Genomic DNA, 62,306 nt, shown 5'->3' with positions numbered 1-62,306 from the left:
GGGTGTATCGCAGGCAGCGACGGCTAACGAGGCAACCTCTATTATTTTTTTAAAAAAGGGGAAGTCTGAGGAGGTCGCGTCTTCTGGCTCGCTCCAGTGCGAGCGCCCCTTGCAGGAAGGCCCGAAATGCCAATTTGGTGAGATGCGCTTTCAACCCACAGCCCCGAAATTCAAGTTTTCTGGCAGAGACGCCTCCGGAAGGGAAGCCGCCTCGATCGCCGGTTGCAAAAGGCCCAGTTTCTCGGCGCCATAAGCTTGCACTGCTTTCCCAAATTAGCCTGACTGAGCCGTTTAGAGTGAAATCTCCAGGCGCCCGTACAAAGGTGTTGGTTTTTCCGGGTCATATAATATATGCGGGTATATATGCATAATTTTGTATTTATTTTATTTGTTTGTTTACATAAACATGACAAAATAAATAAATGTATATTAAGAGATGGAGAGACCCTTTGAGAGCTGTAGGCAACGAAATTTCATTTTAATGTATGCCGATTAGTGTACGTTCAAAGTGATGATAAAGTTACTCTAAATCTAAGTCTAAGGTAATCCTGGGGAATGGGGGACTTTTGGGGTTGCACGGCAGAGGCGCAACTCTCCAGGAAGCGATTTGAGTCTGGAAGGGGGGGGGGAGAGAGAGAGAGAGACGCGCCTCTTCTGGCCCCCGAGATTTTCCTGCAATGGTGCACGAGGTCAGGTAGTACTTGAAGCACCTGGCTTGTTTGTTTGTTTGTTTGTTTGTTTGTTTTACTTAAACCCAGAATTTATCCAACGTAGAGTGCATTTGCCAGACACACTGAACCACAAAGTAGCTGCCCCATTCCCTTGTGTGGGAATTATAAAATTGGAGATTTATAGTTCAGTGCCATTGATCCCCAGCCCAGATGATAATTCACAACAGAAGAGAATAACAGAGTTGGAAGGGACCGTGGAGTGAAGGTCTTCTAGTTCAACCCCCTGCTGAAGCAGGAAACCCTGTACCATTTCAGACAAGAGGCCGTCCAGTCTCCTCTTCTTTGAGAAAACATTGTTTGCACAGGTTAGCCTGCCAGATCCACAGGTACCACTAAACTGACTTCAACTGAAACAGCTAAGTTAGATTTGTCTGGAATTGATTCTGCCTGCCCAATAGGTTCACTCCAGGTCCCTTCCGTTGCACACTGCCATCTTGTGGGACTAAGAAAGTGCATGTTCTCTGTTGTAGCCCTCAACCTCCAAAACAGGATTCCCCCACCCCACCCCCAGATAAAAATGGAGCCTGCTCTCTTGAGGTTTCGGAAAGCTTTGAAACCCTGGCTTTGATCCCTGGCTTGGAGTTGATATTTGCTATTTATTTAATGGCCTCTGCTTTGTTTTGTGGATTTTATTACCAGCATTGATTTGCCTATTGATTAAATATCTTTAACTGTTTTTAAACTTTTTTTTAGTTTAGTCCGGTAAAGTTAGGCAGCCAATAAATTTAAATCAATGACATAAATTCAAATGGCTCTTATTTAACTTGTTCAGCAAGCATTCAGATTTACAATGGGACTGCAGTGCTGAACAAAAGGTAGTTATGATTTAGCTATCATACTTATGTCCGATACAGCAGCTTCATAGTCACATGATTGCCATTTGCTACCATCTTTGCTGGCTTCCTAGAAGCATCGTCAATGGGGAAACCACAAAAGGTGGCAAATGGCAACTACATGTTGTCTTCACATAACAATCCACAATGATTTGCTTAATGGCAAATGGAAGTAACAGAATTTCTGTTACTAAGGCAGAGCAGTTACATGACATCTAACAACTATGTGACATTTATGAATGCATAATTTAGCAACAGAAATTCCGGTCCCAATTGCTGTCATTAAGCGAGGAGGACTACCTGTAATAAGTTGAGTTAGAGCTGATTACACATGAGATCTAGAAGTTCATGAAGTTGCATGAAATCCCCAAAGACAGATGAAGCAATTCACCTCTATGTTGCTGGAAAAAACAACAACAACATAGATATGGCCATGTAGTCACCAGAATTGAGCTTGACTCAAGAGATAATAAGTTTTAGCCACATATGTACAATGCAACCTGTACGGTTTATAGTCTGATGTTCATGTAGATCCAACCCCTTGGTAAATCTACTGGGTGGACAAAGCCGGTAAGGAAGGGAAAGAAATTAAGCCTTCAGATCTCCCTCTGGCACCACTAGGGCTTTTACTTTTGCCCTGGAACTGGTATAATAATAATAATAATAATAATAATAATAATAATAATAACAACAACAACAACAACAACAACAACAACAACAACAACAACAACAACAACAAACCTTATTTATACAATTACAAATTACAAAAACTGATTTATTTGTGAGCTGTTTTGTAGGATTTGTATCTTGAAAAGTGGGATATAAGTAATCTCTATAGACACGTACCTACGTGTATATTTAGCCATTACTGTATTTCCTTTTAAGTAAGCAACATTACACAAGGGCAAAACAGGAGGCAGATAGATGAAGGCATTGCATAAGAAAAGGAAACAACTACATCTTATTTATAGCAGCAACATTCACTATTATGTCATTCTCTTGTTGATCCAACTTCCAGTGTATGCAACTCTCACTTCCCTAGAATTAAGTGGGCTGAAGTATGCTTTTATGAGTCACTTTTACTTCTCTGGAAAACATTCATTCTTCATATCAAACCATATGCCATAAATTATCTTTCTGCCAGCATTTAAAAATTTCTAGATTCATCGGACCATCTTTGGAAACATTCAAACAAGATACACAAATGTATCTCTTTGCTCTACTTTTTCACTGTTTATGTAAAACTTGTAATTGCCTACTCAATGACCTTGGTCTTTCGTAAACTAATTTTCAATTAGATGTTCTTAATTGCATCCAACTTGGGCAAATCAGTTGGGCTTTCAGCAAAGAGCACTGTGTTATCTGCATACCAAAGTACACCCATATTCACTCCTGCAACCCACACACTTGATATCTACAAGCATTCCTGAATAAATGAAAGAACATCGCACAATGTGCTTTACTTTGTGTTGAGCTATTTGCTAAATGTTCTCATGCATGCTTTATTTTCATGCATACTTTCTTTCATCATATCCCTTTCTTATCACAAAGCATTCCACAATTCAAGCCCATTAATTTTATCATACTCCTTTTTTTTCCTCAATCAGCAATTATACAATTGTTTCATTAATTTTATCATACTCCTTTTTTTCCCTCAATCAAAAATTATACAATTGTTTTCTTTCTCATACACATACGTTCAATTATGTTGAAAAACAGAAATCTGCCTGGCACCTCCCTATATAAAGCTGCTTTGAATTAACTTCTAGTTAAAACTTCTTTAGCTAAGGATCAAAGGAAACCCACTTTGTGCATTACATCTGAGCCAAATGTTCCTAACAACAGAAAAGCAGTTAACAAGTATTTTCTGAAAATGATTAGAAAAGTATGTGAACCCATTAGCCTTTTAAAGGTGTCAGCCATGATTGGAGCAACATGGCTATTTCCTCCTCTCCCAAAGCTCTAAATCCACCAGAGGCCACTGTCTTGGGCATTTGTGAGCAAGTTCAAGTCCTCGTCCTCTCCTTGTCCAAAGAGGAATTATGAAGAGCCAGTCTATTTGCTGGTCCTTCATTCCATCATGGTCTGCTTTTTGTGGAGCGGTCTTGTTTGCCATTTCTTCCCTAAAGTCTTTATTCACTCCGCTAAGGCTCCTTTCCCCTCCATTTCCAAAACAATTTATTTTCATCAATATCATTCTGCATTTCTCTGCCCCTCATAATTTAAATCATTCCTTGCCTTGCAATGGTTCTTTAATTACATTCTTTGTGACTCTCTCTCTCTCTTCTCTACAGATTAACACAGTAGCTGTCTATCATTACTTGTTTTGCACTGAAACAAGTGCAAAGTGGGGGGATACACTAAAGTGTATCCCCCCACCATCTGTCATTCATCAAGCATTTTTTTTTTCATACTTTGCACTGTTTACTCTATGATCTATGGGTGTCAAACTCACAGCGCCACGTTGCTGTCACATGACTTTTTTCCCATTCATGGAACTGGAGTGGGCATGGCCTGCATTGGATATATCCAGCCGACAGGCTGCCAGTTTGATACCCCTATGCACTTCTCTGGCACTCCATAACAATTCTTTTCCTTATGTTCTAAACAACTTCTGCATCAGGAGTGGGTTCCACTTACCTTTACTACCGGTTCACAGCGGGATTGCGTGCATGCTCTTCTGCGCATGCGCAGAAGACCAATGATGACGTGCCGGGTGGGTGGAGCCTCTCACCGGTTTTACTACCGGTTCTATAGAACCGGGCAGAACTGGGAGCAACCCACCACTGTTCTGCATGCTCATTCCTTACGTCAATTCTGCTGGAAGGCTAACAATGCACCTATAAATTAATCTTCATTTCTGATGACTCCATAATGACTTCATTTCCTAGCAACATTAAGGAAATGAGTTGTCATCACCTCCTTTCAGAGCATTTGTTCAACTTCCCAATCTGGTTGACAACTGGAATTGTTTTGACCTCCCACTCAAATATTCTTGGGGTGACCCTTCTTAGGTTTTGTATGTCAGTCAAGGGCAATTAGATGCAACCACTTGCTGTTCAATGAAATAAAAATAGCAGAATTAGAGGTATTGTCATGTCCTCAGTAGATGTGTTTAGTTTTCCTATGTAGAAATCCATTCTTTTTTTCTCTTCATTTCAGGCTATGTCATTGTATGGTTTAGGAGGGAGGGTCAGAAATATATGCCGAAGTTTGGCAAATTTACATTATATCCTGATCTATCACATCATTATGGCTGACCAAAGGATTCAATTATTGCATTTCTTAACTTCGTTTCTTTTGTTGTAGAGAAACTGATATACTAGGTATGTTTGTTAGTAGATAACTCTCCTGAGATGGCTTTCCTCTATACTCCTCTGGGCTGAGATCAAACCAACATATGATATGCACGATCATGACCTTCAGTGTTTGTTCTCTGTCAGCCATCTTGCACATGAAGCAGACTTTCTTCATTCACCTTCACCCCAAATAACAAAGCAACCCCAAATGTACTTCCTATTATACAATACTGGTTTTGTTCAATCCCGAAGCCATGCTTTGGCCAACTTTATTCTATAAAACACCCAATCCTTCTAAAGGCACCCCGCACCCATCACAATATCATGTTGCATAAAGGCCATAGGGCGTTTTCCTCCCTTTGGAGCTAAGGATCTTCAGATGAACTGTCTAACTGTTACCAAGCTTCACCTTGGTAGCCTCGGTACCAAGAAGAAGACCTTAAGTGAAAAGGTAAGAACCATCACATAAGCAAATGGGGACTGAAGCATTCTCAAGTCCTGGGAAGGAGGAAAACATTCAGAAGGCAGGCTCCTCCCTGATTTCCTGGTTATAAGAGGGAGGAGAGGTAAAGCACAATCAGGATTGCATACTTCTTAATGAAGTATGTTGGTTTCTTGATCTAATGTACATCATTATAACTTGCCCCTAGTTTTACCTATCAGCCAGTTGATTTTTTTCATATCTGCTGTTCAAGAGTGATTCTCTAGGAAAATAGCAAGGACTCTGTTTTATCAACAGATATAAGCAGCACAGATTCAGTAGCACACTTCATTATAGCCTCCATCTCAACTATGTTTTGCTGCACAATATGGGCTTATTTTGAGTTGAATAGTTCCATAAAGCCAGGTCCTATTTGTATCCAAGCTCACATGCTCAGGTTTGATCCTGAATTAAATTTACTCAGTGATTTTGTAACTTTTATTTTTTTTTTTTGTAAAAAAAAGACTAAATTAAACATAAAACAGATGACATCTAATCATTTCTAAATTAATATTTTTCTCTGTTAACATCTGCATATTCATAATCCCAAAGTTGAAACCCCCGCAAAAAGGCCAATACCATTCATTCTTTCCACCACTGGTGATAATATGTCAGGCTGTGCTGGAAAATGGCAGCTGATTATTTGCAGAATTATTAGCAGTCCACAAATCATTCATATATTGCTGTTCACTAGTTCACCTAGTCCAGTCATTGTTAGATTGTACGGTTCAATACATAGTCCCAAGGGAAGATCCTTCACAACAAGGATCTTGTTGCAAGAGACTCGACAACTTGAAATATTATGAACTGACCTGCTTCATGTAAAGCATATGTTTTATACTAAGTATTGATTTTTCCCACTTTAAAATGCTACATTTAGAGGACCTTTTATTGAATTAAGCCAATTTATGAAATGTGGAAAATCTTGATGCCGAATTTGTGGGTTTGGTGGGATTGCTAGATCATAATGTGGAAGACCAAATTCAAAATCAATTTAAAAGAAAAACAACTTCATAAATTATTTGGCTGCGCATAATAAACTCCACTGTATTACTCAGTACCCCAAAGAGATGTTCATCTTCAAAATACTTCACAATTTTAAACTAGCCAAGCCATTCTTGTAAGATAAGATGGGTATCCTATCCTACTTGAAAGCAGCTTCTTGAAAATTTCAAGAAAACAAAGATTATATTTAACCATCCATTTTCAGAAAGTAATTTAGGACAGAGAATGTTCTTTTACTGGCCAAAGCACTCAGGGAAATTTCGAGATGCAAAACCAAATCTAAGAAACATTCAAAAAGAAAAGTGTTGAAGCTTGAAGACTTGGCACATGCATTCTTGGGTTACGAATGCCCAAGAACAGTTGAAATTGGGTTCAGAAGGAAGGCAATCTTAGACTTAAGTGGGTAAGTGATGCCTCTTCTCCAAAACATGTACTTGGCTGATTGTAAAAGAACCCCAGGTCTACCATTGTCCACATATTTAAAGGTGAAAAAAAAAAAATTAAAATCTTGTATTGCTTAAGGTGAATGTCTCAAATAACACATGAATTAAAAAATAAATGGAAAAAAAACCCCAGATTGAAATAGGAATGACTCTGGGTTGTAAATAAAGCTCAGATGAAATGTATACCACAGATAATGAAAAAGGGAATAGTGTGATTAATAAGCAAATTAAAAGTAAATCTTGGAGGAAAGCCTTTTTTCAGAGAACAGGATCCAGTTTTAATCAGCCTTGAACAGACCTATTGAAATCAATGGGATTTTACCGACTGACTTTTCAACAGGTCTCTGCATTGTTGGAATGAATCCTACATTCCTTTTAATGCAGGCTTAAAATTAACGATCAGAAAAGAGGGCACCACATTTGTGAAACAACTGAAAAAATATCTTTACATAACAGGAAAAACTAACATTGAATAATAACCGCTTGAAAAGGAAGGCCAAATGATCATGCCAATCCTGAGAGACTAGCAAATCATACCGGTGTGGCTTAATAAATAAAGCAGCAATGATGATGTGGACAAAAGAAATAAGTTCATAGGATCCCAATTGCTAAGATGCAGGTTCATCACATTCTTGAGATTCTACTGCCACCCCTACATGTGCATGTCTGATAGTGCGGCCATGAAGTTTGTAACCATCCACAGTCACTAAAGCCACAGTGCCCGGTTGCATATTTTCTGCTGGCACATGACACACAATTTCATGGTCATAGGGGTCATATCTGCCACCAATGGGGTTCATTTTTTGCAGACCGTGCTTAGTAAAGATGCTTTGTAGTTTAACTTCTATAAGAGTCAGGCCTTCACATATCTTATTCAGGGTCAGAGTTGGGTCATCATCTTCTTCTACAACAATCTCCAATGTGGTGTTCAGGATATCTGCTACTTCTACCAAATCTCTACAGAAACTCTGGATGCCTGCAGACACAAAGATAGGCAAAAAATCAGGATGACAATAGTTCAGGAGGATAAAAACATTTTGGGATCTTGGATTATCTACAATAGAAAGATTTCCTGGGTCTCAGGGAATAAAGTATTTACACTGATTTGATGCTTCCATCGAACTCTGGAATCCAGATATTACATGTGTTTGCATCAGTAGAATATATTTCTTTTAACCTGTAAAAAACTGTTCAGTCATAGCAACTATCTTCTTTTGAGGTTTCACTCTATTGTCATCTTCAGGTCACTAATGAGTTAACCCAATTATTTCATACTCCATTTTATTTAGTAATATGGAGTAATAAAATTGTGTCTCATAGGCTTTTACTGATTTTTGATCCCCCAAATGATCACTTGACACTGTAAATTGTTGTATAATAAATATAATGAATCACCTTAACTTTAAGGATGGATTATCTGAACTAGTGGTATCTTTTTTCAGGCTCATGCAGAACTTAAAACATTGCTGGACTCCTTCAATGAAGAGAAGAGATGCTGGATTCATATGAGGTCCAAAGCATTTCTTAGAAATCATTTTCAATGTGTGTAGTCATAAGAAATATGGAGATATAGAGGTACCACTGCAACAAACTCTGGTACAACATTGGCCTGTTTACTTACCAAAAATCTTAGCATCCTCAACAAATTTTTGTGTTCTACGTCTGACATTTTCAGAATCCATTAGGGCTCTTTGGTATCGTTCCTACATGCAGAGAAGAAGCAGAATCAGATTAAAGAATTCTAATTCAAGTAACAGAGGATTAGAGGATTTCAATATCACTGCATATATTTAATGCAGCTTGGTGAGATAACTTACTCATGGGCAATAGAGTTGTTATTTACTGAAAAGAAATAGACTGATGTAGAAGCCACATTAGTAAATATTATCTTGATATCAATTTCCACTTTTCCAGGTGGGATGCCACCTGGCATTTATAAGACTGATAGCTTAATTCCCAGATAGGGAATTCATGACCCTGAATTAAATAGGATCCTCCTGAGGAGAAATGCTTATTTTAGCATATAACAAAAGAACATATTCTCCACAACCCTTCTTTCTCTAAATTTCCCCTCACAACTGTTCGTTCTCCAGGCTTTAGTTCTTTTTAAAACTGTAGGTAGGAAATAGCTGAGCATCATAACTAAAAATAGAGCAAACATCTTTAAAGAAAGACTACAATCTGCAAGAAGCTGAAATAAATCCAGATAAGCAAGAAGGGAACTTTAGCTTCAAGCATTAGCTTGTCTTAGAAAACAAGCAACAAGCTCAGCTAGAAATTCTGCATAAGATGAATTATTTTGATTGGGTATATTTCTTAATATAATTTATTTTCTCTGGTGTTTTTTTCTTTGCACAAGTTCAGTAATTTTGTGTTGTTTGCAATTTGGACCCTCCTTGTAGCAGTTAGCTCTAAATAGGAGAACACCATTACCTTTGCTATCAAGTTCCTCCTAAGTTGCCATCTGAAATTTGATCTTCCTTCCTTCCTTCCTTCCTTCCTTCCTTCCTTCCTTCCTTCCTTCCTTCCTTCCTTCCTTCCTTCCCTCCCTCCCTCCTTCCGAGAGGGGCTGTGGACAATTTGCCATTGAATGCTTCCTTCTGACTATCTAAGATTTTTTCTTCTCTTTTTTTCTGTTTTTCTTTCATAACAAGGCTTAATTTTTATCACTTAGAACAGGGATGTCAAATTCACGGCCCGCAGGCCAGATGCGTCATGCGCTAGCCACACCTATGCCCAATTTAGTGAAGGGGAAAAGTCACGATACGTCATGTGATGATGCAAGTTTGACACCCCTAACCTAGAAGATCTCCTAAACCTGAAAAATGCTAGCCTTGGGTGAGACGGCCGTGGCAAAGCTGCTCAGAGGTGGCTGACAAAATGGTGCCCGTTTGCAAGCTGATAGATCGGTGCATTCTGAGCTATTGTAAGGCTAGTTTCCTAGCAAGTAGACTAGTGCACTCTGAAAAGAAGCAGTAGACTGGTGTCCTCGAAAACAAGCTTGAAAAAATTGAAGCCGAAAAACTGATTTCCAATGGCATCTGAACAGACATGGGCTCAAATAGCCGAATCTTCCCAGAGATGTTTCTCTCAGGCAGACTGAGTCAAAACTGGGCCTGAGAGGAAGGAGCAAGGGGTGTGGCCAAAAAACTATGACTCAGTCTCTAGGCAGATCCGATTGTAGCAACCCATGTCTGGCCGATATCACAACCACACTGAAGAAGGAAGAGTTCATTTGAGCCCCATATCTCAATACTTTTAGAGGCAGCAAGTGGGGATACAGAAATTATTTCATTTTTTCTCCTTTAAATTTGCCAGAAAATAATACAAGATGTGGGGTCACTATATTTTTTGCAGGTTGTGGATGGAGGTGGAGGTGGCCCTAGATGAAGCACTTCCAGGAAGATAGGAGGTGGCAGCAAGAACCACCAACCACAATACTAAAGTCAAATTGGGCTGCAATGGATAGAAATGAAGGGGGTTTGGAAGAGATGGTTAAAACTTCCTATTTTTTATCTATCCAATGGGCACAGCCCTACCACCATAATCATAAACAAGAAATAGGTAAAAGGACCATTTCAGAGACCCCTTCACTGGCCCTTTTAAGTCAAATAAATTAAATTTCTGAATTTTAATATTTAATACAATAAAAATTAATTAATACAAACTACATAAACCTAGGTTTTTTGAGGTCCTCAATCATTTTTAAGAATGTAAATGTGTCCTGAGAACAAAATGTCTGAGAACCACTAACATAGATCAATATGCAACTGTTATGCAATACAGCAGCAATAACAAAATTGGGAAAATGAGAAAATACATTACACCAATTCTCCGCGAGCTGCACTGGCTCCCTATCAGTCTCTGGGCGCAATTCAAGGTGTTGGTTATTACCTTTAAAGCCCTACATGGACCTCAGGACCAGGCTATCTTCGAGACCGCCTTCTACCACATAGCTCCCAGTGACCGGTAAGATCCCACAGAGTTGGTCTCCTCTGGGTCCCGTCAACTAAACAATGTCGGCTGGCGGGCCCGTGGGGGAGGGCCTTCTCTGTGGCTGCCTTGGCTCTCTGGAACCAATTACCTCCTGAAGTCTGGACCGCCCCCACCCTATTGGCCTTCTGGAAAGCGGTGAAGACTTGGCTCTTCTGGCAGGACTGGGGCCGTTGATCTTGTTATAGTGATCTTGTGAGACCTGGCCACAAATTGGAGTGTACGTGTTTTAACGTTTTAACGTTTTAATGTCTTCTTTTAACTTTTGTATGGGATATTGTTGCATTGTTTTATTCTCTGTTGTAAGCCGCCCAGAGTCCCTTGGGAGTTGGGCAGCATAGAAATGCAACAAAATAAATAAATAAATAAATAAATAAGTAGGGCTCTTACATAAATTGTTTCTTATAACTGATAAAATGTGTGCAAGAAGAAATTATTCTCCAAGGTAATAGACAGCAAAGTTATTTAAAGGCTATTTTAGTAACTTCAGCAAATAGCATGGATGGATGATCTAGAAAGGTAAGCAGAGTTGAGAACTCTACTTGTGACCATGAGCAATGAGCAAGAAAAAGGATGAGGATAGAGAGAGTGCAAAAAATAATTAAAATAAAATAATAATCCTAAAAGGCAGCTATGGGAGACCACTTTTTCATCATGCCAAGAAACTTGCTTGGATGTATCCTGTAAGCATCCAGGAGTCAAGCTAGACTCAAAGGAAACTTTAAACTCTGCAGACTTCTTCCTCACTTACTGCCCAATAACAGTAGTTGGACTTACCATGGAGTAAGTCACTGGAAGATGGCCAAGACAAGAAAAGGTTAACTCTGCCTCTTCTAGCTAGAAGCTGGACTTAAGACTTCTTCTTGTCCCATGAAGGAAATTCCTTCCCTTCAGTCACATGTATTGACTTCCGCTGAGTATCGTTCAATTCTTCCTTTATTGTATATTCCACTATAACAAAATTATTAAGACACATGGAGATGGAAGAATAATATGTAACTGTTAGTGAAAGACTGGTAGCTTCTATCCCAACCCTGCTTGGTTTCCTGATCCTCTTCTATTCCACATAGGGTGGGATTGTCAGTTCCATCTTGCAGTGACCAGAGAGATACATCAGAGAAAACTCAACTACTATTCTTGCTCACTGGGGACACAGTTGACATGAAAAGGACATATTACATCAGTATTCCCAGTAAAAATTGATAGCATCAAATAAGTTGAATTTATTTATTTTATAATGCCTTGGATACCTTCCACTTGGATAGCTGTGTCTCTTACAGAATTACTATGAAGGAAGGAAGGCTATCTCTTGTTGGCTGTATATGCCATAGCAGTGTGTTTTCCAACTTGAATGCCAAATATAGAGTGAGAAATTTTGTAGGAGACAAAAGCGTTAGTATTTTTCTTCTCCAAAGATATATTCTTAAGAGCCCTGAACCTATTTAGTCTGAGCCACCTGTTTGATAGGCTTGGCTGGATTTGGACTGATGTTGAGAAGCACAATCTCTAGTGCATAATGGAATCTGGGAACTGATCTTCAATCTGTAGGAAACTCAATACTTCAAGACATGTTCACATGTCACAAGTTTCTGTTTTTTGTATTACCATTCTTGGACCAGGTTATCTTGTGACCAAGATGGTTTTACCACAAATATGGAAGGTCCATATTCAGCAACTGATCTTATTTAGCTTCCAGGCACAAGGCTGGAGCTACTCTGGACCAGTAGCTTGCTAGAATCAACTGTGCTTTGGGTAACTTCCTTTGCACATCATCTTGTATAGCAAAATGAAAGAAAGCAGGAATACAAAGTGTAGTCCTTTCGGTCATGATGCCATTAGGGTGCGTTAGTACTCTCTGCTGCCTTGTTGGGCTATAGGATCAACCCTTGCCAATACAACGGGTTCTGTTGCCATAAATCTCGCTGCAATTATAGAGAATCTTGAGAGATATCTGTCATCAGGTGGGGAACCACAGAGATTACCTTGAAGAAACTATTCAGAGCCAGAGCGTTTTAGGAAGAGACTCAAACTGACTCCTCCCTAACTCCCTCTGGTATCAGAGGGAAAACCATTCAAACTTGCAAGTTTCTGTTATAATGGCTTATCTCAATAAAGTACAGTTCTAAACATTTGGTGAGTCTGTTTTTTGATCTAGTCAACCTTATCACATCATTAGGTTCTTCTGGTGTATCCAGTATATTAAACTTGCGTATCTATGATAACATCAAATGTTCATATAACTGAAGCTTGGTCAAGGATGTAAGAGATATGCTGCTGCCCATATTCCCAGGCTGCTCCATGGTCATTAGGGCCAATAAAACTCTTTCCTTCTTTTTTCAATATCATTAATTCAGACATTTGAGACTGCTGTCATCTGATCAAGATGATATGCAGAAGATACAAATTGTTAACTACTCTCTCTTCTTGGATCTCTTAGTATCCTTCATCTCTCCCACTGGCATCCTGGTGGAGTAAAACAGATATCAAGTGGATTCATTAACACTGTGGCATGAGAAGCCAGATGTAGCCAAATTGCTCTTTGGCTATTTTATTTGGAACAATGTATTTGTAAATCATCTTCAGTTTCAGTTGCAATTTGATAGATGCAGCACTATTAAGCTTTAGTCAATGACAAATACTCTATATGGTCCCATAGATTTTTTTAAAAATACTTTTAAGTTATAGGGCTGAGTCTTTTAAGAAAATGCACAGAAATTTAGATGTGTGGATCCCTTATTCTGGATGTCAAAACTAAAAAAAGTTACTCACTGTTAAGACACGGAGTTGTTCTTCTAGCTTGATAGTCTTGTGCTCTAAATTTTCTCCCCTCAGGATCTGTCTAGGTTCATTCTGAGGATCTTCTGGGCCACAATCATCCCCTGTGCTCTTTTGTTGTGCAGCAGTACTGAAGGCGAAGAGCAAACCTCTAAAACAACAAAGACCAAAAATGTAGTGAAGTATACATTTTCAAAAAGCCTTTCGATTTCAAATTTATTTTAAAAATAAAGATTCACTTATTAACTAGAAAGCTTTTGGTTTCTATCAAGAAATTTAGCTGTAGCATTGTACTACAAGTTAAGGATAGCAATAGCACTCAGACTTATATACCGCTTCACAGTGCTTTCCAGCCCTCTCTAAGCGGTTTAGAGTCAGCCTATTGCCCCCAACAATTTGGGTCCTCATTTTACCCACCTCGGAAGGACGGAAGGCTGAGTCAACCTTGAGCCTGGTGACATTCGATCTGCCAAACTGTTGGCAGCCGGTGATCAGCAGAAGAAGCCTACAAGTACTGCACTCTAACCACTGGGCCACCGCAGCTCTTATTTTTGTTCACTTTTTTGCAAAATGAAAAAAGGACTTATTCATAGAATTAAGACTGAAAAATGAATAGCTAGGAAGTTTTTACTTAGTTTGGAAACTTGATTCAGATGTTACTGATTTACAGATTGGGTGATTATCATGGGCATAGGACATTACCTACTATGATAGGTTTTTTTCCCCCTGTCTAGCATCTTCAAGACATAGGCACAAAACGTAAGAAAAACTGCCTAACAAGGAAGGAGAGTCCTACACCCTTTGTCATTTATAACACAGGGAAATGTTTAAAATTACACTGTGAGCTAACATTGTGTATATGATCAACAAAATGGAAACATAGAGCAGGTATCTATTTTCTGTGCTTATTAGAATTTTAGAAATATGAATGTCTTGTTCTACAAGGGATTCTATCAACATCCTATGTAATGCAACAGTCAACTGTATGTACTTTATTTAGCAGAGGTGACTTCACTCAGCTGAGAAATGGCTGCAGCAAATGTAGGCGTTCAAATTTTCTGAGAAGATAGAACTCAATATACAAAACCTGAGTGAACAAAATTACTTTGCTTTCAATAAGGAAAACTCAGTTTTGCCGCTGTTTCTTTGTGTAGAAGCACACAATTATGAAAAGGCTCTGAATCCACATTTAATTCTCGGCTGCAGCAACATGGGAATCGGTATGGTAAATAGTCACAAAGGCATTTAATTAAATGTGCTAATGTTATTTGGAATTCTAATTTGTTTCCCAATGATCTTTTAGATGCTTAGATATTGCCTAAACTCACATTTAATTTTAAGCAATTCAGCTAATAATTGAGTGGGGCAACTGATTTTTATTAAAGCCAACTGACAGGCTATGCTAATAATTTGGGCAATAAGGGTGGCAACAAGCAAGTTTATGAATTTATTAATTTACATTAATAAATAAGAATGTAATATAGTTCAGACTTCCAGCCAACAAAATCCTTAGCTTTTAGGATTTTGTTAATGTTATCTCCTCTCTAGCCAGTTTGCAAAGGGAAAAACAACTTCTCAAAAACAAACAAACAAACAAACAAACAAACAAACAAAAAAGCATTAGGTAAAGGTTAGATTCCACAACCCCTTCTCCTCAGTACATATACACATAATTATACTGCCAGCTACTGATAACAATTTACTATTAAATAAATTTTTCCTCAACTTGAGAGGCCTTTCATTTATATCCTGGTCACCTCACAACTGGTTTATTGCAATGCACTCCACATTGGGCTACCCATGAAGACCATCCAGGAGCTACAAGTTCCAAATGCAGCTATGAGCAGCAATGCGTAAAGTTGCATTGGTTGCCAGCTTGCTTCCATGTGCAATTTAAGGTGCTGGCTATTACCTATAACAGGGGTCCCCAACCTTTTGGACCTCAGGGACCACTAAGTTCATAATTTTAAATCCCGCAGACCACTAATACGAATCCAGTGCGCCACTTGCTGAAGCGCCTGGATTCCCAGTGACGGGATGGGGTCACTTCAGGTACTTCCCTCCTCTCTCTCTCTCTCTCTCTCTCTCTCTTTCCCCCCTTCTCTCTTTCTCTCTCCCACTTTTTCTCTCATTCTCTCTCTCTCTCCCTCTTTCTCTCCCACTCACTCTCTCTCATTCTCTCTGATTCCCTCATCTCTCTTTCTTTCATTCTCTTTCTCTCTTTCAGTCTCTGTCTCTCTCATTCTCTCTCTGATTCTCTCTTTCTCTCTTCCATTCTCTTTCATTCTGTCTCTTTTATTCTGTCTCTCTCTCTCATTCTCTCTGTCTCTTTCTCTCTCTCATTCTCTGTCTCTTTCTCATTCTGTCTCTTTCTCTCTTTCATTCTCTGTCTCTGTCTTTCTCTCTGTTTCATTCTGATTCTCTCTCATTCTCTCATTCTGTCTCTTTCTATTTCATTCTGTCTCATTTCTCTCTTTCTCTCACTGTCTCTTTCTCTGTCTGATCTTTCTTCCTCCTTTCTGTCTCATCTCTCTCTCTCTCTCTCTCTCTCTCTCTCTCTCTCTCTCTTTCTCTGTCTCATCTCATGGGCCAGCCAGTGTCTTGGGGCTGAGAGGAAGTCAAGCACCTCTCCGAGAGACCAAGGTGCGAGGAGCACCAACAAGGGTTGGAAGAAACCTGCGAGATCCAGCAAGAGATGAAGTTTTGCTCCGGCTCTGGAATATGGAGTGAATTTCCATCCCTCGCCCTTCCCTTGCCAGGCAAGGAGTGACTGGGAAGGGAGGGCGAGGGGCGGGGACAGCCACTGGTGTGTTCAGCCAACAGGAAGCTACAGCAGGGGGAAGAAACAGCCCGGGGTTCCCGCCACCCATTGCTTTGGCCCGTCTGCACCGCCACCCACCCTTTCACCATTATTTCATTCTGGTCAGCGAGGACTGCACTAGAAAGTTGCAAGTTGCACAAACCTCCCTCTACAGTGGAGATTTACAGCCCCCACCATCAGCTGCCTGGCCAGTCCCATATTCCAGAGCTCTAGTCACAGGACTGGCCATTGCTCATCCTGGAGCAGCACCTCCACCCGGGTGTGCCACGGACCACCAAAATTTTCTCGTGGACCACTGGTTGGTGACCACTAACCTTCAAGAAATAGGGCCTGGTTGACTGAAAGTCTATCTCCAATTATTTGTGCCTGCTGGGGTACATTCTGGTAGAGTGGATGTGCTTCAGGTTTCTTCATTTAAATGTCATTGTGTGGGCACCTTCTCTGTTGCTACCCCTGCCTTCTACATCAGCACTCCATTCAATATGTCTTTACTGTCAAGAGGTCAATTGTATGACACCATGCAATGCATAGTAAAGTTAGTTTTTTTAAAAAAAAACACACCCGCAAGCACTCAAAGGAAATGCCAAAACTTTCTCTAAGAATCACTTACAGACAACCTTTATCAAGTACACAGTTATATACTCATTTAATGGCAAATGGGCTATTGGCAGCCACCACCTCATAGGTAGTTCTTCTTTAATGCCTGCCTCATACAGCCACTATAGTTACAGTGGTGATGACAAATTAACTTTGTGACCAATTCTTGCATTTATGACTTTTGGAAAGGAAAGCTGAAGTAAGATCATAAGCACAGTTGCAATTTCACTTGCTTCGCTTAACAACCAAGTTGCCAATCCCAATTATAATTGCTAAATGAGGACCACTTGTGCATGAAGTACCCATGGACAGAAGAGGAATTTTCTTTTGAGATACAAAAACAAAAGTGATATAAGTTGCTAAAAAAAAAGGTTATAGTTTAGTATAGAGGTGTCCACTCTGCAGCCCATGGGCTGCATGTGGCCCTGGACAGCTAGTAATGCAACCCCACAAGATCATAAACGTTAACATTATATATAGTTATATACATTCCAAGACAATTCCTCTTCACTCAATGAGGCCCGGGCAAGTCAAAAGGTTGGACATGCCTCTGCTTGGTAGAGGGTGGGTCTCGTGCCATATAATAAATTGCAATATTTGAATATCAGAAGGGAACCATCAAGTTGATTATATCTGGACTTGGGAATTTAAGCAGGGTTGAGCTTGGTTAGTACCTAGACCACCAGGGAATATTTTGCCTTTTAATTCTTTTCTGCTTTTTCCAGAAGGTAAATCTTAATCTGCAATTAGAATTTTTGTAAATTGACAGTGATTAAATCAACCATATTTTGAAGTCTTACCTGCCAAATTAATAGCAGGTAACTAGGATGCCCAATCCTTTGAATTATCTCCGTTCTTAGCACAAAGGCCCCCTTCAGCTGTCTCACTTGAAGGCAGAAAGGCTGGAGAAGGACAGGTCATGCGCAGCCACATTTCTTCTCCACAGGTTCAGGCAAACACCTGAATGAGGCTTAGATTAGTGAGGCAGCCACTCAGAGGACACAAGCTTAAAATAAGTTCACAAACATTCAGAACAGCTCATAAATCTCTTCTCTAAAACAAGCTGCCCTTTAAATGCTTACATTTTCTCGCTGGTTGTTTATATCTGAACATAACTGCACATGCTGTTTATTGCGTGACAGTGAGTTTGAATAAGCCTTTGCCAAAAACTTACTTAAAGCAAATCACTGTCTAGACATGCACTCTCTTTTACCAAGCTCAGTAAATTCAGTAGCACAACACATACCCGCTTAATTTATAACACTTCCTGCTATTTCAAGTTATCAACCTTCTTTGGCCTTTAGGGCCAGATCCTAAAAATACTTAATATATAAGAGAGTTGTCCTTTGTCTTTACCTTGTCATATGCTTCAGCACCTAGAAAAACCTGTCTAAATTGTGAAATATTCAAATTGCACTACTTATCTATGGCCTTGGGTGTGAACCATAGTTACAAGAAAAGAAGGAAGAAAAGTAAGGGACTTGCCTCAATGACAACAGCTGGAGTAGGATCCCTTTTTTCAACAGAGTCTGAGGAATTATTTTGTCAGAGTAACAAGTCAGATATTCCAAAACACTAAATCACAATGAGCACTCTTACGGTTTTTAATTATTATAGCACTTCCAATTCTAGAACAGATTCCTGTACAGTACTGTGCTCTTGTGTGAGGCTATCTCTGAAAACAATACAAAAGCTTCAATTGATTCAGTACAGCTGTTAGTTCTTTCTGGATGCTTCTAAGTATTAGCAACCCATTTAATTTAGGGTTCAATAAAGGATGTGAATTTTTGATCTGGATTTTAAAAATCCAAGTTTAAAATCTCAACAGTCGATTCCTTCTGTATGAGCCTATCCAAGAATCTTCTTTGGTTCTAGAAGGCCTGCTTTAGGCATTCTGCCATCAGACATACAGTAGAGATGAGTAAGTGAAAGAAAACTTTTTAATTTGATCAATAGTCATCTCCAAGAGATAGTATGCTTGATACCCTGGGATGAACATCAGTGGTGGGTTGCTACCGGTTCACATCATATAGGGCGAACCGGTAGTGGCGGTGGCGGGAGGCTCCGCCCACCCGCCTAGACACGCATGCGCAGAAGCGCCGCACGCACGAGCAAACCGGTAGCGATGGGATTTGGAACCCACCCCGGTGAACATCCTCACAGTAAAGTTGAAGTGGAACAACACGCGTTCAGAATGGTGTTGAAATCTATCTAACTAGGGAATGCATATGCCTTTTGTAACATAGATGTTTGTACAGTTGACATAAGTCTATCACATGCTGGGTGTTTGCCAATCCTGTACTAAGTTCAAAAGGGAAGTTCAATGTTTAACTTTAGAATTTGCTGTGAAATAATTTACTTACATAGAGGATAAGAAGTTTGCTTTTTTGCTACTTTGGTTTATTCATCTGTGGGCCCATTACACACAGGACAGTATATTTGTGAAGTTTTTGTTTCTCAAATATGTGTAGCCACCTATTTCACAAACCACAACTGTGGGCAGCATACAACAATCGGACAACAGCACATATAAAAACAAGAAATATAAAAATATAAAATCCATATTAAAAAGTATCATAAAAACAAATAAAAAACACTACTCAAAGAGAGGATAACAACTGTCTCTTAGCAATGGAGCTACCTAAATATATCTCCAGGTCCTGGAAGCTCCAGGCCGAGTGACATAACCTGTTCTTAAGGGACTTCTGGAATGTCAAAAGGGAATGGACCTAATCTAATTTTGTGGTAGAAGGAAGAATATTCTATAAGGCAGGAATCATAGCAGAGAAGGCACATATACAAATACTCTGTGTGTATACAATACATGGGATTTTCCCCACTTGTAATTAACAATGACACAAACATGTCCCTACATTTTTTTTTTTGCTGCCATGGCTCCATGATCTTGCTTTTATCTTGGCCCATGAGCTAGACAGGCTTATTCATCCATAGAAGCATGCTCATCTAATTTTGACGTCATTTAAAGATATCAAAATGTTTAAAATCTGCTAAGTTTTATGTTTGGAGGGAACTCGGGTGAAACAGGGAATAGAGGCAGGAAAAGGATCAGCAAATTTCATGCCAATATAATATTGTTGTAGATAATTGGATGGCACTATAACTCAGCACTCAACAAAAGCCCCTAAAAGTTGTTTCCTCATTTATAAATTATGCTCTACATTAATATGCATAGCTTGCTTACCAATAGTATTGCAGAACAGTGGAGTTGCTGGAAAACATATAGTGTCTGAACCTACCTGAACAACTAAACAACTATTCCAAAGTATTAAGCCCAACTATTTTTAAAAATCATGTTGATCAGCAGTATTTTAAAGGTTTTCATTGTGGGTTTCAAAAGTGTTTCACAGAGATCTATTTTCAGTCTGAATCCTGACATTGTAACCCCACCCCCTGAAAGTTTTGTCCATTTTTATCTAAAGATTAAATCATGGCAACTAGACCAAACTTTGTTAATCTGTTTTGTTGCTCATCCAAGCAACTTCGTTAGTCAAAGCAAAATTAGTTAGGCAGAGAGGTCCAGTTGCCATGATTCAGCCTTTGGCCTGGATGATTGCGTCTTCATTGACATTTTGTCCAAGTTATTCTAATGTTAGTACTTATGAAATCAAGTGTAATTTTAAATATTTCTTGATCAATTTTAATTTTCAAGTATACAATTAAAGAGATACTGCCTGGAATAGCAATAAAAGGGGTTAGATGGTTCTATGAAGGGCATCATAATGGCTACCCTAATCAGCATATTCAGAGGCATTTGCCTGCAAACATCACTCATTTGGAGATCAATGTTACCTTTGTATCAACAAAGATAAAAGCTTAGTCTTTTACAAGCTATACCTTAATATAACAGGTTTCAACCCATGTATTATATTTTAATATTGTGTTTGGTTTGCAAGTTGCTCAGAAAACTTGGAAGCAGCTGTACAACTCTATTACTGTACAGAAATGAAGACATGTGGCAGAGAAACTCCAGCCTGGTCTTCTCATTGAAAATCTCCCCCCCCCCCCCCAATCTCTTCTGTAGGGATTTCTCCTGCTTTCAAGGCTGCCTCTGAGATAAAATATCCGTGTGAAGGAGGTAAATGTGAAAATTGGGGTGTGTGTGTTTAAAATATTAGCTCATTTAAAAGTGTGCAGGTAGAAACAAGCCTGTGGGGAGAGAAAAGTTAAGAGAAAGAAAGGTGAAAAGACCAGGCGGGGTTGGAGAGTGATGTCAGATATGGTCACTTCTGGCTCTTATAGCGCAGGGAGTCATGCGATACCAATGTCGCCCCCACGCTTCCTCCCCACCCAACCCTGAGCAAAAATGGCTCTTTCACCCGATTGGAAAGAGGGACGGGACACGGCCTTTCTCTTTCATCTTCGCATCCATCTCAAGAAAGGCCGTTTTAGGGGCTCCAGCAGCATTTCAGCGCCGCCCAAATCATGCCACGTCCAGCAGCTACTTGCACTAAGAGGATGGTGTGGGGGGGGGGGGAAGGGGGGCCGTCCTGGCTCCCGGGTGCATCTTTTGTGTATATATATATAAGCCCAAATTCTCGGGAAGGGGCCGCTTGGCAAAAGATGCACCCGGGAGCCAGGACGGCCCCCCTTCCCCCCCCCCACACCATCCTCTTAGTTGCCCATTCCCGAGCACGGGCGAGGCAACCACAGCGAGGGAATCTGGGAGGCAGCAGGAGGAACGGTAGGCGGCTCCCGCATCGCCTCGTGTTTCTCCGAGAGCCGCAAGGGGCATCCAAGGGGAAACGATTTTAAATCGAAACATCCCTCCCGGCCCCCCCCCCCCCACCCCCAGGAGCCTCGCTTTGGAAGACCTTCTCTGCAAATAGGGACCAAGCAAATAGAGCTGCACGACGACGCTCCGTCCAACCTCAAAAAGGGACCGCACATTTGAGATAAGCCGCAAGAAAAAGCGACCCCAGAGCCCGCGGCGTCGGAGGATAACCAGCCCGAAAGCCAAGGGACGATGAATAAAAAGAATGAGTGGCCCGTACCTGTTGGAGTGGAACCGAGGGTAATTCAAATGGAGCAAAGGGCTCAAGCAATTCCGGGCCGCTCGCACAGACCTGCCCGCTGCCATACCGTCACCGTCGCCTCCGCCAAGACTGAGCGAAACGGACCCGCGGCTTCCCAGACGCCCACTGGAGAAAAGAAGAACACGCGACCGACTACAACAACCGGCGGCCACTGCGCCGTTGATTAAAGCCCGGACTGCGACTCCCGCCAGGCCTCGCGCTACATTAGAATGCTCTGCCCTTAAGGGCGGGAACTTCGTGGGACGGAGGGAATTTATTAGGCTGAAGGAGGAGGTTAGCAGGCAGAAATCGTACTGGCTATGTTTTATCTTCCAGCCAAATAAGAATAATATTGCACGGGCGTCTTCCAGCTGGATCGGTTGTAATACTTCCCTGGTTCCGCCATCGTTGTAGCTAATTGTGAATTTATTTTTAATTTTATTATTTTATTTCGTCAAGCATGTATTTTATGACAGATACAAGTGTAAACGTAATTATAAATACATGAAAAGGATACGAATAAAAGAAAACATTAGGACAGGGACGGTAGGCACGCTGGACTCTTCTTATTCTGCGAACCCTTTCGGCTCCCTTCGTTTTTCAAACATCCTAAAATTGTTTCTTACTCCAAGAATTATATGTCAATTATATGTTAGTCGAAGAAATATCATTGTGGGCACACTTTCTAGCTAGGAGGAAGCGATTATGACTCCTCGTCATAAGACTCACGGAGCTGAATCAACTACCTGGGTTTCAGCAAGTTCCGCTGTTGCGTCTGTTTTTTTCTCAGCTCTGTCCTCCGTGACTTACGACTAGTATGACTTCATGACTTCTGAAGTGCAAAAATTTCGAGGATCTTTGGATGGCAATCGGGTTTTTCTGTGTCTCTGTTGCCGTTTGGAGGTATTGCATCCCAGATAGAATAAGCTTAGCTTTAACCTACGCTAGAACTACTGTATTGTAATGGTTGATCCATTAGAGCCAACTTCAGTTCTTTGTGATTTCAGAACTCACTGGGTGACCATATGTAAATTTACTTAATCTTAATCTCAGATAATACTATTATCTGTGAATCTAGAAATAATAATAGTTCTGTAGTAAGTTTGGGCCATTTTAAAAATATCAATTTTCCTTTCTCCAATTTTAGACCCTAAGGAACTTCATTGTAGAAAGTGGATTTGAAAAGCAAGTATTACATGGCATAATTGAGTCAAGATAATTGTGTAAATGTTTTCAGCTGTTCTGTGTCCCAAAACCAAAAGGAAATAATTAACATATGTTCATTATTTCTCTGTGGAGATTGATTGATTATTGGATTTTTATCCTGCTTTATTATGTTATAAGTTAAGTCAAGGCAGCAATCATACTTAATACTCCTTCCTATTTTCTCCACAATAACCCTATGGGGCGAGTTAGGCTGAGAGAGAGTAACTGGCCCAAAGTCACTCTGCTGGCTTTCATGCGTAAAGCAGGACTAGAACTCACAATCTCCTGGTTTCTAGGCCAGCACTTTCCCCATGACACCAAACATAGTTTGCTTTAAGTCAGGGGTGTCAAACTTGCATCATCACAACGGTGTCACATGACGTATCGGGACTTTCCCCCCTGCTAATCTAGGCGTGAGCGTGGCCAGCACATGATGCAAGTTTGACAGCCCTGCTTTAAGTGATGGATCTGTGATGGAACTGTAGCTTTGGTTTTGTGTTCTCAAACCTGATGCCTTCAAAGATGTTAGACTTACTCCCATAAGCATCTCCCAGCATGACCAGCGAGAAGGCTTATGGCAAATTAAAAGAGCAGAGCAAATAGATCTGGAAAATACAAAATTGGGGAAGACTGATGCAGTGTATGGTTTTGCAACCCAACATTGCCCTAAAAGTTTGAAGAAAAACTGAAGAATACATACTGCTCTGTACAGAGATCAGATTTTATTGAAAGACAGTGGAGCAGAGGATCCAGATGTTAAAGTGCAGATTGTTCTTAAATAATCAAAGATATGTCACACTATGCATCCAGAAAGAAAAAAGCACCTATTCACTTAATGTTTGTGAGCGAAAGACAAACCACTATATCTTCTGGTCTGTTGGAATAGTACAACAGGAAGGTAATTGTAGACATTGATTGGGGTTTTCCTTGAGGTCTCCTCTTCAGGCTGTGCTCCAGTTTTAGTTTTCTTCACATCTTCCAGGAATTAGTAAGCCTAAAACTGACCGGAGACCTTATGCTTATTAAGGCAGTTGAACCTCCATGTAGTGCAAAATGAATGTAAAATGAACTTGTCCACTGTTCCCTAAAAGAAGGATTTTTCTTGGAAATGGGAGTGGAAGATAACTTATGTTATGAACAAACATAACATCTTCCAGTGGCTGATTTATGGGGAAAGTCCTTCAGCAGCAGTCCCATTGACCAGAGGTAGCACCTTTAAAGATATAGCTCTGGAGCAATTTATATACATTTGCAGAAGCTGATTCTCTTGCTATAGCCATCAACTTCTTCACTGTTCTTTCTCATTACAAATTGGATTATATAGAAAAAATGGAAAGGGGAATTGTACAAATAATTGAGGCAGGATGACATATCTCCTGGGTCAAACCAAACCCAGAAAACCTTCCATGTCCTCCTAACCCATTACTGATTTTATTTAACACATTAAACAATAGCAGCCTGAGAGAGAAAGAGAGAGAGAGACTGAGAATATTCCTAATTGGCAGTCCTGAGTTAAAAACATCATTCTGACTAGGTCTTCTCTCTTTGGGACTCTATTGTGCCCTCATTACTCAACAGTTGCTGCCCTGATGTGGTTTGGCAGAAAAAAAAGGAGATTTGAATCAGGCTGATGGAATCGGGGGCTTAAATAATATCCTCCATGAGGACTGATTAAGGCACTTCCATGTCATGCCTCATTTCCTAGCACTGAGGAATGTTCATCTGGCTTCCCGTGTGAGAGAAGTTGCAACAAGATTTGTCCAAGGTTTTAGATGATTTTTTCTTTGAATGAGGATCTCTGAACAAATTCACCACCACCATCCCCATCATCCCCATCATGAAAATATCTATTCTCTGGTTGCTTTATTACCAAGAGCAAAAGGATCAGTCCAGATGCTTGACAGGCCAACCCTACTGAGTTGCTCCTCTTAGGCCACTCAACAAAGAGTACTCTAAGAACACACACAACAAACAAATCCTTGAAAAGATTTCTCTTCCCCCACCCTGCTTCCCAATGTCCCCTCCCTCCCTGTTACCCATGCCAGTTTTCAAAAGCTCTTCTGCTTGTTAATCCTTCATTTAGTGGAAGTTGGCTGCTCTCGCTGTGGAGGAACCAAGTTTCTCAGTATTCTGCAATTTCTTTGCAGGGTGAAAGACTCTTGTGGTGCTTTAGCCTTTCTCAAGAGTGTCCCTGTATCTGAGAGGAGTTCGCCTCAGGGATGAAGGCCCAGAGATCCTCTATGTTTTCTTCATTTCCCATTCCTAGGAAAAAAAGGAGGGTGGGGTGAGGAAACAACATTGTAGGCCACTGTGTTACAAAGGAGATAACCATGCTTGAATAAACTGAAGAAAGAAATGAGGAAATTGAGTCCTGAAGCCAGAGTAGAGTACATATATTGGGTCTAGCTGAACTTTCATAAAGGAGGCAAAATTTAGTGAGGCGCAGTTATGTACCCGGGATAAATGTTGCTTTTCAAATATCCTTTGGATGCTGCTGAGGAATTCTTTGGAGACGTGATGCCGAACCTATGGCACGCGTTACAGAGGTGGCATGCAGAGCCCTCTCTGGGGGGGACACACACTGTCGCCAGCTGCTCTTCTGGGTTCCGTTGCATGCATGTGCACCAGCCAGCTGCTCTCTTCCAAGTTCTGATGCGCGCATCTGGCACACATGCATACAACAGAACCCGGAAGAGCAGCTGCTCTCTTCCGGGTTCCGGTGCGCTTCAGTTTCGGAACTCAGTGCCGTAAAGGTTAGCAGTCACTGCTTTAGAGACTTTTGTAACTTGCTTTTTCACCAACGACATTCTCACCAAAATTTGTGATCAAATATGTACTATATATTTTCTATTATAGAAATGTCATAACCTCCGTAAAGAGATCATATATTTTTGCCCTGCCACAAAAAGTCAGCAATCTCTTACAGGATTGGCCCTCACTTTGCTGCACTATGGGCAAAAGGCAAGATGGCATCCTTCCATTTGATGTGTAGAGCTGACAGGACCAGCATCTGAATTTCATTTCAAAAGAAGGCAAGTTGGCAAACCCAGCTGTCTTGTTTCCAATCCCCTAGCAACTGTTGCCTGAGACAATGGGCTCACTTGGTGTTATGGGCTTTGACTATAACCAATGAGCCGGTTTGTAACTAGGCCAAAAGTAACTTGCTTGTTGGAATCATTCTGAGACCATTAAATCAGAAACATTGAGGTTGGAGGAGCTGAAGGAAATTAAGAGAACACCACCCCACTTAGCCCCTCTAGACCCAAACTTAAGCTTGGCTATTTTTTGGTGTGGTAGGAAACAAGAGGGCACCTTGGACACCTACTCTCCAATCTCTTTCACAGACATAACTCACTTAACATGGCTGGAGGAAGGTTGATCCTTGGTCCCTTTATCTAAATTCTCTACTAACTGGTCAGCATTTCTGGAGGCAAGTTGGAAAACTCATCTTGAAAAAGAAAGAAGGTGAGGGAAGCCATTCTATGTACCGGGAGTGAAATCTACTTACCTTCCCTACTGGTTCAGAAGTGTATGTGCCGTGCGTGTTTGGACCCTCTGCACATGCGCAAACCCTTCTGCGCATGTGCAGAGGGTAAAAAACAGGTTACTTCCTGGTTAAAACCAAGAAGTAAAGGTGTCTGGGTGGGTGGGCGGAGCCTTGTGCTGCCGCTACCGGTTCTTCTAACCACCTGCTGCCACCGCTACCGGTTCACCCGAACTAGTGCAAACTGGTAGCATTTCACCCCTGCTATGTACCCATTTCCCAATAGATTCATGGCAGTAGTGGGATAGGGGCAGCAGAATAGGTATCTGCATGAGGCTATTTATAAACTAGCTGGAAGCAATAGGTTATGTGAAAGGGACATAAAGAAGGACTTTGAAATTTCTGGAGAAGGAAAGGGCTGAAATTGTTGTATGAAGATGGACTCCATACCTTCGCTTTCTGCAACACAGTCCCTTTGTTGGCGGGAAGGAGAGAGGGGCTTCGCTTCCTCATTTCTGATGCACAGTTAACTGGGACCAAATGGTCTGGGGGACTTCCATTTGGCTGGGTAACAGTGTCCTGTAAAAAGAAATAGTTACGACCATATAGGTGTGCCATTTCAAAGTCAAAATGTTCCAATCCTGGAATGCCACAATGACCTTGGAACAGCTTGTTCCAAACTGGAAGAGAGCCAACCAGGCTGTTCTGATCTCTGAGGAATGGATCAGAATGTTTTAATCTCAAAATATTTGGCAAACTTTGTTGAAGACTGGAAGAAGACAGATGCTTATTATTCCAAGGAGTTACTCGCTAGGCACTGTTTATCTCTGTGAAGAAAATTAGAAATGGAAAGAATTACCTTCTCCAACATAAATTGGCCAGTGACAAAAACTGTCTCTCCCTTTTAAGGCCTGGTAAATAGGGACAGCCTTCTCAATTAGGATGTATTAGGTTAAGCTATCTTTGGAATGGTTTCCTTAGAGAGGTTTGTCTGACACCACCTTTTAAAAATCTTTTTCAACATCAGAGAAAAAACTTTTTCACCATATCATGCAAAGACTTATTAAGTGAATTCCATTAATCAGCGGTTATGATTTTACAATTATGTGTTTTATACTTTGTAGTCTATGGTCATTATTAATTGACTCCCCTAGAAAAGGGTACCCTCTGATACTCTCTTTCTCTGATACAAATAAAGGAGTGAAATGAAAAGAATAATTTTCACTCTTTATGCAATCATTATCTCTATGATACTGAAGTATGTCTTGATATCTTGTCCCATGTTTGCTCTTCTAACAAGCCAGTAGCACTTTCCTGGATGCCTTTCCATCATGGAATATCTTGGTTTACCCTCTCTATAAGCATCCTAAAATGATATCTCTAGTTTCAATTATTGTGGTTTCTGCTTGCTTGCCCAAGGGCCAGCTAACCTCTGTCTTCCAGAGAGATGCCTGAGAAAATCAGATTCATCTAAGATGTCTAGTTTATGTCTTGTAGTTCTAGTTTGATGAAAAGAAGAACTAGGGGTGACATGATAGTGTTCCAATATCTCAGGGGTTGCCACAAAGAAGAGGGAGTCAAGCTATTCTCCAAAGCACCTGAAGATAGGACAAGAAGCAATGGATGGAAACTAATCAAGGAGAGAACCAACCTAGAATAAGGAGAAATTTCCTGACAATTAGAACAATTAATCAGTGGAACGACTTGCCTCCATAAGTTGTGAATTCTCCAACACTGGAAGTTTTTAAGAGATTGGACAACCGTTTGTCTGAAATGGTATAGGATTTCCTGCCTGAGCAGGGGGCTGGATTAGAAGACCTCCAAGGTCCCTTCCAACTCTGTTATTCTATTAAGATGTTGCACCTCCTGAAAGTTCAGATGGCAATATCACCTTGCAATAATTTCAGGACAGTGTTTGAAGAGACGAGAGAAGACCCACATGTACACTATGTCTTCTTCAAACTTCTTGCAATGCCTCTCACTAAGCGTGCTGTAATAAACAAGTCTAACAAAGGCCGGTGCTTACAGCAGAAACTTGTCAATTAAAAAATATTCAATAAAATATAAACCCTGGCAAAAGAAACTACATTTACTGCTAAGTGATGTAGGAAAGGATGCAAAATAAGAGTTATTCACGTTTATAAAGTCACACCATGCCTTTTGTTTCTCCTTCAGTGGAAAGACTGTGCATTCAGAACCTAAAGGCACTTTGGTTTTCTTGATGCACAGTAAGTGCACAGTTAAATATTCAATTATGAGGTTGGATACAATGGATTTATTTCAACATAGAAAATGACACAAGAATGTATGTTCTTTTGCATGGTGACCATACATGCAAATACAATCAAGATATGAGAAAGATGCAAGAATGCATGGTTTCTATAAAGAACAAACAGAACTAGACCAGATATTACTAGGGACAGATGAAAAATTAATTTAAAATATTTATAGCTATTTATTGAGTATTAAAATGGAAGAAGAGCAAGTGAAAGAAACAATTATAAGATGGGCTAAAAACTTTGGTTACTCAATAGAATTAGACAAATGGCAGAAATTGTGGGATAGAAACTGTAAATTAACAATGTCAACACCTATAAGGAAAATCTATACAAAATGTTTTATAGATGCCATTTACCACCAGCTAGTTTAGCTAAGATGTTTGAAAACTTATCAGCTAAATGTTGGAAATGTAATCAAGGTTCATATTATCATATGTGGTGGATATGCCCAAAGGCAAAAAAATAAAAATAAAACTACTGGACTAAAATACATACTTGGTTAGAAAAAATGATAAAACAACACGTAGATTTGAAACCAGAAATATTTCTGCTGGGGATATTACCAGAACAGTATAATAAAGGGAATACATATTTAATTTTGCATGTAGGAATGGCAGCAAGAATAGTGTTTGCACAACAATGGAAAAATGATGAGGCCCGTCAGATGAAAGTGTAATAAAAAAAATATTAGAATGTGCTGAGATGGATAGATTGACACTTGAGATAAAAGAAAAGAAAGAAGCAGAATACTTTTTAACATGGATATATTTTACCAATGGTTAACCAATAAAAACAAAGGTTAGAACTTAAAAAGAATTCAAAGAGATAATAAAAATCTGTATTGAAAATATTGCAAGATGGATAAACTTATTTTTATTATTTTACGATTAATATTGATATGTTTATTAAGATTACTAGTATGATTATGGTTATTGTTGTACCTTTACTTACAATGAATTATGCCCAGACAACACGCTGTTCAGATAGAGATGGAATTTTTTTATGTTTTTAATGAAAAAATGCACCAATAAAACATATTTTTTAAAAAAGAATGCATGTTCTTTCAAATAGTTGTCTTTGTAAATATCCAGCAAAATAAACAGTTGTAGGATTTTCGTGACTGTCATTATTTTTGTTCTGCCCTTACGTAGGTTACTTATGTTGAAATGGCTGTAATATGAGGTTGGAAAAGCAGACAGCTATTTCTTTACCTTGTTTTCAGTCTTGGTGTTTACAATTAGACCCAGAGCTGGCCCTCCTGCTAGTGACTGCTTTAACTGATCTTTCACTTCTGTTAGCTTGATTTCTAGATCTACCCGTCTGGCCTCGTTTGCTTTGCACTGCTCCTCCAAGGCTGCAACACGCTGTTCCAGCTCCTTCAAGTCTTTCCCTGTTACCAACATAGAAATGTTTACTTATTATTACATTTTTTTCTGTGCATCTTACCACAGGGTGACTTACATGAAGCAAAATCTGAAAGAAACTAATGAAACTATGCAGATTCTAGAGTTCATACGTCTTTCCAAAATGGTTCTCCAGCGAACCTAACAAAGTTCAAGAATAACACACAACAAATCACAATTTGTCATAAATTGTGATTTGTTGTGATTTATGATTTAAAAATCATAAATCACACAATTGTGATTTATGTAGAAAATCACAATGTAAAGAAATGGTCTATTTTGAAGGTAGAATATAAGTGGTCAAAAATTGTTCCCCATTTCCCTGAGGATAAATCTATTCCATCTAATTTCTAGCTCTGAATTTCATGGGCCCAGCAGAATACTGGGCTAGACTTTCCATTGAATCCCTTGCTTCTTGAGTGAGTCCAGAAATACCACATATGGTTTTAAATTTAGAAAAAGCGAGAGAGAATAAAAGTGATTGCTAAAGAAGACTAATACTACATGGAAATAAAAATGAAATTTATTCTTGTCATATTGATAAGAGCTGAACAAACAGAAGATTAATAACTTTGTTAACTGTTTATACTTTTTGTTCTAGGAAAATAGTTTGTGGTTTTATTTTTCTGGTGTTATTTCTCTCCCTTTATCCTGCTTTTTCTTCATTTCATGATAGCTTTTGAAAAAGCTGTTCTGTGTGTGTGTGTTTATAGTGGATATAGAGGGTATATTTTTTTTCTTCACCTTTTCACTGTACTTGGATGAGGAATATTTATGGATGTCTTTTATTCCTAATTATATATAAAAAACCCCTTTCAAATTCTTCATATTTTTCTATTATTACAACAAGTACTTTGGGATGTGGCAAACTAAGGTAGAGGTAATCCTCAACATTTCATTTAGTGACCATTTGAAGTTACAACAGCACTGGCAACTGACGCTCGGCAACTGACTCATATTTATGACGATTGCAGTGTCCCAGGGTCATGTGATCACCTTTTGTGACCTCGGGGGTCATTGGGGAAGCCAGATCCACTTAACAACTGAGTTACTAACTTAACAAATGTCTTGCTTACAACAGAAATTTTGGGCTCAACTTTAGTCATAAGTCGAGGACTTCATATAATAAATTTTAGTGTCCTCTACCTTCCAAGCTTTCAGATAATAGTATTGATATTTTTAAATGGAAAGCATGGTTTTCCAGTAGGTGGAGCACCTGAGCTTTCTTTTCTGAAAGGCAGGACTAGTGATCAATTTGAAGCTGTGTAGATTTGGCAGACTGAAGAGATATTAGCAATATATCTAGCATTAAATGGGAAGGAACAAGGTGCAAAGCCTAACAGCATGCTCCACCTTTGAGTAATGTGGAGGTACAGGTAGACCTCAGGTTACGAAGGCAATTGAGATTAGGAACTCTCACTGATGTGGTTGTAAAGCATGATATCACATGATTGCATTGCTTAGTCTTGGTTAGCCATTGTTAAACAAGGACTGCATGGGTCATTAAGTGAGGACCTTACATGATCATGATTTTCAACTTCCTGCTGGCTTTCCCATTGACTTTGCTTGTTGGAAGCCAGCAGACAACATCAGAAATTGCAATCTTAGGACTGCAGCGATGCTATTATACCTGGAACTCTGAGGGGCCTTTGCAAGTCCTGTCATAACTTTGAATGGTTGCTGAAGAAATGATTGTAACCCAAGGACTACCTGTAATTTTTTGCAGGAATCACCTGACACCGTTTCTTCTTCATCAATAGTTAGACTCTCATGGTGAATCTAACTCATTGAACCTTCAAAATGAGGGAGGCAGAGAGCACAGATGGTTTGGGGGAGGTCATAGCAGGTGGGGTGCAACTTTGAGCTGCACAGTTTCAAACAGAAATGTCTGCCAAACTGATAATGAAGAAAATCTTCCAGAAGCCAGGGGAGGAGACTTAGATGTAGATCCTCTTACCTATTACATATTGAACAAAAAAACCATCTCCATAAACCTACTATAATGTGGACAATAGAAAAGGCACTGCCTCACTGCCCTCGCCTTGAAGCAGGACTGTACCTGATTTGCTCTTCATGGCCTCCCGTAGTTCCCGCTTTTCTTTACGCAGTTCAATAAGCTCATTTCTAATGGACGCTTTCTCCTTTTCCAGCTTATCTTTCTCTGTTAGGAACCTCCGAGCATCTTCCTCAGCTCGGTTCTTTCCATATTTATAATTATTGGCATCTGCACAAACATACACACACAACAGACAGGTTCTTGAGGGGAGCTCTTTTTTAGCAGCAAAGAAAGCAAATGAAGCTCAAAGACACACAGTTCCCCATTTAAAGACTCAAACCAAAGTGTCATCAGTAACTCCCGTACTTCCAACATAGCTGCCTTATTGTTTTCCAGAAATTGCTTATTATTGATATTTCTAACATTCGATAAATGAATTATTAATGAGCCTATTACAACTGTAGCTTAACCTAGCATCCTTGCTAAAATGATTTATAGCTATTAGGAAAATGTCTGTGGCAGGACGTCTGGACACCACCATTCTCATAGACCAAATTTCAGAGGATTATACAGCACAGGAATCCCCGGTGGACTTTGCCCAGCGTTCTTACAACATTGTAGAAAATTGCAAATAGAAAATTAGGACTCTCATTCACACTCGGCCATTTCAAGACTGTATCACAAGTAATAAGGGGACACTATAAAAGGGAAAATATAGTATTAGCTTAGGTTTACAAGGATGTTAGCCAGGCCTGCAAATTGGGATTCTTGCATTATCAGAGATGTAAGTAATCCTTGGTCATTAAGAAGCAGCGTTCAAATCATATGCAATCAAAAATTTGACAAAAGCAGAAACATCAAACAAAGAATGGGTTCTGTGCTTTAATATGTTGTGCTATGCAGCTGAATTTTTTATTTTATTTTTTAGGAATGGGAGTTCCTGACGAATCCCTCTCCCCCCACCCCATTCCCTCTCTTAGTTGGTTGATCCAGGACATTATGCCAAATATATGACAGATGAACTCCATCCAACCTACTTGATGCATGACGCTTGACTTTAACTTGTGGATCTATACGGCGTGATTTCTCACTGCAAGAAGAGCCATGGCGCTTCACCTGGGATCCTGATGGCCACCCTGATTTTTCTGACTACACAAAGGAAACAGGAGGGCAAAAACAATTGTGATGTCATGAAGAGCATTACCAAGGAGGTCTCAGTAAGAAATCCAGTTTTTCCCTAGATTGTGGAAACTATTTCTGCCTGGGAACAGTTCTCCACAAGTTGCCAAGCAACTGGGAAGGGAGGGTCACATGCAAGCTAGAAGAATAGTGATGTCAAGGAAATTTTAAAAAAGAAAGAAAACAGGATAATATTTTTGCTACCTCCACCTTCTCGTAGGGGACTTCATCATATAACACACGAGTTAGCTCTGTTTGGTTCTCAAGAGAGGAGCTGGCCCACCTGAAGAAGAAGTAATAGATTAAAAACAGCTTTAATTTTCTAAGCAAGTATTTAATAGGTAAAGATGATAAGGATCTTTCTCTACCTGCTATTAACTGAATCTAAACACTTTTCTGAAATTCCATGACAAATGTCACCTCATCTTGCTGTATTTAGCCAAAGCTAGTGTTTTTGGTAAGGCAGGAGAGAACATGCCTTTTGAAAAGTGGAAAACCAAAAAAATAGGAGGACATAATTAGCCTTTGATTCTTGATCATGAAATATCATGCAGATTTCCTTTATCCAGATTTTTTAGCTGCATCAAGGTTGAATCCCTGTAATTGTTATTCATAGGACTGGAATTGTTACAAACTGCAATCCAGCATTTCTGGAGGACAGAAATATATAAAATATGTGAAGTGCACATCCAAAATAGAGACAGGATCCCTTGGGATACCTGTCTCTATGACAAGTCTGGGCTTGCTGTTATCTAAGGACCTGATACAGCAAACTAAATCAAAACACAGCTAAAGAGCAGCTTACCCAGAGGACCTCACCTCTCACAGAGCTGAAATCCTCCCAGAAACTCCCATCTCTTGTGCTCTCAAATATTCCTGCAAAACACTGAAGGATTTACTCTCCCTTCCTTTCACAGAAAGAAAATGCTTTGGGAGGCAGGGGGGTGGGCAACTACAGGAATGGGGTTGAAATCCTGAAAATTTCAGGTCTGTTCCTGCAGTCTGTTGAAAGATTCCTCCCCTCCTCTGTAACCTCCACTTGCAGCCTTCCCTGCTGGCTTCCCCATTGATTTTATGGGGAAGCAGATAAGACTGGAAATGATAATCACATGATCATGGGGCATCTGGCAACAGGTCCTAAATGCAAGTTAGTTGCCAAGTGCCTGACATGCAGTTACATTACTACGGGGAAGTGTAGGGGGATAGTTTAATGTTTTACATGTTTTATGGACCATAAAGTACTCTTTCCTAGACTGCAATGACTTTGAATGGTTATTAAATGAATGGTCATAAATTAAAGACTATATCTCTATACTTCTCACATTAGAGAGTAGTTTGCACTTATTTTTTTCTAGATGCAGACAGTTCCAATTTTTTTCTTTGGCAATGTAGCTTTGTAGCTTACTTTTAAGAATCAAAGAGTAAGTCAAGTATCATGAATATAGAGTTATCTGTGCTAGGCTTTGTCTCCACTAACCCTGTCATAGATGACCTAGCAAATCTCTTGTATCATGCCCCCATGATGTTGCATTCATTATATCTCAAGCCCATGAGTAAGATTGACTTAAGTCATTCGTTTTAGCAATGCTTAAGCAACATTCCCCACCCCATCTCCTCAATTCCAACACTGCCCAAGGGCAGCCTCAAGGCAATCTAAAATCTGCTAGGCACTTCTTACTATGAATGAACATCAAGTGACTAGTACTGACTGGGAACAGAGACATGACTGAAACTGACACAGATAACATCAAATGTCACTCTAGAATAATGTTCTGCTGATGTCACTGCATTTTTTGTATTTGTCAGCTGGGCTCCCATTCTAAGACTTATGGTAGACAGAGTCTTATCTCTGAAGCTACTGCGCATGTCCACATTCTTTCACTTTTCTTCTAACTTTCTTTGTTCACCTGCCAAGAGGTAAGGCAGGAACGCTGCCAAGATGTAATCATTAGCTAGTAAGATTTTTTTTTACTTCTTTATAATAAAATGAGTTTTATTAGAATATATCTCAGGTTTTATTTTTTTTAAAAGTATACTCCAAGGAAAAGCCACGATCCGTCTCTAATTAAGGTGCAATTACCCAAAGCGGAATGGGATTAATTGCCACCCTGACAAAGGAAGAGGGAAAGAACTCAGCAGTAGAGACCCTTAGCTTGATATTGCTATATTTGTAGCCTAAAAGGCACCTATATTCCATGCTTATCCATTTACCTTTAGATTCAAAAAAGTTTTAGGAAATATCAGAAAATTTATTATTGTCATTGACCAGGAGAAAGTATGGAAGCAATCTGCAGAGGCAGACACAGAACCCCTTGTCAACCTAGCTATGTCACAAACATATCAGTAAGAGGAGCTCTTACATGTAAGAGTGTCTCACAGCATTGATGATGTTGGCTATTTTCTCAACATCTACATAATCGTAATGCAAGGTCTCTGGAGTGGTCTGGGAACCAGTTTCAACCAGCAGCAATCCAAGCCAACGTCCCAGATCTTCATAGCTGTTTGCCTAAATGAGTAGATAATGTATAAAAGTAAAATCATAAATATTTCTCTGGGAAGCAACATGGAACATTTTTTCCTGCAAGTAAGTAAGATAAAGATATAACTTTACAGCAGTACTACCTAATCAAATAAAGATAGCAATAGCACTTAGCACTTATATACCGCTTTACAGTGCTTTACAGCCCTCTCTAAGTGGTTTACAGAGTCAGCAAATTGCCCCCAACAATCTGGGTCCTCATTTTACCCACCTCGGAAGGATGGAAGGCTGAGTCAACCTTGAACCTGGTGAGATTTGAACTGCCAAATTGCAGTCAGCCAGCAGTCAGCAGAAGTAGCCTGCAGTACTGCATTCTAACCACTGCAGTGAATAGATTCAATAGCATGCTAAATCATTTGTCTGATTTTGGTTTAGTGTATTGTGTGAATTCAACTATTTGATCTAGAAATAATGGGTTATGGATTAGTGCAATGTGGCCATGTGTTGTAGCTTATTCAAGAAATCATAATGAAGATAAACTATGGCGGATCACAGGATATGGTAACACTGAACCTACACAATGAAAAATCACTCCTAAATGTACATGCGTAGAGGTGTAAATAAAAGCATTCTTATTCTTTATGAAAACTAAAAGCTCCTTTACCTCTAAGGCAGAGACTTCTTGTCCATTGCGAAGGATACGAAAAGCAAAGGGATGCTTGGGGCCCAGTCCTGGTGCCACCTCACATCCCCGCAGGACAATGGCATTTACATGGGTCCTTAAATCTGTGCGGTCCTTATGGAAATAAAGCATGTTGCCTTTTAAACGACACCAACGTTCCTTCCAACACTGGTTAACAAGAACATGCAAGTAGCCTGTCAGGAAATATGAAAGAAGATCAGCATTAGTGCAATGGCCATCATGAGAAAGAGAGAGAGAGAGAGAGATTAAAAATTCTAGAGATTGTTTCCTAGGCAATCAGAAAATGTTGCACTTAGATATGATGCAGTTGGTTCCCAAATCCAAAATTACTTCAGACTAAAGGAGGGGAAACCTGAAGTTTTCTGGATGTAATTGACTTTTAACATTGGAGTTGGACACTTGGAGTTAAATAACATCTGGCTGGTTTCCTCTTCCCAGCATTATTATCAATGAGATTTTTTTCCTGAGTACATACATCTCTATTTTTACACCCCCCCATACCCCCCCCACAGAGCATAAATTTAGAATAAATTTTTTTTGCTCTAAATGATTTGCTGTACATCTTAAAGTACCAGAAGCAAGGCAGTATTGTAAGACCCTTAGATTGAACAAATCAGAATATGTAGATGTCAGGAGCAAGGTCTTGCAAAATAATTGTTTTATTGCTTTAGAAAATGGAAAGGTGGGGTGGGGGAGGGAATTATTCCAGGGATGCATGAGATTACTATAAGATTATTATATTATTATGAGATTACTATAAGAACCAAGATTACTATGTGCTGGATTTCCCTTTGAAACTTCATGAAGAAATGAGTGTGCATTTATCTGTCACTTTTATTATCTATTTGCAGTGCAAGGAAATAGCTGAGCAAGCATTTCTATCCCTATCCCCACCCCCAGGTTACCCCCCCCCCCAGTGACTGATTCCCTCTTAAATGTGCTCCTACTCATGTCCTAATACAAACCACAGCAAGGGATGTCTTCTTCTGTAGAGGATGTTTGGGTATCTTCAGGGGAAGCCTTTTTCTTTGAGAAACTGATTATCCTTGTTATTTTCCTCCCAGCAGCTCTACTCACAGAGCCCTTGAGTTCAGCCAAGCCACTTTTTTTGCTTTTCCCTTGGAGAAGGAACAGAACATGAAGTTTGCATGTGATTTATCTGAGCCAGCAAAAAAATCATGAATAAAGGTTTCCCTCCCATCTTCCATAGTTATCTAGAGCATATCTCGCCATATATCAGATAAATAGTATCCTGGGTGATCATATGCTTTTGCCTCTTAATTGTTTTTCTATTTTAAAAAATAATCTTGTTTTCAACTTCTATCTTTTAAAAAAGTATTTGCTTCATTTTACTTTCTATGTGAAAATGGGCAACAGTTGCAGGATAGCTACACGCACATTGTATTTTTGTCAAATGAAAAAGTAATAATGAAAAGTCTAATAGATCAGGATGAAGGTGTTGGATTTTGCAGAGCTGAGCTGATGAAAGTAAAAGTGTGTCGGTGTAATTAGAGACAAAAGGGGGTAAATTGTATGTTAGATGGTATGAACTGGTACTATCTAGATTATTGAAGGTGCATGTAAAACTACAAATGTATAAGTTGGTGATAGTTTCATGATGTGCTTCATTGAATGGTGATAAAGAAAGGACCAGAAATAAATTTTAGGAAAAGTTATTTTATTAGGTGATATATATATATAGATGAGTGGGAACAAGATAAGGGAGTACAGAAAAATGAGGCTTCTTAAAGGATGACTGTAGCAATTGTTTGGCAGGAAACCATTTAGGAAAACATCTGTTTTGTATATATCCTTTAAGCTTAGGTCATTTTAGCATCTTTGCCACAGAGATTTTTCAAAATAGGTACAAGACTGCACTGCTTCTACTTGGATTTCTGTGTGATTCCCTTCCTTTGTTTTCTTTATATTCCTTTTCCTCAGCAAACTCTTTATATGTCTTATTGAAGGGATTGTCTGGTTAAATCTTTTCATTAAAATATTTATTGATTATAACACTGTACAATTACCCAGTTACCTCTTGTATTTTAGGATTTGTCCAACGTTTGTAGTTTTTGTGTAACTGGGCTTTGGACAGGAAGATTCAACTCTATCCCTTCTAGTTCACCTAGAGTTGGGCTGAAGGGAGAAATCCTGAATAAAAAGAGTAGTAACTCCCAGGTGGATAAACTAGAATGGATCAAGTAGTTAAGTCTGATAGGTGGCAGCTTATTGATATTATCTTTTACTAATGAATTCTTAGACACATTGGATAAGGTTTAAATTATCCCTCTGTGGTACCAATAAGGGAGAATATTTGTAGCTCAGAGTTGACATGAGGGGTCCTTGGTACTTCTGACCTTACTTGTTTTCTTGCAGATGTTTCATTACCCAAACTAGGTAATATCATCAGTGCTAGTGATTATACTAAGTCGTCTAGTGTATGTGCTCTAATTCCCAGCCATTTTTTTTCCTCTTATAAAGTGGGAAGATATCAGACTCACCTTGTTCGTGGCTCTCCCTTTGGGGCAGAATAGAACCATTTTCTGCTGTTGCTATGCTGTCAGAGTCAGAAGTATGTTTATCCTGAGATGATCTCTGGTCAAAGAAGAACATACATCCAGTTGGTTGTCAGTATTTTTTTTTCCACCAGGGCTTTCTTCCAGGCTCAAAATGCTTATAGATTAATTGCCTTCACTGAGCAAAGCTCATTGAAGAAAGTGATATTGGTTGCTATCCAAAATAGCACTCAAATGCTCTTTACTTTGAAAATACACACTTGTAAGTCATTCAGGGAAAAGTTAGTTTTGAAGAGCAGCACAGATACTTTGATTAACAAACAGACAAAAATTAGTCATTTCCAACTGTAGTGTTGCTGTTGGTTACTTAAGAACTGGATTTTAAAAAAAAGAGTTTGCTTTATGCTCCCTCAGGGAAGATGATAGTGCCTTCTTCCAAAATCTTTATATCACAGCCAGGTGTCTCCTTTATAAATGGGCCTCATGCTGATCTTACAGCTCTGAGATATTTTTGCACAGTTTATTCAGACTGAGAACCATTCTTGGCACTGGACGGGGAGGTGGGGGGGGCTAGGAAAGTATTCCAAAAGGAGATGGGGAGATTAAAAAAATGTAATGCAATTACAGATAGTTCTCAATTTATGACCAGTTGCTTAGAGATCATTTGAAGTTACAATGGACCTCCCCGGGGTTACTTATGACCAGGTTTGAAATTCCAACAACAACCCACCCCGCCAACATCACCACAGTCACACAATTGCATTTTGGGTGTCCGGCAACTGACTTACATTTATGGCCATTTGCTATGTCCTGCGGTCTTCTGATCACAATTTACAACACTTTTTGCTCAAAACCAGCATTTACTTCCAGTTTCCAGCAAAAAATGCCTATCGTGGACAATGGATTAACTTAATGACCACCGTGTTCACTTAACAACCAGTGATTACTTAACTACCATAGTGAAAAAGGTTGTAAAATTGTGCTTGGTCACTAGGGACCTGCTTAATGACCAGCACAACTTACAACCTTAATTCTGAGCTCAATTATGGTCATAAATTGAGGACTACCTATATTTTTTTTTTCTGATTCCAATGAAAATCTCTTTCTCCAGCTGCTACTTGCATCAGGATGGAGCCTTTTCTCTTGAACGTGGGGTATTGTTTAAATTAAGTGTAGGATCACAACAGATAAAAAAATGTTATATTCTTCCCTCTTCCACTTGGTAGTTACATGTGGAAAATTACACTTGAATAGTATGAATGTTACGTGCATAATGTCCAGCTTGTCCTGGGAACAAAACAAATTTTACCTTATCATGATCCATCTTGTAGGTAAGTGTAGGAGAAAGAGGAACTTCATTTCCATTTAATCCTCCTCCAGTGGGATTGCTTACTTCCTTTATCACCTGGGCAAGAGATAGAGTTTAGAATGACAGTAATGAATTCCATCACTTTAAAAACAGGGATACACCTCTGCTATAATAAAAAGCTCACTTCATTTCAAACTGTCAGGTTACGGTTTCCCAGGCACAGCAATGCCCTCCAGGTTTCCTTGCCTTACAAAATAATACAGCAAACTCCATCTGGGATCACAGGTTAGCAGCTGAAAAGCCAACTCTTAATCCAGGAGCTATGAACTATGATTACCATTTATCAAATTTGAGGAATAAAGAAAAAAAAACTTGTGATCGATTTTTGAGGAATAGAAATTAATATATACAAGCCTAGTAAAAATGAGTGTCGTCCAAATAATTTGGGACCACTCCTAGCTAGGAATCCTGGAAATTAGAAACCGAGTACATGGTCAGCATCAGGTTGAAAAAGGCAAGATCTACACCTAATTTTTCAGCTTGTTTGCAGGATTAGTTTCTAATGCTATTTCTGATTAAGTTATGTTAAACTGACACCAGTTTTATGCCTAAGCCATTTATGTTAGCCATTTGGCTAACAGGTGCTTCCTAACTCAAGATAAAGTTTTTCTTATGCCTTGTAACATAGAAGGAAACAAAATTATAAAGTTCATTCAATAGCTCATTCATTAACTGCATTTTGCTGATTTTTATTATTCCTATTCCCAGTTTCTCTAATATTTCAGCAGAGAATATTGACCCAAGTTTTAAGGAGATAAGAGCTTTCAATACAGGGCAGTAGCTTTTTCCTTATAGGGCAGGAAGCGCATCTCATTCACATTGGGTTATACTCTGGTCCCAAAACAACCCTAGTTGACTTGGTTATCAGGTATTTTTAATTCAGGGAGGTGGTTTTTCAAAAGAAAGTTGGATTTATCCAGCCCATTGAAGAATCAGGTGGACTGGGGCCAGGAGAGTACTTAACATTCTGAGGAAGGGAGGATCTGAACAGTTTCATCCCAAGCCAGGAGGGGGGAATGCTTTAACTAATATATGCAGTAAAGGCAAGATGTGAAAATACTAAAAACAATAACAAAAAAATTCAGCCAGTAATATAAGGAGGAACAAAGACTTTTAATACTAATTTCCTGACAGTACTCAAGCCAAAGAACACTGGCTCTGCAAAAACAGAAAATAAATCAAATCCCAACTCATTAAACTTCCATCCCTGCAGTTCTGATATAAACTACTTACCAGTAGTTTATAGATTTCATTAAACTTCTCCCAGATAAATGCCCCATAAAATCTCCCAAAGAGTACATATCTTCATGTGAGGATGGGCAAACTACAAAGAAGCCAAGCCCCCCCCATGTAGCAAATTCTCCTTTATGGTATAAAATTGAGCCTATAGGATCAGCCAACCCCTTCTGTAGAGATCTACTGTCTATGGCAAATGACATTAGTTGTTTAACTCCACACTTCTTCTTTCATAGCTACATAAGAAATGGTTACTGTGTGATCAGCTGATGGCACTTAGGTATTAGGGTAAATAGGAAGAGAAATCGTCTTCAAACATTGCCCTCTACAGGTGTTATATTTCAGTCCAAATAATTCTGTTGCTTTTGTTGGGAATATATAGTGGGATACCAGTTAAACATAAAACAACAAGGAGAAGGCTGTTTCCACTATGTTCTGTTTATAAGTATACTGTAGATATTTTACTGAATATTAATATAGCCAAGGCCTTTTGGAGCATTTGAAGGGCTAGGTGTACACTTTCCAATCTTCTAGAGAATACTGGTTTTTTTCCCTCAGTTCTCAGTGAGGATCAAGAGTAGAAAAGGAACAAACAACATCTGTGAGGCAAACATGTTCCATTCCTACTTTAGAATTCCCATAAATATTTTTTTAAAATGCCCCCTCCCCATTATATCTCCATTTTCAATGAAGAATTTCAGCAGTATAATTTTAAGACACTGCTACCAGTAGAAAGGTGGGATCAAGGTGCCAATGGACACAATATGCCTGCTTCTGTCAAGTTTGCAAAAACACCAAGACTTAAATAATCCTGCCACAGGAAAATGGGGTGTTGAGAAGCCACAAAATAGGTGCTGCACAGAGAGGCTCTGTGTGTGTAGATTTCCTTTCTCTGTCCTAAACTCGTTAGATCCACAAGGAAATTATTTTTCTTTCTTATAGATCATATTGCATGTATCTTCCTAGAATAGGTATTTACCAAAAACAACAATAACCATATCCAATCTTCATGATTTATTAAACTGTTTCCTATAGCATATGACTAACCATATGATACGGTATGTGATTAATCACACTGACTTGCCTACTTTTATATCTATCAGGCTGGTATTTTGCAATTTACCTTCTCCAAGTATATCATGGTTGCTACTCCTGGGGAGGGCAGAGGTGTCACTAGAAAAAACTGAGTTGAAGGGACTGGTTCTCCAGGAAGAGAAGGCAAATTTTACCTTTCCCAGAGATTCCCTGAGTTTATGAGCTCATGCTTGAGAACAAAAGCAGGAAAGGCTGAGTGGGGGTAAACAAACATCTCCCCTGCCAAACAGTTCTATATTGGGTGGGGAAGGTCTTCTCTGGTGGGTGGATATTCTCTCCACAGCTGGTGTTGCAATCAGACAGGCATGATAAGAGGGCTGGAAGGAAAGCCTTTCCCCAGGAGAAAGATAAGTCCCACTTCCTATGAGATCCATTCTCACTTGCTCATCTCCAAAAAACCAGCCACAGCATGATTGCTAAGCATATCTTGGACACTGTAAATAAACAAGTCAACAAAAAGATAACAAGTGTAGAAGATATGAGCCACAGATAAAGACGGGTTTGCAGAGGAATAACAGTATTTTGTAGTTGTGAGAGATACCTTCAGCCATTCTTCAGCTTGCTCTTTACTTTGCACTGCTAACACTAGGACCTCAGCTCCTGGTAGTGTGAAGCGCAGCTCGTGTTTCTTGCGGCGTCCGTCCTTTGGCACATAGACAACATGGCTGGTGCTCAAAGGCACTTCAAGGTGTGGCTGTCTGTGCTTGGAGCTTTTGTAACACTAACATTAGAAAGAAGGGACAATTGAGATTTCATTCAGCTAGTCTTTCTTACACATTTCACACCTGTTCTCCATGTGGTAAGAACAAACAGATGAGTATTGTCATGATAGTGTTGCTATCATGGAATTTGGAAATGGCTGGGATTTACATATGTCAGAGAAAGAAGAAAATTTAGAAGATTCGCACAGGTTAACAATACAGTCTTCAAGTCAGAACACTTTGTTACACAAAGCAAAAGGTACATTGACCCTGATGTTCTGTTTGACACATACATATGTCATGAAATATTATATCTATGTATGTTAAATTTCTCAGGTTGTTTTAAAGAAAGTAAAAAATATGTTTCCAGAGGGGGATCAGGAAGCAGCTAAGCATAGTTGGTAGAGCAGCTAGTATACTTCCTGATCAAATAGGGTCTTTCCAAGTAATATTGGTAAAGGAAGATGTTAGATGAAGAAAGACTTAAACTCCCTACTTTGTGCTTTTCTAGCCCATAATGAAATTTGAAGAATAAATTCCAATTAGAGAATTTTGACTGGATTTTTTTCATTTTCATCTTAAAAGAGATATTTGGTGAGACTGGACAAGTACATCTTACAGTCAATGCCACCTATAAACCCCTTACAGGGAAGAACAAAGGTATCAAAAATGTCTAGTGAATGGACTGTGAGACGTTATACATTGGTTCAGAGAAAGGTATTATCAATATGCATGAAAATGTATAGCTGATGCTATTCAGCTATACATTTCTCTCCTGGACCTAGTGGGAGATGCAGTGGAAATCATGACCTGCTATGTGGAGGCTGATGGCTTTATTCCTTCAGCGGTTTGAGAGGAACAATCCTGACCTATAAGAATCCTATAAGAGCAACAAAGAAACCATTATGCCATTACATTTGGACGTGGACTCTCTCCTAGAGTGGGCATCAGTAACCTGCTCAGAAACAAATCTGAATGATAAAGATCAAGTCTGGTAAAGTCCCTGAGTATCATTATGTAATACTACGTAATAATGTAGTAATACATAATACTACATTCGATAATTAGGAAAAACCTGGATTAGTGAAATCCAAATCTGGCTTTTCTTTTCCCTTTTTCATTGACTGCATCATGCACATCCCTAAAGATGGGGGGTGGGGGAGGGATGGCAATAATAATTCCAATGTACAAAAAAGTGAGAGAAAGCTGCCACCAAATTAAGAAACTTAAAAGTCTGTCCAGTAGAGTCAGCAAATCTGTATGAATGATTAGTAGATTGGATGGAGTCTGAAAATATTTTGGCAGAACAATTTGGCTTTTAACCAAGCCATTCTGTTTTACATTCAGCCTTCATGTTGCACCATCTGGCCAAAGAACTGATCCCCAAAAACATTTTATGCATTTCTTGATTTTAGATACATATTCAACCTGATATTAAGAAATTCTGGCATATTTTATTCTCAACAGCAACTGAACTAATTTTAATATCAAAACTTACATTAAATATTCAATTTGGTGGGGCATCTCACCAAAGACATTTCAACCTTTAAGAAAATTAGGTAGAACTGCATCTTGCTTCCATTATTGTTCAATTTACATATTAATTCACTTGTGTTCATCTTGGCATATATCTTTACATGGTTGATGTGGTAATTCTCCCTCAAACCCAAGTGGTTTACAAAGAACATTCTGTGCTCTTACTCCCTATTTTGACAATCAATCCTTAGAGATTAATTATAAAAATAATGGTATTCACTAAAAGATTATAGGCACTAAATTGGTCACTCAATGGACACAATTTACAATTAGTAATATGCTTTATTAAAACCCTTGGAATAATTTTCCATCTATCAGGGCAAAGTGCCCAAGAAATATTCTTCAAATGCTTTGGTGTGTATAGTGCTGTTCTTCATGTGAAAGGAAAACTATCTGAAATTAAAGCCAGTGCATGAATTAACCTTTTCAAATTATTGTACAGACTTGTTATTTTTTTTTCTTGTAGACCTAGCCACATCTGTGTTAGCTGACCTCTTTATTTGAAATGGGGAAAGGGGCTGGAAGAGAAGCTGTGCCATTATCACCTCTCCCAACACATTAATGGCAATACTGTATGATATAGCCAAGAAGAAGTTCAGACAATGAATATATGATACAGAACATCAAATTGAGCACAGCATCATTCCTACTGACCTTAAATAACCAAGTTAGCATTTATAATACTGTTAGATATTTTAATCGGAGTATCATACCAAAATTATAAAGAGATCTGTGATTTTATGCTGCAAACTTTTATGCCTACAAACTGGGATTTTAGAAAATCCCAGATAATAAAATGCTGTTGTCATTGTCATTGCCTTTAAAACAATAGCCAGCATGCTTCTTTTATCCTAGAGACTGCCTTTTTCCAACAATTTCCGCCTATCCCATTGAATATCTAGTGAGCATCTGCTAAGGGTCCTTACCCACCAGGAAATAGATAGCAGCTTCCCTCTTTTGGAATAGCTTTTCCCTGTAGCAAGGGGACCCCCGTATTTATGGTATTCTAGAAGTAGGTGAAAACATCACTCTATCAATAGGTCATTGGGGTTTATTATAACTAGTGGTGCTATAACAAATTAATTTTAGTATGTAATTTGGAGAGGAATTTGTCTTCTTCAAAAAGACCTGTCACTGCAAGAAGACTGGTATTCTAAAAACCACTGACTCACCAGAAGCTTGTTGTCCTTAACAACTGTCAGCTGCTTGGCCCACTGTCCAAAGCGCTTCTTACGCAACAGGAAAGCACAAATCCGGCAATCCTTCACCAGGTTCATGGAAGCTTCCTCTGATGGCCATTGGTGTGTTAACCTCTGGCCTTTCCCATCCTCCTCCTCCTCATCGTAAGATTCATAGGAGCTGCTCATTGCATCAGAGTCATTGTCTATGAGGAAACAGAGAGAATTTAATCTTCCATAATGTTACTGCTAATCCCATAGGATTAGACAGACATTTTTATTGAGACAGACTACTAGTCAATCTACTTTTGTATCATCTACAATAAAGATCATCAGTTCAGTGTTCTTGTACATCAAGGTGCTTACAACTACCCGAATCCACAGAGTTCTAAAATAAATTATTTTTCTTAAAAAAGAAAAAGGAAAAGGAGTGGCTGAATTCCCATAGGATCTAACACAATTTCAATTTGTTTTTCAAAAATTGTATCTGCACTATTGCTCAATTGCTTTGCACTATAAAGTCAGAAATGTACTTACCCCTGATCTATGCTGACTAACAAAGAGTCTCTAGGATTTCAGTATAAAAGCTTTCCAATCCTACCTAGACATGCGAGGAATCATCAATATCCCTAATATATGTAACAGAATACTATCTCTACCTGAGGGGCTATTTTTCCTAAACACACCCACACCTCTACGTGCATGTTTTAGAATTATGCAAGCAAGAATCATATGTTGATTTCTGATATACTAATAGTTTGTAAGATTTCTACTGTTTTATTTAAACTTGTCTTGCAATAGTTGGAGGCTAAGTGCAACCTGCCATGCAAAACAACTTCCAAACTTTTGGAATTTCAATGTTATAAATATTTGCTTAAAACATGCCTCAGGGCTCTTTTTTACAGTTTCCGAATGCCTCTCATAGAACTATTATGAAACACTTTAGTTTTTAAAAAATGAAATCTAAGTTTGCATTCTACAAAACCACCACCAGTTTGTAACCTCATCTTATTTCTAAGTCTGTGTCTGGGAACCTACAAAATAAAAATAATGAAAGAGTTTGACCAGTACTTTGAAAGTTTGCCTTCTCCTACAAAAAGCATACAAATAAATTGGTACGATATGGGGAACTGAAGAATCAATCTCATTAATTTTCCTCCTGGTAAATTGTTTTTTGTAGCTGGCTTTGCCCATCAATTTGTAAATAGGTAAACTCAGGTGATAGCCTTTTTCTTAAAGTACCTATAGTTATGTGTCCAACTAGGATTCATAGTGAAGCAACCTGCAGATATGAATTCTGTCTCAATGTGAGACAATTTTCATTTTTCACAATCTAAACAGGCATATACTTGCTATCGCTTCTCAGTACCCCACTGTACTGAGTTTCATAAAAGTTTGGGGTTTTTTTCCTGCATTTTCCTCATTCTTCTGGTAAAGTTTGGGGGAGGGGGGAACCATATAAACTTTCAGTTTGTTTTACTGTAAAGTATGATAACCTCTGACCAAAATAATTTTACAGAGCTGAAGAAAAGACATAAACAAACTGACAGATTTCTACAAGCTATTGGAAATAGCATGAATTGTTGCTGTAATGGCTATAACCTGGTCACTGATTTTAGAACAGAGGATAAAAATGCTGATAACAATGACTACATATGGTTCCTAAAGACGAGGTGGCACAGTGGTTAGAGTGCAGTACGGCAGGCTACTTCAGCTGACTGCTAGCTGCAGTTCAGCAGTTTTCAAATATCACTGGCTCAAGGTTGACTCAGCCTTGCATCCTTCCAAGGTCAGTAAAATGAGGACCTAGATTGTTGGGGGCAATATGCTGATTCTGTAAATTGCTTAGAGAGGGCTGTAAAAGCACTCTGAAGCGGTGTATAAGTCTAAGTGCTATTGCTATTTTTGGCCCAAAAATTACAAGCAACAATTTCTATACCGAATTAATGAAAATAATACACTGCTCAAAAAAATAAAGGGAACACAAGCAGAAGACATCCGAGATCTGAATGAATGAAATAGCCTTATTAAATACTTTGTTCGTTACATACAGTAGTTTTGTGTTCCCTTTAGTTGTTTGAGCAGTGTATAAACTACTGTATGTAAAGAACAAAGTATTTAATAAGGCTATTTCATTGATTCAGATCTCGGATATCTTCTACTTGTGTTCCCTTTATTTTTTTGAGCAGTATATTTGAAGACATTTATATTGGCTGATGCTCAATAGCTCACATCACATTATTGAACAAGTTGCCCAACTTTACCATAAGCTAATAGAAAACTTCCTTATTCATTATGTAAAAATATTTAATATTCCTCTTTTGTATGGATTTCCTGCCATATTAAGTCCAAGAAAGTTCTTAACTATGCCATTGAATGTTGCCCAACTTTGATAACAAGATGGAAGAAGTGAAAACAAGGATAAATTAAATCCAGATGAAGTCGAGGTGGTGTTGGGCAATGAAAAGGGATTAGGATTCAGCTTGCATGAATTTGGATTGTATAACTCCATGAAAGAGCAAGGATATTGTCTGAAAATGCTTCCTAACCTTATCTCTTGATCCTCAGGTGATGGCGATGACAAAGAGTGTGTTTGTATAGTTTTATCTCATGATTTAACTACAATCATTCAATTATCTGTGCCTTGATTACATCCCAAAGTAATTGCAATTACCTCTACATGAGGTTACCCATGAAACATATCAGGGAAAGATGGGGAAAAAATGCTAAATTAGCTAATCTGCTAACTGTCCCTGTTTGTATTGTAACATATCCTTGCTTATTGTTTTCTGGAAACAAAGTCCTAAATGTTTTACATATGCTGGTTATCTAAGGGATTATATCTGGCAGGTAAGATTAAGACCTGACGAAGCCTTTAACTACGCTTAGCTTCAGAACTCCTATATCTTAAGATATAAATCATGAAAATAAAAGAGAATGGCAAATATAACCCATTAATTTTGCATATATAAACAGGAGATGCTACCAAAACCCCACTCCCGATTAAATAGAACATATTTTTTGTAAAAATGTCTTATTTCTATTATCAAATGTTTTATTACTTTAATTAGCAGATATAAATCTGAATAATTTTACTTTATAGAAACAAAAGAGCAGCACAGAGCAGATCAGAACGTAATCAATTGAAGTAGTAATATAGTCTTTAATGAAAAATTAATACTGATATTCTGAACAAATCATATCTTGCAATATTCCTATTGCATCCTATCATCATTGTGTACTTTTAAATGAAAATGCATTTTATTTTTAAAGAATTTTTTAAAGATAAAAATAATATGAGTACTGTATAAAGTAGAGCATAATACACAGAATAAAAAAACCTAACTTATATTATCCATTCCCTTTTTACATCATAGAAAAATTTATGTGATTTTAAAAGAATAAAGCCATATAAGTTATGAGATGATAAATTATGAAAATTATAATTTTTATGCAGACAAGGATTAATGCAGATTTGAAACGGATTTAGTTTTTGGAAGAACTGATCACTTATAGATTTAACAGTAATGAGTAAAATATAGTAGCTGGGGGTTACAGCTGAGGAAGAGTCACAGAGGAAGTAATACCCATTGTAAGCATTTGGAAAAAAATAGTTGTTAGTAGCCTTGCTGCTGGAAAGACTAGAGAGAAAATAACTGCAAAAGAACTAAGCAAATTAGGTAGCTGCCAGATATATTCAGCCACTTTCTTTGGTTTACCCTCAATTTTTGTATAGCCCAGGATGCTATCAAGTTGTCTAGAATAGACCTCAGATTAGACAAGTAAATATATCTTCCTAATATTTGTGTTCTCCAACACAAACCCCCTTCGGGCTAAAATCTGTGTTGTAGTGTTTAGAAGGTTTTGGATAGTGAATTAGAACAGAATGTTTGGTAGAACCAATGCCTAGCTTGGCACAGGGCTCTAGTGCCAAGCTAGGCATTGGTGGGCCAGCAACCATCATCTCTTCTTGAGGTCTCAGATAAGGTTAGGCAATGTATGGAGAGGCAAATAATCAGCAGTCCTGGAAAGAGTCAGATTTGGGTGTAGATCAGGACAGAGATGCCAGGGTTCAAAACTCATGTGGCGGATAGTTTGTGAAAGGTTCTTTAAACCAAATCAATTATAATCTATTATCTGCCATGTTAGAAATCCTCAAAATATGGTGTCCTAAGATATGACTGATTTGATTTTGCTTAAATAGACCGTGTTGTCTCTCCTGCTATCAACCTGCCTGGACATTTTTAAAAAGGTCACTTTTAAAAATGCTGCTGCTTTTTGAGGCACCTGGGTTAAGCCTTCTTGAGTGCTGCTTCCAAAATACAAACTACTTATTTTTGATAAATATATTTGGCTCCCACACTCTCATGTATAGAAAAAAATACATCTTTTTCAATAGAGGCTTTGAATAGTTTAATATGTGTATGCCACGCCATCTGGGCTGCCCTAGATGGATAGAAAGGAGAGCTATGAATGGAAAAAGAACAAAACAAGAGGATTATGGCACTGTTACAGAAATTTGCAAACACATCAAAAAGTAATGATACTAGATTTTAAATCCTGGAATTGGGAGAAGCATAGCACAGCGATCTTTCTATTTACCATGCCATATCTCCCCCATGCAAGATTTTATTTCTTTTTTGAACACAGGCAAACTTTAAATCAATAAGGCAATACAGACAAAGGAGAGACAATGACAAAGGGACCATCATGATATAATTCAGTGATAAGAGGCTGATTTACTAATAGTGATTAAGAAAAGTGCTAGGTACATAACAAAATCTCCAGGACTGTGAGGAAGAAAGAACTTTAAATAATGAATATATGTGATTAGTAATAGTCAACTTCAAATGAGCTCCATGTGAGAGACTTAATCTATTTAGTGGTGGAGAAAGATCCAATAACACTGTGGGTGCATTGGAATAACAATGGAGAAACTGGGAGAGAAATTCAAGGGTAGAAGGACAAGAAGGAAGAAAATACAGAGGTGCTGTAGACTTGTCCTTTCCTAAAATCCAAGATGGTTATGAATAAAACAACAGAAATAAGAAGAGGCTTTTCTTCTTAAAGCTACAGTAGCTTAATGGTAACAAAATTAACAACAAAAACATATAAGAATATAATATTTCCATAAAATTGTATTGACTGCCTGAATCTTCTGCAGTCAGGATGATTCTCTTCCCCCAACAGATGTATGCAACACATACATATAGTTGCAGTGTTACTTACAAGAGTTTTTCTGCTCCCCATTTATTCTGGTGACAGGATAGTTGCTATCTGCATCCTCATAGTATCCATCCTCTATTGAATTGGGAGGACTGGAACTGTCTGTACAGAAAGCAGAAGGAATATTTTAAATTGTACAAATTAAGCAGTGAGAAAGACTTTGCAGGGAGGTGTATGAGCTGTACTGTAAGTCACCTCTGAAGGATATAGGTAAGTTTTTATTACCAATAAGTCAGGACTAACAATAAGTTCAGACAATTTTTTATTCAATTTCTATGCCACCCATCTCACGGATAAATTATCTGTCATAACTTCAAATTCTCTTTCACTTTTACTTGCCCATCTCTAAAAGGATACTCTAAAGGAAACCACAGCAAACATATAATATGTCATTGGGTGCCAGTCATAATTATCTGTTCCCAACTGTTTTCTGTTTTCTGACTTATTCTTATTCTCACATTCTTTTCCTTACTGCAACCATTAGTAGAAAGCACATACTCTGCCTTCAAACAACCTCAGTATCTCATCTGCTTTACTTCGGTTGTTCTTCACATTCATTCAGAGTTCCCGTGGGGCTGAGTCCCAGAGCCAAACCTCCATTGAAACAGCTTCTTGACTTTAATATAGGAGGGTCTTTCCAGAATCCTTATAACAGGATCTTACTCTCTCCTCATGTTTCTCATGCACTTATGCCACGAGTCAGCTGCATCAGCAGGAAATCTTATAATGTTCTTGTTTTTGTTGCTAGACCTGTACGTGGCTTCACTAGGGCTCAGTGATTACAAGAACAAGAACAGGTGCTGGGCCCTTTTCTCTGCCTTCCCCTAATCTCTCAGACAAGCTACGGGAGAGACAGAGCAACATTGTTCTCAGGCAGGCCCTTCCCTTCCTTGTCACTCAAGATTTACTATACATTTCCAGGCAAGTCTGAGCAAACAACTGCTTGTGACATCTGACCAACTAGAGATGGGGGAGGAAGAAAAAAACCCCCAGAAAAGGAACAGGAAAGCCTGCCCCCGGTACCAATTATAACCGTGTCAGCTGCCAGACACCTCTGGGAGGAGCCTTTATTTTCCTAGCTGATAGGAGAGTGCCAAAATACCAGCTGTTTCCTTCCATAGCTGGCCCTCTTTAAGGCTTACTGTGAGATGTAATGTATTCAGGAGCTTTGCCTGGGCCCAATGGCAGCGCTTCTTCATAATAATCTTCTGGAGGAGGAGTCGTGGGCAATGGTGGAGGTGGCTCCCCAGAAACCTATGAGAAAAAGAATGCAGTATTCAAGTGGGGTTGAATGTTGCACTGTTATTATCTGTCCCTGAATGTATCTTCCAAATGGAGATATTTCTGCAGAGAAATTCCTCAGGCTCAGAAGCTTTTGTTCAAGCCATTTACCTTCTGCTCTTGTGTCTATAGCGTCAGTGTGGATAAGGCAGTTTCAATGGCCGTGGGAGGACCCCATTAAACTACCTACCAGAAGATATCCAATCTAGCTTTCTAACCTTAACTGATTTTTCTCAGGTAGGAAAATAGATAAAAGAAACAATGGGAAAATTCAAGGATATTAGTGTAGATAACCTACCTCAATATCACTCTATGAGTGATGTAGAGCAGTTGCATAATAAAATATCTTTAAGAGCCCATAGTGTTACGCTGGATGTGTGTGTGACTTTAGAGCAATCAGTTGGAAACAAGGGGAAATTATTATGTAGACCATTGTTTAATCTTGCTCTGAGCAATAAGAACTATTCTATCTAAATAAGAGATAATTCTTTGCTTCTCTAAAATGCATACACATACACTTCTTTTATCCTACCACAGTTGGATAAAAGTAATACTAACATTTGCAAACATTTGTTGCTTCAGTGGAGTGAATATGTTTTCATGTGTAACAATGCTTCTTTTCAACTATTTCTGGCTTAAAAAGGGAAGAAAAACCGCCTTTCTATTTTTTTTGTCTCCAACCTCATTATGCCTCTTCCATGTATAGTCCAAATATAGTCATATTTGCATCTGATTGCATATCAGGTCTTTATGTGAAGTAAATTTGACTGTAAAAAAGGAATGGATTTTTTGTTTCTCTTTGGATGGAATGTTTTCATCTAACCAGAATTTTGAAAATAGCTGATGAAATAAGTGTTCTGATGGCTTCTTTCCAAGCTATGTGTCTTGCAAGCATAGAATAAGCAGAATTTTTCAGACATGATGTGATCCTTAGTTCTTTGCTTCTTAGCATTCTTTCTGTCTCTTTCCTTATCTGAAGAGATCTACAATATAGCTCCACCCCAGGCATCAAGTGCCCAGAGAAATCCACCATGACCCATCTTATAAGAGCCTGGTAGAAAGAATTGAAAATCTAGAGAAAATGTCTCTTCTGCAGAGTTCAAACCTGTTTTGCCCACAAGTGGCCTCTTCAGTCTATCAGCTGAGAAAGTCTCAGATATAAAATTTTAAATGTCACAGTCAATCAGTGTAAACCAGCCTTCGCCAACTTGGTGCTCATCAGTTCTGCTAGGATAGAAGGTGCTGATGTTGCCAACCAGCATACAGTAATTAACTATGGTTCCAATGTTTCTGGAGAGCACCAAATTAGAGAAAATGAAAACGAACAGCACTGAAGTAGATGACCAGTGTTTGTCCTTAGTATAAAACACTCTCCTGTGTTATGGAATGAGGAACTGAGAATTGGTGGAACTTACACTTTTAGCTGATTGACTCCTTGAAAGCTCCAAGCTGATGCCTTCTTTACCATCTCCATCATCTTCTTGCATGTCCTGAAGATTGCCCAAGTCACAGTCTGAGAAAAGATTAGAAGCCAGAGATTCAATAGTAGAGTAACATGTATATTCATTGTTGCACCAGACCCTAATGTTTGGGCCCACAAAGGTACAAGGCATGAGATTTATGTAGCCTCTTTCTTCTGAGTCACTATGGGAGACAGAGAAAGGAAGACACAAAGAGAGAGTCAGCTGTCCTCTTACTGAAGTAAACAGGTGATCAAGAAGAATGAGAGACTTCTTGGATGAGACTTGGATAGTTAAGCTGATGACAATCTATGTTGATTCTGTGATATGTTAGGACGGGGGTGGGGTGGGGGTGGGGGTGGGGGTGGAATTATAATTTGAAAGTATTAAGTTGGATACAACCTTGACTATGAAATAAAAGATCAGACCAGATAAACGAATTCTTCTCAATTCAGAAGAGCTATTGCCTTTTAGAACTAAAGCAGGGAGGAAATATATTCGCTCCCAAACCTATATCCAATACTAAAAAAATGGTAGTATTTAAATTTGTCAAAATCTACAGGTAAATAATCAATATGTAATATGTATGTCAAATCAATCAGCTGTTGGAGATGAAGTGAACTGCAGCTCATGAAAGCTTAAGTTTTTAAATAAAATGTGTTAGTCAGAAAAGATGCTACTAGACTCCTCCTTATTTTCTGATACCTTGTGGGTTCTCTGTCACTTATAGTACTTCTATTACTCTTCTATTTCAGGTACTAAATGGGACCAAAATAACCACACCTATAGGTGACAATGTAATCACATCAATCCACTGTACATACCAAACTTTTCAAACAGTGATTCCACAAAACTAGTGCCATTATGCAGTGCTGTCGTATTCATATACATGTAATTCACATCCTTCCCTGAAAGATAGAAATGATACAATAAATAAACAAAAAGTGAAATTCAATGTTTAATATTTGACCTTCCCTCTCACTGTTGCAAGTCATTCCTAGGACAACTTTAGCTTCCTTTATGCAGGAAGCTAAACTCTTCAGCTTCTCATTGGTCTGCAATGCACACAAATGACTCCAGAATATACTCAATATTTCCTATTGTACATTTTAAAGGAGCGATCAGTAGTAATGAGGTAGCATTTTTTTTCTATGAAAATTTATTTGCCATGTGTGATCTTTTAAAAGATAAAAACTGGTGAGCATCCACGGAATATAAATATTTTCTAGAACAGCTTAAACTCCTGTTCTAGATCTATAGGAAAAAATATCCAATATAGCAAAACAGGTATTCAGTCCTTGCAGAATTTTGAATTCCCTATCCGTCAAATCTGTACTGTCTTACTAAGTTGTAGATTTGATTCATAGATGTGAATATGCCAACATGAGTTCACAGAATAGATATGAGACCATCCAGATTTGCCCATGTGTTAATTTCTTGTCAGTTTGTATCATGATTTCATAAGACAGCAGTAAAATGCACAATATTGGAACAAATACTGCATTTATATTTTCAGCTATCTGAATGAAAAATTTTCACTTCCTGTATCTATGGTTCCCAGAACTTCAGCCAGTCTAATTAAATAGCAATTTCATGCAAACTTCAAAGAAGGTCAAGAAGGGCCATGCCTATCTTCAAGAGAAAGACTTGATATCTGAAAAGTATAAGGCATGAATGAGGAGATATCACTTTCCTTCAGAGAGGGCCATTTCAGAATTGCTTCAAGTGATCCAAAGTTATGAAGAATATATATGCTGGGTGTTGCTGCAGGACAGAAGACAGAAATCTCCTGATCAGACAATGCGAATCATTTGCTCTTCCTATGGAAATCTTCTGTCTCAGCAGAAATCAGCCAGCAGGAAGTCTAGTGGAAACACACATTTCCACAGGAAAGAAAATAACAATTCCTGGCCAACTAAAGCAAGGTTAAATAATATCACTATTTTCACTACCCGAGGGTTCTGCTGTTCTACGCATATAGAGTCACATACATACACGAGTATGCCCACACAAAGTCACATACACACAGAGATGTAGACAGTCCATGGATTCTGAAGATAGCCCATCCCATCTGGAAAAACTAGTATAGCACTAATGACACAAATTTCCAAAAGGTAATTGGCTGACCTGAGAAAGCATGAGATGCAGTACCAAAAATTAAATGTAGAAAAATATCCACCCTGAAAGGCTTAAAATTTCATTTGTCCTGTACTGGGAACAATCATAAATATAAAGAAACCCTGTGTTAAAGGCTCAAATGGCTGGAAGAATAGAACAGTCATCTCTTGCCAGCCATTGTTTAATGCCTGTTTATTTCTGCTCCTCAAGGTCAGCTGGAAGGGTCCATTAGCATGGAATGCTCCACCAGAGGGAGTCAGGTACTTGTAACAACAAAGGACCAAGGATCCTGTATTATGAAAACCATAATGGAAACAGATGCAGGAGGGAGGGAGGGAAGAGATATGAAGAAGTTGTTAAAGTTAAGCTGCCTCAGATAATTGTTTAGCTTTCTGGGATGTAGACCCACCCCCTCCCTGCAATCTCCTGTTCCTGTAAAGAAGACAAAGATACTGTACACGTTTCATTTGTGAAATCACAAGACCTAAAGGATGCTTTAGGCATCCTTTGGTTACTATAATGATTCAGCGCTCTCTCTCTCTCTCTCTCTCTCTCTCTCTCTCTCTCTCTCTCTCTCTCTCTCTCTCTCTCTCTCTCTCAACCAATCAAAACTATTTGGAGCAGAACTAGAGCACTGGAGGACAAGCATTTAATCATCTGCCCCTATGTATGTAATGTGTTGGTACTTGCCTTCTTGTTTAATGTTCACAGCAATTACACAGCAGTTGGATTTAGAGAATGCGAAGAACTGATTGTAAAGGAACAGTTCATTTGCCTGAATTAGCATCTTTTTTTGAAAAAATATTTTTATTAAACAGTTTTTTTTAATAAAAACCAAAAAGCTTATGCATGCCCCCTTTCGGACCTCTTAGGAATGGGGTGAGATCCACGGTAGACAGTTTAAGGCTGAAGCTATGTGGATTTGAGGATGTAACAATGGAGTCAGGAAGAGCATTCCAGCATTGACCGCTCTGTTGCAGAAGTTGTATTTTCTACAATCAAGTTTAGAGCGGTTTACCTTGAGTTTGTATCTATTGTTTGCCCATGTATTATTGTGGTTGAAGCTGAAGTAGTCGTTGACAGGTAGGACATGGTAGCAGACAATTTTGCGTACTATACTTAGGTCAGACCATAGGCAGCATAGTTACAGGTTGTCCAAGCCCAAAATTTCAAGCCTAGTGGCGTAAGGGATTCTATTGTGAGCAGAGGTATAAAACTATATTTTCATCTTTCATGAAAATATAGTTTTATACCTCTCTGGCAACATGGACAGTCCTTGATAACAAAGCCTCAACTTGCCTTTTGCCTTCAGGAAATCATTCTGAGACATTTGCTTTTAAAAGAGCAAAACAGGACTTGCTGGCCAGGCAACTGATTACTGTCAACTGTCACTGGAAGGCAAACGACTGGAAAAATGTTGCAATCATTCCAGTGATTCCCCAATACCTAAACAAAAGACTGACACCTGCCGAGACATGTCAGGAGTCAAAACATGTCACAATCAAGGAAGAAAAGATGCCAAACATATTTTTTATAGTTACGGTTGTACAAAAAGGAAAAAAAAGGAAAACAGTAAATTAAAACACAGTGATGAAATATGACAAGGGTTTCCCAACCTGCAGGAGGCTGTAGCTTTTGCAAGATATTTGAAACTGTGTTTTTCTTCTCCACTGTGGTGGCACTCAGGTATTCATGGTCCAAGAGTTTGAGCAGGATGTTCAGCTCGGGAAGAAGCTGATCCAGTACTGTGGGCAGAAAGGAAGATCTTAGAATTAAGAGTTCACCCACTTCAGCCAATATTGTAACAGACACAAAAGTTTGTTCAAGTAAAAAAAGAACAGAGGAATGGGGATGGAAGCGCTGATAAGTTTCATGTGAGCCTGGGTTCTTCCCCACATGATATGCTGGACAGTACTTTATAGTTCAAGAAGAAACTTGTCAAGTATTTGCAAGCCATTGGCACATGTGTCATATAGACACCAGTGGAGGCAGAGAGTGTCTCCACCCCTATGTGGAAAGGAGGGGCTTACCCCGAGTATAAAACCCCCTCCAACCTTTTCCACCTTGCTCTCTCCATCTCTCTCTTTTCATGTTTGTTCCTCATGAGACTTGATCTCTGTTGTACATAGTTAATATGCTTTATCATATGAATAAATACATTTAAGACATTTATTTATGCATCTGCCTCTGAACTCTTCTATGCTCCTGGGTGTTTCTACGATCCCAATTCCACAAAACTATATGCCAGCACTGGATCTTACAGCAGTTGGCAGATGAACAAAAGTTTGAAAAATAGGGCAATTTAATTAATGAGGGAGCGGGACAGGTATTGCAGCTTCCTTCATTTAAACCATTGGCACTGGGTTCTAGAAAAGGTCTCATAAGCTTATGGGTAGGTGGGACATGAAGGAATGAAAGATTCCTTTCATTCAAGGCCCCACCTACTTCGCCTTTCAAGTTCTTGTCATTTTTGCATTTGCATTTATAATGTTGTTGTAGCTCATGTCCATATTAATCCTCTTCTGTCTTAGATTGTTAAAGTCCAAGAGTGGACAAATCCTTCTGGTATCTTTATAGAAACGTGCTCTCCTCCAGTTCACATTTAAAGGCTCAGAGCCATTTACCTGTTATCAGAACTTGAAATGAAGGGGCAGGAAGGGACATTGAAACAATAATTCTGTAACGCTGCCAGAATTCTGTAAATTTTGTAACAGTATTAATACACTTCCTTTTCCCACCTATTCCACTCCTCTGTCAATCTGCATCCTTTCATTATCATGTCCCTTTTAAAAAGGCTAAAGACTTTTTCCATGGCTTAATATGAAGGAAAGTCCTTGAATGATTAACTGAGAAAGACAGAGTTCACCCTAGATGCTTCAGAAAAGATATGACATTTAATATGCATAATTACATCCTATATACTACCTTTGACAGTAGAAATAATGTTTAGTAGAGTTATGGAATGCTTCAAATTCAAAGCAGCAGAGAACTGCTTTGGACAAGTGAAGTATTCACATAACACTTGTTGACATCTCTTTAAATCAACTGTGCCTTGTAAGGACAATCCCAGACAAACTTGCTTTAAGGAGTTACCAACAAATGTTTACATTTATCCATGCATGCTCTGAAGCACTTTTTTTTCTTTTTCAATCTGAATATGGCACAGCCCCAATACATAGTCATAACAACAAATAACCAGTGAGAGACTTATCCTTCATGAATTTATCTAATTCTTTTTAATATGCTGCTTTTGCTCAGGAATTCTAATGAAGGATTTTTGGAATACAATTGCAGCTGTGGCTATTTATGCTCTAGCCCAGGGGTGTCAAACTCGCATTGTCATGGCGGCCTCATGTGACGTATCAGGACTTTTTCCCCCTTCACTAAACCGGGAGTGGGGGTGGTCAGTCTGTGACGCATCCGGCCCATGAGCCAGGAGTTTGACAGCTCTGCTCTAGCTTGATATTATAGAACAGGGGTGTCAAACTCACATCGTCACGTTGTTGTCCCATGACGAATCAGGACTTTTTCCCCCTTCGTTAAACCAGGGTTGGGTTTGGCCAGCATGTGACGCATCTGGCCCGTGGGCTGTGAATGTTCTGACCCAGCCTTAGTAGAAGCAAGAAACAGACTCCTTGTCACGAAAACCCCCTCTTTATTTACCTCTTGTGAATTAATTGCATTCACCCACCGAAAAGTCCAGGCAATAGTCTTCAAGGAGTTAACTGCAGTACAGATCTTATCAGTTCCTTGTGATAATTGCAAGGCCGTGAGCTCCCAGCCAAACAATTAAGTTCTGGTAAGCAATCTTTGTAGCAAGAAACACAACAGCAAAATCTTCAGAAATATGAACTGTTGTCTCCTACGACAACCACTTCCCTTTCCTTCTATTTATTCCCCAGCCAGGGAGGGGCCATTCAGCATCCATGTGTGCTTTGCTTCCCGAGTCGACTCCTTGTCCTCTGTTGTTCACCTCTTTTAACTGCTCTGCACATATGTGCATCTGGAACAGGCCCCAGCTGTTCTTCCTCCTAACTTATATCAGCCTCCAAAGGCAGCTGCCTCTCTGGTGGCTGAGAAATGTTGGACAGCCCTGGCTCTATCTCTGCGTCCAACGCAAAGCATCCATCAGAGCCTTCCGCAGACTTCAGAACTGGCCCAAGTTCCTCCCCAGACTCCTTATCCGAGTCTGCTGCCAGTGGAGCTGACGGGCCACAACAGTGAGTTTGACATCCCTGTTGTAGAAGAATGGAAATATCCTCTAAAGTAACCATCAAATCATCAAGAAATCCATCATCAGTGCTGAATCATGAAGTCATTGGTGGCATGTTATTTTCTCTAGTCTATCATCAGAGCTAGCTAAGGCACTTGTCCGTTGGTTGATTACCATTTACTATCACCTAATTTACACACTGAGATACCACACATATAAAAATACACACATACACACCCTTTATCTGGAATAACTAACATTTCAATAAAGCTATCTTGGAAGTCTTGCTTTATACTGTAATCTCCTACTTGCAGCTTAACATTTATTTCCATTACCATCTCATTTAATAAGAGATCAATCATATCTCCATAACTGTTTAGAATATAATCTGGTATATTTCAAATATACATTATCCACTCCAGGACAATTTAATAAACAGCTGCCTTTTTGTTTGAAAATCTATTGCTACATTATAGATCATCCACTTCTAACTATTTGATTCAGTATTCACTATTTCTTTAACATCATATGAACAGCAGCATGGTCCAGATATGTGTTATATCCAATTTTATGCAAAGATATTTACAAACCCAATAAAGGAAAGCATACTGTGAATCAACAGAACGTAACCAGAATAGAAGTGAAGGAAGAAGCAAAGCTGGAAACTGTACATATGTATATGTGTTAAGATCATTCATTTTATTTCTTCTAAATATGTATGCCAGTTTTCTCCAGATAGTTAGGAAGAAGTCTGCAGTAATAGACCCAGATCCTATCATCTGTTGCACACAGGTTCCATTTAGGCTTTAGACCAAATACATGAATATCAAGGAATTGTCCCATGTTCTGCATGAGAAGCTGCAACTATAAGAACTTGCAACTGGACATTGTATAGTTTCTTTCAAAATACTCCAACTAAGTGAGCCAGGTATAAGAATTGGTTTCTAATCTCTTCAACTCATGAATATGAACAAACCACAATTCCATGCGAATCAGATAATTTTAGCTTATGTCACAACCACAAATATCAAGTTTTTGTAAGTACAAATTCTTCCACATTTAGGTAAGATTTCAGCAGCGTTGCCCATGCTGGGAATTCCAGAATGCTGATTCAGCATTTTATGGGAAATGGTAAGCAGGGTTGTTCAGACACACACTTCACATTCCTATAGAAACACCATAATAACAGGAAAACTTAAGTCCTTTTCTGAATCATGTGAGAGGCATGTGAACTGCCATCCTGTTCATTTCACGTAGATCTTTACTACAGATCCTAAGAATACAGTATCTCCCAAATCTGGAACAGACTATTTGTGGATCTATTCTAGGTCTTAGAAAATATGCAGGGTTCATCAACATAGCATGTCTCAAGTAAAATCGTAATACTTTACAGTTGGCTCTGGAAGCATTTAATTATGTTAACTGAGTTAAGGCTTTGTAACCTCATGACCACACCTACCAAGATGGTACTTGCAAGATTTCATTATAATGATTCCTCCCCAATGGCCACTTTGGCAAACAGGCTAGAGTTTGGCTCCTGTGGGCAATCAATGTTGGAATGTGCCTTCTGTGGTAACCAGGCCTTTTGTTTCAGCTGCTGAACAACTCCCTCTTTTTCTTGGAGGACTGATTGGGTG

General features: G+C 39.0%; 2 protein-coding genes across 2 annotated transcripts; both read right to left on the bottom strand.

Moving 5' to 3' along the window:
- Positions 1–6,572: 6,572 nt before the first annotated feature.
- On the bottom strand, positions 6,573–22,151 carry GRPEL2 (GrpE like 2, mitochondrial). The gene is made up of 4 exons (XM_070933972.1): positions 21,991–22,151; positions 13,555–13,711; positions 8,414–8,495; positions 6,573–7,768 (listed from the first exon to the last, which is right to left on the bottom strand). Exons 1-4 carry the CDS (start codon positions 22,074–22,076, stop codon positions 7,401–7,403), a joined length of 693 nt encoding a protein of 230 aa, XP_070790073.1. The 5' UTR covers positions 22,077–22,151; the 3' UTR covers positions 6,573–7,400.
- Positions 22,152–25,250: 3,099 nt separating this feature from the next.
- Positions 25,251–60,730, bottom strand: AFAP1L1 (actin filament associated protein 1 like 1). The gene is made up of 19 exons (XM_070934397.1): positions 60,493–60,730; positions 58,073–58,243; positions 55,163–55,246; positions 54,294–54,391; positions 52,740–52,851; positions 51,601–51,699; positions 46,366–46,577; positions 43,498–43,677; positions 40,566–40,661; positions 39,242–39,335; positions 37,706–37,858; positions 36,702–36,913; positions 35,919–36,064; positions 33,763–33,841; positions 33,417–33,528; positions 32,443–32,607; positions 30,192–30,370; positions 27,152–27,280; positions 25,251–25,479 (listed from the first exon to the last, which is right to left on the bottom strand). Exons 1-19 carry the CDS (start codon positions 60,728–60,730, stop codon positions 25,456–25,458), a joined length of 2,583 nt encoding a protein of 860 aa, XP_070790498.1. The 3' UTR covers positions 25,251–25,455.
- Between the last annotated feature and the right edge of the window lie 1,576 nt (positions 60,731–62,306).

The sequence above is a fragment of the Pituophis catenifer genome, unplaced genomic scaffold (assembly GCF_029215685.1).
Source record: "Pituophis catenifer annectens isolate HBS135680 unplaced genomic scaffold, rPitCat1.0.hap2 SCAF_2, whole genome shotgun sequence".
Lineage (NCBI taxonomy): Eukaryota > Metazoa > Chordata > Lepidosauria > Squamata > Colubridae > Pituophis > Pituophis catenifer.
Note: the sequence above shows the minus strand (reverse complement) of the source record. Positions and strands in the feature narration are given on the sequence as shown.

Bases quoted from the DNA above. Each gene is read 5' to 3' on its own strand.
- GRPEL2 (XM_070933972.1), bottom strand. From the start codon at position 22,076: ATGGCAGCGGGCAGGTCTGTGCGAGCGGCCCGGAATTGCTTGAGCCCT. The intron at 13,712-21,990 runs GTACGGGCCACT...TTGTTGTTTTAG, and splicing joins CCTCGGTTCCACTCCAACAG to AGGTTTGCTCTTCGCCTTCA. The intron at 7,769-8,413 runs GTAAGTAAACAG...TTGTGTCTGCAG, and splicing joins TGAGGATGCTAAGATTTTTG to GCATCCAGAGTTTCTGTAGA.
- AFAP1L1 (XM_070934397.1), bottom strand. From the start codon at position 60,730: ATGGTTACTTTAGAGGATATTTCCATTCTTCTACAACAGGGATGTCAA. The intron at 46,578-51,600 runs GTAAGTAACACT...GTTTCCTCATAG, and splicing joins TGGGGAGCAGAAAAACTCTT to ACAATGACTCTGATGCAATG. The intron at 36,065-36,701 runs GTAAAGGAGCTT...CTACTCATTTAG, and splicing joins AAGAAGTCTCTGCCTTAGAG to GCAAACAGCTATGAAGATCT.